We start from the raw sequence: 72,089 nt of genomic DNA, 5'->3' as shown, positions 1-72,089 counted from the left end.
CTCTTAATTTTAGTTTTTTATGTATTTAGATGGTTTAAACAATCTTTTGAACAATTTTGCAACCACTTTCGTAAATAGTTTCTATCAAATAACTATGGAAACCTTATGTTTTATTACTAAATTTTGAAAATTTTTAATTTTTAATTTTATTTTTAATTAAGGAAATAAAAAATAAATAAAAAAATAAAAAAAATAAAAAATCGGCGCCTAGGGACCCCCTTGGCGCCTAACGTTTTTTGCAACATTGGGTGCAACCCTTATGGTACATGAGATTATGAGATCTCATGATATCCATTGATTCATTTTTCATGGATGGTTGAGATTGAAAGATTCTTTTAAACTAATAGTGGACATTTTTAAAACATAAGAATTAAAAAGTAATTCTAGTATTGAGTTTATTTTTGGTTAGTATTAAATTGTAATCTTGTGCATAATATTTGGTAGAATATTAAACGTAATAACTAGTAATAATTTGTATTGAGAGGTGATATTTTTAGTTGATTATACACGACGGTGTGTGCGTGCATGTAGTATGGTGTGTGCAAATCGTATGGATGAGGTTTTTTTTTTTTGGTAATTTTACGAAAATAGTTTATACGTGTGCGCGTGAATTTATGTATATGGGTTAGTTTTAAAGAAGAAGATTGTAAGAGTAGTACGTGTAGTTTTTTTTTTTTTTTTTTTTTTGACACCAGAGATGAATTTACGGAGGTGTGTGAATATGTACTCCGGTGTGTGCAAAGCTTAGGGATGGGAGCATTGTATTTTTTTAAAAAAAAAAACAAACATTAATAATAGCGTGTGTGTGATTGATCCACATTTTTTGTTATGCTAAAACTTAGCAATGTAAAAATTTATTTTAAGATGGTGTGTGCGTGCATGTGATCTAGCCTGTGTAAATTTCTGGGATGGGGGATTCGAAATTTTTTATTTTTTGTATTTCTACTAAAATTGATATTATGTGTGTCCGTGAAGTCAGATATATGATTTGTTTTTAAAGAAGAAGATTGAAATAGTACTACGTATTGTTTTTTTTTTTTTTTTTTTTTTTTTTTTTTTTTTTTTTTTTTTTTTTGACACCGAAAATGTAATTACAGTAGTGTATGCGAATATGTGCCTTGGCATGTGCAACGTTTAGGGATGAGGGCATTGCTAAGTATTTTTTCCTAATAAATCATTAATATTATGTGGGTGTTTGAATGTTTGTTAATGTTTTTTTTTTAAATAATAATTTGTAAGTGCACTATTCGTTGATTTTTTTATGCGCCTAAGTGGTAATATACAGTGGTGTGTGCGTATATGTGCAACAGTGTATGCGAGTTATTAAAATGCGATTTTGGCATGAAACTGTTATACGGTGTGGTCATGTATTTGTTTTTGATTTGTGGTTTTTTTTTTTAATACTGACTAAAGGGTAGTATAGGTGTGTGCATCGGGGTGTTACGGCATGTGCGAACAACTTGGCGTGAAATTTTTCTCAATTTACCTATGTAAGTACTAAGGATGTATTGTGGAGGTCAGTGTATGCAAACTACTGGTTAGTGTATGTAGTGGTGTGTAGTTAGGTGTGCGAATCCCTGGTCTCCTAAGTTAGTACATGTACCATTTTCTGTAATACAGATTAAAAGGTAGCATAGGTGTGTGCGTTGGGGTGTATGACGTGTGCAAACAACTAGGCAAAATAATGCACACCATGTCCTCTGTTTTCCTGTTGTGGCCGTTAGACGGCCATGGACCGTTTGGAACGAGGCCGGCGGCCATGGCTGCCGCCCTCGTTCCAGGCCGTTTGATGTCCAAACTTGGACCTCATTGTTGACAGCCATGACTGTCCAGCTGTCCTCGCCGAACAGCCGGTGATTGATATTCTTTGTTTTTTTTTAAATTTTTTTAAAATTTTTTAAATTTTTTATTCTATTTATTTATTTATTTTTAATAATTAGATAGGCAACCTGTAAAAAATATCAATTGAACAAATTTAGCTGGTAGATGGGCCTATTTGACACTTAATTTAGTTCGTGGTGGGAATTGAGCACTTCGCAATAGTAGATGAGTCTATTTGATAGTTGTGCCAATTTATTTTTTTTTATGGTGGTGTGTGAATTGGTGTGCAACAGCGTGTGCAAGTTTATGCACCCGCCGAACATGAACTCACGCACATTATAAAACTGAGGTCAATGCAATTTTTTTTTGTGTGTTTGATTATTACCAAAATTCTAATTAGAAGTGTGCGTGCATTCACGATGTTGTTTTTATTTTAAAAAAAAATTATAAAAGTACTTGTCGTTGATTTTTTTATTATCAAAATTGTTATTTACAGTGATGTGTGCACGAGTGTTTTATGGCATGTGCTAGTTAATGAGCCACAGACTTTAGCATGTCATTGTTATTTTTTTATTTGTTTTTAATGAATTAAAAAAACTGTTATTTAGTGAGCGTGTATTCATGCAGCTAAGCACACACCCAACAACTTCAGCGCACACATCTAGATTTTGACGATTTGGATGGGTGCGTTACTTCATTTGGGCGTGTGCAAAACACTGTAGGGTTGGGAAGTCACTAATGAATCAAGTGTAACAATTAATAATTCTGGACACACACTCAACTACTATAGCGCACACATTGGTTTTATAAGTTTTTGTATTGCAATGGAACTAAATTTTGACATTTTAATAAAAATCAAATTGAACTTCTATGACATACTCTAAAAAATTTTAATGAAATAAATTAAGATTATACTGTTCATTGAATTTTATTTTATTTTTGGAGTAGTTGTCTGTTGTTTGTTGTGTAAATGATAGTTTTTGGTGGTGGGTGCGGGTACAAATATGAGTATGTGCATAGAGTGTACCGATGTATATGGAAGGACGATGTTATCAGCATGTTATTGGTTTTATGTTTGATTAAGAATAATGGTTAGTTTGTTTGGTGATATTTTGTACGCGTATTTTTTTAAGTAATTTTAGTACACTAATGCACAATCGTTGAGTGATTGAATGTTATGGAAGTCAGTGCGTAGTTGCGCATACGATTGAGCATTTGTTTGAGGAACGGGTTGTGTGTGCATCGCTATAGTATATAATAATTGGTACTGTGGAGCCATACTCAAAGTTCAAACTAAACTGTGCGTGGTCGTGTTATGGCGTGTGCGTAGAAATGGTATATTGTAGAGTGTGCGTTTTGGTTAGTAAGCGTGTGCGTTACATGGAGAATATGACATATGTGCGTAGTGTTGAATGGGCAACTGTCTAGGGGTAGACCGGCCAAATGCCTAGGTTTGTTGATTGAAAGTGTTGATATAAAGTGTTATTAGATGGTCGTAAAGCCGTGAATGTTTTGAGTGTGGTTTTTTAAATGTATGAATTTGATTTTGTTGTGTGCGTAAGAACACGACAAATGTTATATAACAAAGTAAGCATCGCATTCCTTATTCTAACATAAATCCATTATAGTGAGCTGAGAAAAAAAGTCGCATTTCATTACATTACATATTAATAATTGAATCAATTGTAGCTTGCATGTAACATGACTACTAACCCAAGCAAACATTTCAAAATTCAAATAAATATAAAGAACAAAGGAAGAGGCAATGGAGAGATGGATTGAGGGAAAGAGTTCTTACACTTCTCTTCTTTTAACATTTATATGAGTGAATTTCATTTTTGGTCCTACTGTTATAAGAGCTTTTCCAATTTTAGTCCACCATAATTATTTTTGTCACATTGAGTCCACTATTATTAAAAATGTTCCAATTTTAGTCCATTTTTAGATTTTTCATGGACTAAAATTGGAACACTTTTAATAATAGTGGACGCAATGTGGCAAAAATAATTATTGTGGACTAAAATTGGAATAACCCCTATAACAGTAGGACCAAAAATGGAATTCACTCCATTTATATTAACAATAAGGAATCTAGCTAGAATAACAGTTGTATTGGTATTAAATGCAGCACAAAAGTCATAGAAATTAGGATGACAAAATGGAAATATAAATGCCAACATTTGGAATACTACCTACCCTCTAAATTATCAAGGTCCTCATGGAATACTAGTGTAGCAATAAAAATCTTATACAACTAGCAAACTGAAATAATATAGTTTAATACAGAATACTGCATACATAAGCCAAAGGTGAAGCAGAACAGTAGCATTAGAGATAAAAAGGATAAACCAAAGAAAAGAACAATGAAATAAGTGCTGCTAAAACTTGTTGATTACCTTCTCATGTAAATCAAGGAAAAAATGACAAAAATTTTCAACACAATAATGGAGATGTTCACTTTGCCTAGAAATTGATGTGGCCATTGTTTTGGAGAGATAATCAAGTTGATTCCCAAGCTCTGCTTGAAAGCCATTTACCACTGACCTATTGTCACCAGGCCATTTAGTTTGTCCTCTTTAGCTGCAAAATATCAATATTAGGAATATACAATAAAAGGGAGCAACAACAAAAAATAAGAAAGTAGTGAACATGGATCCATGTAGGCACTGAAATAACCAAACACTTATGTACAGTACATAGAAAATTACAAAATACTAAGCAGATCCATGCCAAAGTCAGAAAGAAATACCCATTTTATTTTACATTGACTATACAAAAAAATGATAAAATACCCATTTTATTTTATATAATCATACAACATATATAAAATATAAATATAATTTTAGTTCTCTATCACTAAACTTTAAAGGAAAAGGAAGATTCACCTAAACAAACCACTGCATATTTGCATATGCTTCACTGGATTAAGAGGTGAGAGACAATCAAATAACATAGGAGTATGATACTTGAAAAATTCCCTAAATCTCCCAAGTGCATTACCTACGATAAAAAGAAAACACCCCAACACCGCCCCACCCGCCACCCCGCACCACCCTAAAAACACCCTCGCACAACCCCCATGCCAAGACCCACCAACCGGTGAAAACACCCAAAAAAAATACACATGCACAAACTAAGACGCCAAAAACACACAAAAAACTGGATGAAAAACCAAACATTGGAACAGTATAAAAACCCCAAGCAAGAAACAAAAATAACTCCCAAATAAAAAAGGAATCGGTAAATAGGAATACCTGCAATGGAATCAGAAGAGGAGCCCTTAAGACGCTTGGACGACCTGGTGCTCGAACCTGCCATGAAGAAAAATTAGACGACCTACCGGAGGGAGATGAAGCGAGAGAATACGGAACAATGGCTACAGCGAAACTACTGATGAGGAGCAATGAATCGACGCAAGGGGAGAGAAAAAAAGATGCATTCCTAATATAACTCTCCACACACCCAATAAAACCGGCGACAATACACACTTAACATAATAAAGACAACGCGAAAAGACAACAACACCCCTATCTACAAAAAAACACAGCGCACATAGATTAAAAAATCATCACATCTTAACCGTTCAAAAACAAAAATAAACGAACAGGATGAAGACTCACGAGCTCACCTAACTAGGGGAGTTTCATTGGATTCAATATATATATATATATATATATATATATAGATTTTGGATCTGATGCACCCCCCCTATTTAGGTGTGTTTGTGAGTTACAATCTGGGCCTTTTATTAGGTGTGTTTAACGGTGCGGATGTAGGGGTGCACAAGTGATGGCTGGTCTTTAATTAAATAGACTGAGGGTGTTTGTTGTCTTTTTACAATGATCCATTTACGGTAATTCCATATTTCGCGCATGGGGGGTGGGTTTTATTGCACGGTTAATTAGGGCTTTTGTCTTTTCACCTTACCTTTTGCAGGCGTTTGGCGGAGAAGCTTCTAGGCGAAGGGACTTCTACAATCCCCATTGACAGCTGAGCTAGGGTGTTTTTCTGGTGGTTTTCTCAGGCGAGGGGGCGCGTGTTGCTTGCACCGGAGGTGATCATGGCAGGGACGAGGTCAAGGAGCGCGAAGCGGCGTAGAGGCGTTGGGCATGCTCCGATTCGAGGTATGAAACCTTTTTTTTTGTTATTTCGTCCGATCAACATCTCTCTGTTTTCAATTTGTTTGCTTTTGTTTGTTGAGTTCTTGGCTATGGGGGTTTGAATGGGAGCCGGGTTGGGTGTTCGGGTTTTTTTTTTTTTTTTTTTTGTTTTTTTTTTTTTGCAATTTCTTTGGTCAATTTGTCTTTGTTTCCCGTATTGTGGCTTATGGTGTTGTGTTGGGGTCTATGGGGGGTCGCTGGGAACCGGCTGGGTGTTTGGTGGTGTATGCATTTTTTTTTTCCTGTAATTTATTGTGTGTGCGTGTGTTTCTGGGTTCGGTGTTTGGGTGTGTGTGTGTTTCTGGGTTGTGGGGTGTTCAGGTCGCCGTGTTTTGGGGGGGTGGGAGGGAGTGGGGGGTTAGTATGCGTGGTTGCATGGTATTATCTGTGGAGGTTTGGGGGGTGGGGGTGTTGGTGTTGTGGCGGGTCTGGTTGTTGCATGGATGGCGGATGACGGATGGGGGGGAATGGGGGTGGAACTGTGGTGGTGATGGGGGGTGGAACTGTGGAGGGGGGGTGGGATTTTGGGGAGTTTGGTATTATTGATGGTCTAATTTGCCGAGGGGGATTAAGGGGTTTTTTTTTTTTTTTTTTTTTTTTTTTTTTTTGGGTTTGTGTGGTTTGTTGTCTTTGATAGTGTTTGGTTTGTGCGTTTTAGGGTCGTTCGGATTAGGTTGTTGTGCATATGGGGATTAGGTTCGTTTTAGATTGTTGTGTTGGATTTTTTGGGATTAATGTGAGTTTTAGATTGGGATTAATGTTTTTTGGATTAATGGGAGTTTTAGATTGCTAGGTTGTTGTGTATGATTAATGTGAGTGCATCTATTGTGAATGTATATTTAACTCTATTTTGGACGCGTACGGTATACGTAGGTATAGATATATGCATTTTTTTTGTTGTCATTGGTTGTATATTATGATCAGTCCATAAAAAGAAAAATAAATAATTGTTTTGTTAGATTATTAGAATGTTAAAACTGTTTTGTTTGTTTTTTTTGGTGTTGGATGTTGGTATTGATGGTTGGTGCATATCTGTTGAATGCATATCAATGTTGTTGGAAATTGAAATCAGTTTGGAATAGATGCACTCACATTAATGTGGAGTGTGTGCGTATTATGTTTGCTAGGTTGTTGTGTATGATTAATGTGAGTGCATCTGGAGTGTGTCCATTTGGTTAATGCGCATTTGACATCATTCATTTTTTAAAATGGGTGTTGTTGCATTTCTTTGTGCTGCAGTTTTTTTTCCCAATACTTCACGCGCACCACTATTATGTCGTTTTAGTGGATTTCAGGCGTCTGCGGTTTGACGTCATTGATAACTCCTCCGCGGAGGATCCGTCGCTCGACAAATATGGTCACACCCTAACGGTGTTGGTAGGTGCAGTCAGTGCATGTTCCTTTTTTTTTTCCCGCCCGCGGATATACATGCTCCCGGTGTTGTGTTTTAATTTTTTGGGGTTTTTTTTTGTAGCATGATCTGCTGTCCGTTTTCTTTGAGGATATGGGGGTGTTCGCCTTATATATGAAGGCGTCAAAATTGGTGCCTCGTAGGGTTCGTCCGGTGAAATTTTGACGGAAAAGTGGCCGGAAGGACCATTTTTGCAAAAAAATCAATAGTCGTGGACTAAAATTGCAAGGTTCAAAAGTCGTGGATCAATTCTGCCAGTACCACTATAGTCGTGGGACTAAAAGTGCAAAAAACTCTTTCTTAAAATGAATGGTTCATATTATTTTAATTTTTGTCTTTTTAAATGATTTTCCTTATTTACCCTCTATTATATTATTTTCTTCCCTTAAATAACTTAAATTCCGTTAGTATAAACTTTAGTAACGGAATATTTCGTTAACAATTTATTATTTTTAACTTACTCATTAATTTCTATAAGAAAGGTCTTAGGTTTGAACCTCATACCGATTAAAGTTGACATAATTGTTAAATATATACTACGAATATGTTAAAATGTATTATATATATATATATATATATATATATATATATATATATATATATATATACACACACACACACACACACACACATAGAGAGAGAGAAGAACGCTCATATGTGGTCATGTCAATAGGTGTGGCGGTGTGGTCGTATCTGTGTCGTTGAATCAGTTTAATCTAACGGAAGTGGCTAATTTTGAGGATTTTTGCGCATTTTGGTAAGTGGGGGTGTTATGATAATTACAGTGGCCATTTATAGCGGCCGGGTTCCAGAATACACCAACAGTGTTGACAACATTCACCAATAGTGTAATAAAACACCCTTTCAGTGAAACACACCAATAGTATATTCCCGAACACTGTACGGTGTATTTATTCATATCTAATGGCACGTTTTTGGTGATTCGTACCTAATTCGTGTATGTTTTATGATGTGCATTTTCATAACATGGATGAGGTATATTTGTATAACAATTGGTGCGGCCGCACTGACCACACAGGAAGGCGCTGTCGCACCTGAACTTGGCACCAATGGGAATCTACAAATACACCATAGCAAGGCTAATAATGCACCAATTACACAAATAAAACACACAACAATGTGATTTCTCTTATTCCGGTGCCCTATTGCGAGTTTACCCTTTCAATTCGCTGGGTAGGAGAATCTGCGCGAAAATACTGGAAGAATCTTGATTAATGTGATTCATTGGATCTATCTAATCTAATGGCCTGTAATTGACCATATGACCACACCTAACAACATGGCTGCACTTGATCGCCCATATATATATATATATATATATATATATATATATATATATATATATATATATATATATATATAGACTAAATACATAACCTTTAAAGTTCAGCATTAAAGGATATAAATCAAGAACTTTAAAAATCATTTGATTTTTATGCATTTAAAAAAACATTAGGTTAAGGTTTTTTTTTTTTTTTTTCGTTTAATTAATCTTCTTTTGATTATTTAGATCAGAACAAAACTTAATATTCCAATTATACTTTTGCATTATTGGTATGATTTAGGTCGTTATGGTATTAATATTTTTTGTATGTATTTTCATAATGGTACAATTGTACATTACTTTACAAATATTATACTATTATTTTTTTTATGGGACAAAATTGTTCTTACATCATTGTCAGACCTGCACGACCTAACTACAAAGTTGTTGATCATAAATACAATTACACTTGGACTCTAAAATGGTAGGACCATTTTTCAAAGAATTGACAATGTTGACATCACACTAGCTCCAATTGAACAAGTTTACACATTAGAATTTTATCAATGCATGAAAACTTCTAATAAATTTGTAAGTTAATTTTTACTATATTATTATAACAATATCTATTGTAACTGTATATTTTGAATTATTTATTATCATCCTCTATTGACAGGAATTGTAACAATTGTCATTTACAAACTCTCAAAACAATTTGTCTCAACAGCAAATGTAAATTAAAAAAAAAAAAATCAATGATTTCATTATTGTTGATGAAAAGTATGTACGCCACTTCATTACGCTTATTAAATTAAATAAATTAGTCGCTAAAACAAAAAATAATACATATACATTTAATTAATTAAAATTAGATGCATATAATGCCTTTATTTTAAAAAAAAATTATTCATTATAAAAAATTTTAATTTCATTAGTTATATTATCTTTATTTTCTACAACTCAAAGATTCATTACCTTCAAATTTATTAATTTATTATATTCACTACATTGTCCATTGTCTTCTTTTTACATTATCTTGTAATTAAATATCAATTATACTACTAAATATGTTATATATATTTATTTACCAAGTATTTTATACAAATATAATAAATATTAATATTTTGTTCAACACTTTCACATGATAACCTACGACACACATCTCACAACACATGAAACATGTAGGAGAAAAACTACCACTACCAGATATCAATAGGTGCTTGTAAGATAAAGAGTTAATAGTACAACTAAGATCCCATCATATACACAACAAGGCAAATCTAAAGCTTTCTACATCATAATCACATTGCACGATGAATCCATCTATACTACCACCAGTAACTCAATTGCACATGACACACTACCAATAAAAAAAAAAGGATATGTACGGAAGATGAAAACAATATGACAATGCTACCCAAATGAGAATTAAGAAGAATTAGAGAAATTTAAACCAAAAGTAGTATTTATCTAGACTATTATTTTTAGACTAAGTATTTAGACTGGCGTTATTACAAAGTTACGAACATTTAATTTAGTGACCATATAATCAATCTCTCATATATGATCTTGCATTTATATACTTTAAATTACCGTTTTAAATAAACAAATTCAATATTTATTTACCTATGCATGAACATCTCCGATATAATATTGCATTGATATACTTTGAAATACTTATTTAAAAATAATCATTGGGCATTATTCCATTCGCGCAAAGAATGTAAAAGAACTATTTTATATATATATATATATATATATATATATATATATATATATATATATATATATATATATATAATTAAAATTAATCCATTCATATAGAGAGGAGGAGGAAAGAAAGTAATGACAATATGGTGAAAAGGAATATACATAAGGTATAAAAGTATAATTACACAGATATTAGTATAATTGACTAATAATTATTATGGTAATTAAGCTAAATATGGATCGTTGGATTACTTTTTATAATAATTACAATTAAATTATTTATCCTTTTTTCCCCTATTTATTTTAGTAATAATATAATTACATAAATCATATTACATACCGATTTTTTAAGATAATTGCAGACAAACGAGTAATATATTATTCAATTAATTTAGTGAAAATCTTATAATCAAATAAATGTATATTTTCAAATATTAGAGTTGTTTATAATTTTATCTTTAATTTTATTATCTAAATATATAATAAAAATATTATCAGTGCATCGCATGAGTAATTGGGCAATTATTTTCTTGAATTCAAACAAGGATAACATCAAAAAAATATAATCGATTCAACCCATTTCATCAATTGCACAATATGCCATGACTATCAACAAAAGTCAATGTCAAACAATTCACGTTGATGCTTGCATATATATGTCATGACTATCAACAAAAGCCAAGGTCAAACACTAACTCACGTTGGGTTATTGCTAAAAAAAACGGTCTTTAATCACCAGTGTATGTGGCTCTCTCTCGAGTTGCCCATCCTGATGGTCTGAAGATGTTAGCTCCAGACAAGGATGGACAAAATTGTGTTGTGACTACCAGTGTCATCTACAAAGAGGTTTTCAATAATGTGTAAATACAATCGATGATATTATGTTTTATTTATTTTTTATTTTTTCCAAAATGACAAAATTGCTATATATCTAGACAAAAATATATCCCTTATACAAATGAATTAGGATAGCAATTGATTACTATAACTAAGTTGCTAGAGAACGAGCACATTTGCCCAATTTATAAAAATCCTAAACAATGATATATAAAAATCTCTAAAGTTACAGCACCGTATGCGTACATCTACACATTAACTATTAATTTGAGCAATTAGTTGCTCAAATTCAAGCAATGATAACATCAACAAACATAAACGATCCAAACCATATCTTCAATGGCACTATATAATACTCCGTATTTGATGTTATAATTTAATTAAATAATTGTATATCGATCCAAATATTATTAATATATTATAACAAATCTATTTCGTGCATCGCACTGGTGAAAATACTAGTACATTAATAAAAGAAATAATTTTTTATAAGTTGATGTGATAGTGGGGTCATTTTTAAAAGTTGAGGGAGAATCGCATAGATAGATATTAAATAATGAACAATTATAAATTTAATGATGTGAGATTTTGAAGGTGAGAAAAAATTACATAGGTAAAGATAGCCTAATTAAAAAATTTAAAAAATAAAAATAATAAAAACTTGATGACTCAAATACTCAATAGAGGTACATATATTAAAATTTGAAAAGGAGAAAACAAGAGTAGATGTAAGAGGGGTCAACGAGGAAATGGGAGACCAGGGCAAATTATGCTGTGGATCTGTATGCACCATGCATGGTGCATACAGATCCACACGACGTCGTTTTAGCCTAATGACGCGGGGTTTTATAAAAAAAAAAAAAAAATTCCGTTAACGGCGTTTACTTCCAAATTCCTTTTGAGTTTGTTTCCAAGTTTCAAACTCGATCGTTGGCAGTTGTTCGCTGTGGTATTGGCATTCGATATCACCGGAATCGCGATCGCAATCTCAATCGCATTCGCAAATCGCAATCGCAAATCGAAATCGGGAATTACAAAGTGATTGATAGATGGAGGATGGAACAGAGCAGACGAATTCCGCAGTTGATGATTGGCATTCGATTCAAGGTGATCTTGTTATTGTTTTTGCAATCGTTCCTTTTGGTTTTTTGTATGATTATGTGATTAGCAGTGATGTTTGTGTCTAGAATCTGCAAATAGTTGTGCAAAATCACGTAAGTAATTTCCATAATTGTGTAACAACAATTTCAGAATTTGAAAACAATAATTCCATAATTTCATAACTATATTTCCAGAATTGCATGTCTATATATTCAGAATTAGGGGTACTCTGTTTTGGCAGTTTGTTGCGACTGTGTATCCAGAATTGTATAACTATATTTCCATAATCATATAACTATATATACAGAATCTGTAGACACTCTGTTTTTTCTGTTTGATGAACTGTTTGAATTAATGTTCACCATGTCTATATAATGTAGTTAGTGAAGGCATTGTGGATGGTTCAGTAGATGTTGATGGATCTTCATCAATTACAGGTTTATTCATAGTGGTTTACCTTTTAATTAGCAAATTATGGTTAGGAATTATGTGTTAATGGAAATGGTTATTATTGTGTTATATTTGCAGTTGATCAAGATTTGGTTGGTTTGGTAGTAAGTAATGCTGATGAGGCTTTTGAGGTGTATAACAGTTATGCATATACACTTGGTTTTAGTGTGAGGAAGGGTCATCAACGATACAAGGGATCTTCGAACACAATTCAAATGAAGAAATTTTGTTGTTCTAAGGCTGGTTACAAGGCTAACAGTGGGGTTAAGGCTTATTCCAAAATTGACACAAGGACAGGGTGTGGAGCGTTTGTTCAATTTGACGTGGGTGATGATGGGTTGTGGACAGTTACGAAACACGAGAAAGTGCACAATCACGAGTTATGTGTGTTCAACAAGAGTCATCTACTTCGTTCACATAGGAGTGTCGGAGATAATCAGCTCTTATATTTACAAGGTTTGAAGGACAGTGGTGTTGCATTGGCAGATGGTATTAGGTTCCTAAAACACCAATCGGGGGGGTCCCCTTTAGTTGGTTTCACCAGTAGAGATGCTTATAATTCAATGGCTGCGGATACTGTCAAGCGATTGGATGGAACGGATTCTAACTCTTTAATTGAAATTTTTAGGAGGAGGCAGTCTACCGAGACTGATTTTTTCTTTGATTTTGAACTTGACTTGGATGCAAGGTTGTGCAGTTTTTTTTGGAGGGATGGTCAAATGAGACGAGATTACGAGGTGTTTGGGGACTTGTTAGTGCATGATACGACATATCGCACAAACAAATACGATATGATTTGTGCCCCTTTCGTAGGGATGAATCACCATTGCATGAATGTAATGTTTGGATGCGGGTTTTTGATGAACGAGAGGATAGAATCGTTTGTGTGGTTGTTTAAAGTGTTTTCAAGATCAATGGGTGGCAAGTCTCCACAGACTATTATGACAGATCAATGTGCAGCTATGGCTGCTGCTATATCTAAAGTGTTTCCAACATCACGTCATCGTCTTTGCATATGGCATATCGGTGAGAATTCAAAGAAGCATATCAAGACGTTAAGGAGCAATAAGGATTTCTTGGATATGTTTAACTACGTGTTGAAATACACAGAGACCGAAGCTGAATTTCAATTCTATTGGACAAGGTATGTTAGTAATTAATCGTTTTTATTGCATTACATTTGTAATTATGGATGTATAGTGCATCAATTATGGATATATAGTATTTCGATTATGGATATATAGCAGTGGTGGTGTCTGGAAATGTAGTATATGGATTATGGATATATAGTATTCCGATTATGGATATATAGTATACCGATTATGGATATATAGCAGTTGAACTTACTGGTGGTGTCTGGAAATGTAGTAGTATGGATTATGGATATATAGTCTATCAATTATGGACATATAGTATTCCAATTATGTATATAGAGCAATAGAAATTCTGAGTATGTGTTAGATGTGGTGATGCTGCTTGTTAATATTCTGCTTCATAATCATTTGGGATTTTGTCTTACCATTTTCAGGTTGGTGACTGACTATAAATGTCACAAGAATACTTGGTTAGAAAAGCTATATGACTGTAGGGAGAAGTGGTGTCCAGCATTTAACAAGGACTATTTTTCTGGGGGCATTCTATCATCACAAAGGAGTGAAACTACAAATCATTCGATTTCTAGAAGGTTGTCCAAGACAGCAGGTCTTTGTGATTTCTATTCATCGTTTGTAAGCGTAATTTCTGAATGGAGAAGTAAAGAGAACGGTGAAGACTTTCGGTGTGCTCAAGGGGTACCCGCTATGATGATGGAGCATGTGAAACTTCTTTCACATGCTAGAGAGGTATACACGATTGAGATATATTTTCTGTTTGAGGAACAATTCATGAAAGGCAGTGCGTGTCATCAAGAGATGGTGTTGAATGATGGCCGTCAACAGAAGTATCACGTGTGGCGGCCAGATATAGATATTATAAGGCATGAGGTTAGTTTTAACGCAGCCAACTTGGACATTTCTTGTAGTTGCAAGTTGATGTCTGAGTTGGGAATTCTATGTTGTCATTGTATACGCATTCTTCACGTACATTGTGTTTCTAGTATTCCCGACAAATATATACTTAAAAGATGGACTAAAAAGGTTATTGATGGTAGGAATGTCAACATTGATTCTATGGTTTATAATGTTGGTGTTCCTCCATCAATTTGGGTGTTCGATATTAGTAGAAAATTTCAAAGATTAGTTGTGTCTAGTCAAGATAGCAGCGTAGCGAGGAAACTGTGTGACGAGGCTGTTGATGATGTAAAGAAAAAGGTTGAAGCCGAGGTTGGGCATGTGCATATTGAAGAGTGTGGTGTTTCATCTTCAAGTGGTGGTGTTCAAAATCCTTCAAGTCGGAGATTGAAAGGTGAGCGTAACAAAAGGAGGAGTGGTGTTATTGAAAAGAAGTACAGTCTTGCAAGGGGGAGAAGGAGTGCTGCAAATAAAGCTGCATTGAGTACAAAGGGTGCTGTTCAGTCTTTGGTGTTGGAAAACATATCCAAGCTTGCTGGGGATGGATACCTTGTACATCCAAGTTCTTCAAGTTCAGATTTTGTTCAGTTTAGTAAGGGTTTAGATGACAATGTAGGTGTAGATTGAGAAATACAAGTTGTTATCATTGATTTTATGCAATTATACAGTTTTAGTTTTGTAATTCTGGATATGTAGTTTTGCAATTTTGGAACTGTAGTTATGAAATTATGGAATTATAGTTATACAATTATGGAATTGTAGTCATGCAATTATGAAAGGTATGCAATTATGAAATTATAGTCATTCAATTATGAAAATATAGTTATGCATTTATGCATGTGTAGTCCCCATTGTGATGGAATTTGTAGTTATGAAATTGTGGTGTTTAGTTATGCAAGTATGGATGTATAGTTTTGCAATTATGGTATTATTGTTACGCAATTATGGAACTATAGTTATGCAATTGTGGAATTGTTTATATACAATTATGGAATTATAATTATGAAATTATGGAATTATAGTTATGCAATTATGGAACTATAGTTTTGCAATTCTGGATTTATAGTAGTCATGCAATTATAGATTTGATACATGAAAACAAAAACAAAACAAAAAAAAAAAGTAAAGAAAAGAAAAGAAGAGAAAAGAGAAAGAGGTGCATAGATCAGATGTAAATTGTTATTTAGCTATTAACATCATGCATCTACATTCACAAAATACAAGTCACATTCACAAAAACTTTCTAATTGTTTAGAATTCAGTCAACATGTTGAAGAATATTCATTCAATTCTTCTTCGAAACTCTTTTGGCCGCTTGCAGAACCTCCCCCCTGACTTCATTCATTCTCCACTTTATGAGGTTCGCAGCATATTTCGCTCGCAATTCACACATGAAGCTTGCCTATAAACAAATAACATTAAGTAATTAGTCATTCGCAGTTTTATTTATTTTTTAATGTATTTTGAAACTATAATATGTATGGTAGTCTTACATTCAAGCGCATATTTTTCTTGAATCCTGGCTGCCAGTCTTGTAGAGTCCCTCGGAATGTCTCCATATGACGGAGTACATAGATCCCGCAATCAGTGACGTTTTCAGTGTTTGCCCAGTCCAACTTAAGGTACTTTATATCAACTTTTTGCAATTTCACATACAAGGAGTGGCACTCGGCCTTAAGGTAACCACTGAATGCTTCAATCTGGTCAGAAAAGTTAGTTTAGTGTTGATAATGCTTTTATGTCAATAGATAGGTAATGGTAAGAATGCCAAGTTTTTTTTTATCAAAATTACCAATAAGTGTGGGCAGTTGCCATATTTGTCCTTCTCCGAAACACCAGCTGGTAACTCCTTGTTGTCAATGACCTGTACTTTATGTTCTTTCACATTGAAGCAGACCAAGAAGTAGTGACCATGGCGATGAACTGCGAAAAATATCTAATTCCAATTCAAAGTTAAAGCAATGTTAGTATTTTTTTGGACATGATAAAGTCAAATTGGACATGGGTAATAGAACTTACCAGATCTGCATCACTGATGTCTAGGTTCCCGAAGCTGGTTATTTCATAGCTCAATCTCTCATTGAAATTCTTCATTTTTATGTGAGTTGGGAGATCCTTCATCCACTGATCATTGGGATCAATTTGAAGCTGCACATACAAATGCAGGAATGGGTAGTCATAATCCAAATAATATTTGTTGAAAATGTTAAAGTTATACATACAGAGTTATATATATATACATTTCCAGAATTGTACAACTATAGTTCCATAATTGGATAACTATAATTCCATAATTTCATATCAATAATTCCATAATTGCATATAACCAATTCCATAATTGCATAAGTATAGTTCTATAATTGCATAACTATAATTCCAGAATTACAAAATTATAAAACCAGGGGTTCACAGGTACACATCCAGAACTGAATAACTACATATCCATAATCTAAAAACTATATATTCATAATTTGTGAACACTTACATGTACTAGGGTGGAGAAGTAGACCCGCTTTGTCTCCCCAACCGCACGGGGCATGTTCAGCAATGTAAAACGTAGGGACCAGACATCTAGGAAGCTGCTCAGTAGCTCACCGTTGCACATAGTTGCAAAATCATCCCTTGTGAAGTAGTAATCACCATATTTGAACAATGTCTCTCTACAATACAGTAAATAAATAAATATAAGAACATAAATTAATGAATAAAATTTAAGTAAAATTGGTGGATGGAAACATACCCTCCCGGGTGCTCACTTGAGGCTTCCAAAAATGCGTAGTTTGAAAAAACCTTTTCTTTGGGAGTTGCATTATTGATGGAGCCTTTGTTCTTATTCCAATATGGTGACCTCAAATGAAGCGGGATGTTCCTGAATTTGCGCACAGGTCTCTTTCTCACAGTAACATCCTCAACATCAGATTCACTTTCATCCATAGCCCTGTTGTCCAGAAAAAAACAGAGGCAGTTCATAACCCCACAAGTATAATTCCAGAATTGTATAACTACATTTCTATAATCTATAAACTATATGTCCATAATTTGAGAAATACATATCCATAATTGTAAAGAAATCAACGTCACTAGTTGAATAAGAATATATTCATATTAATCAAACTTAATATTCATAATTAAACCATATTTATAGTCTAAATCTGCATAAGAAAGCAGTAACCTACTTATCAAATTCATCAATCTCAGCAGCAGTTTGGGCAGCAGGGGTAGTAGGAGTGGTGGACTTTTCGAATGGCACTCTGATTAGCAATGGAGTTGCTTCCTTCTCTGTTGATACTCCTGCACTCCTCACAATGTTATCCACCAAGGTGTCCAAAGGCTGCTGTTGAGATGGTGGTGGGGTTGGTGTAGAGCGTCCAAGTAGCTCAAATGATGGGACTTCTATTTCCATTTCCTTTCTTGTTTTTTCAAAAGCTGCTACCAGAGAATCAACTGCTGATGTGAAGCTCTCACTTCCGAAGAAGATGTCATCCAATTGCGAGGCAGTTGGGCTAGGAGTCGGTTGAATTGTGCTTGCAGCACTCAGCATTGTTGATATTCCTGAAAAAGCCCTCTTCATGATTTCAACCGGGGCCCCTTGCTTGCCAATGTCAGACATGACCTGACCGAACTCAAGGACATCTGCTGTAAGCCGTTGAAGCACATTTGTTACTCGGTCAACATTTGTCAGAGGCACAGATGGAGCTGGAATAGTTGGTGTAGCAGCAGGGCTGGACACTGGCCTTGGTATTGCAGCAGGAGGAGGTGCAGGTCGGGGTGATGATGTAGATGCAATGGCAGTAGGTCTCTGAAATCGAGGGATAACTTTGCCCTTACCAAAACCCCCTGATTTTATCTCAGCCGATACTCGCTTGCGTACAAGGCTTTTTGTCCAAGCTTTTATTGCTGGGAATGTGCGGTTGACGGTCATGCCTCTGAACTGTACTCGGTCAAAGTAGAAGAGCTTCAAGAAGTACAGAAGAGTATGTTAAGGAATTGAATAACTACATATTCAGAATTGCATATCTATAATTCCATAATTGCATAACTATAATTCCATAATTATAAAACTAGATATCCAGAATTGCATATCTATAATTCCATAATTGCATAACTATAATTCCATAATTGGATGACTATAATTCCATAATCCATAAAGTACACATCTATAATTGATTAACTATAATTCCATAATTGTAAAACTATTATTCCATAATTGGAAAACCACAATTCCACAATTACAAAACTACACATCCATAAGGGCATAACCACACATACAGAATTGCATATCTATGATTCCATAATTGCATGAATATAATTACATAATTAGAACATTTTATGTATAATGGGATATTACCAGGATGAATACCATTGGACCTCCAAAGGATCTGGTAGGAGAGTCTTTGTAAATGTCATACGAATCAATTAAAGAATTGTACGTGTACTTGCACCAATTAAGTCTTGAGATTGACCGGATGTTGAGCAATGACTTGATAACTCGATAGTTGGCATATCTTCCTGTATTTCCCCGGAGCAGAGATGAGACAGCAAACACCACAAAGTCTCTCTTGAAGGCATCTCCATGGTCACCTCTCCTGATTATTTCATCAGGCATCTTTGTTGTTATGGGTGACCCTGACCTGACATTCCATCTTTTCCTCCACTCAGTCAGGACCTTATTATATGCAGCTGTAGAATTTTCCTCACTCTTTGTACCTTCCTCAACATCTCTCTTCCCCCGGGGGAGTCCCAAGATGTATTCAACATCCTCTTCACCAACATGTAGATGGTCACCATCCAATATGAAGTCTGATTTGAAAACATCAAACCTTTGCAGGAGATACTCAACAAGTTGTGAGTAATTGCTTGAAAATTGTAGGTGCAGCAGCCCTCCAAAACCCATATCAATCACAGCATCCTTTTGGTCATGTGTTAGACGCTGGACAAGGTCATACATTTGCTTGGGACCCATTCGTGTACTGAAGTAGTTCACATCAGGGTCCCGTACTCTCTCTTGCTTTTGTGGTGGTGCCCTCTTTCTTTTTACAGCTGCTGGTTGTTGCCTTGTCGAAGGCTCTGCTTGATCTTCCTGGGCAGGGGTGAGTTCAGCAGCTTGTGAGCTCAATACTGCTCTGGTTGTTCTCTTTTTTACAGACTTCACAAATTGACCAAGTGTAGAATCATCTGCCACACCTGACTGATCCATTTCTGCAAATAAAAAACATCAAGTGAGGTTAACAGAGTACTATATCCAAAACTTCATAACTACAATTCCATAAACACACAACTATACTTCCAGAATTGTAAAACTACAATTCCATAATCTCATAAGTATACCACAAGGCAAGTTATGCTAAAAAGGATTTGAATGCAATTTGGTGCACAGAGTAAGGTTCACAGAGTAATACATCCAAAACTGTATAACTATAATTCCATAAACGCACAATTATACTTCCAAAATTGTACAATTACAATTCCATAAGCATACCTACAAGGCAAATTATGCTAAAAAGGCATTGATGCAGTTTGGTGCACAGAGTAAGGTTCACAGAGTACTACATCCAAAACTCTATAACTACAATTCCATAAACGCACAACTATATTTCCAAAATTGTAAAACTACAATTCCATAAGTATACGCACAAAGCAAATTATGTTAAGAAGGCATGAATGCAGTTTGGTGCACAGAGTAAGGTTAACAGAGTACTACACCCAAAACTGTATGTCTACAATTCCATAAATGTACAACTATACTTCCAAAATTGTAAAACTACAGTTCCATAAACTTATAAATATACTCATAAACCCATAATCATAACCATGCACGTTAATAATCAAATAACTATACATTCATACAAGATTAAACAGTATAAAACCCTAGTTTAAAATTTCATAAATATATACTCAAAATGAATGCTTGTTTTGTGTAAATGCATTATGTATCAACGTAAAATGCATTTATACCTGTTATAGGATGATGATGAGCTCTGGTTTACAGAGAAAACGCTGTTGAATTCGCAATGATCGGACGCCGGCGACAATAGCGACGACGAGTGTGTTTGAAAGCTAGAAAATTCTAAAGAAATGGTAAGGAAATGGAGATGATTGAAGCGTTTACGGAGGGTATCGTGTTGGAGAAGGAATGAAGTGCGGGAAGTGAAATGCAGTGGAGAAGAGACGAAGGAGCATTGTTTTATTTTTAAAAAAAAAAAAATATATCTGATTAGTGGAGTGAAACGGTGCCACTAACGGCACCGTTACTCCCTAAACGACGTCGTGTGGATCCGGATGCACCAAGTACGGTGCAACCGGATGCACAGCATAACGATTGGGAGACCAGTGTGCAAAGGACTTAAAACGGATAATGTAGTTGAAAAGTCCGAGTAGCGCAATGGTGGGGTTTTTTCATTTTTAGTTTAGATCGGTATTATTATTATTATTTTTTTTTTTTTTTTGAAAATAGATGGGTATTATTATTTAGTTGTAGATAATTCTATTAATATCTAAAAGAAATTAATCAAATTTATAAAATGTTTTACTCTTAATCAACTATTGGGGATAGCCTAAGAAAAATTTTCTTTGATTCATACTTTCTTCATAATTTTTATTTTTATTTAAAAAAAAAAAAAAAAAAAAAAAAAAAAAAAAAAAAAAAAAACTAACCAGGAAGGAAGAATGACATCAACATCAAAATGAAGAATCATCTTGCAACTTTTCTATTATATTGCTTATTAATCACTCAAGATGTTGTAACTTGTGATTAATGCATTTTTTAGATCACCGAATGTGGATGACAATTACAAAGAAGATTTAGAACTATAATGGATTGATAAACGAAGAATGCTAAAAGCCAAAGAAATAATAACTAATGCACTTCTGTCCTCGTTGTTGCCAGATTAGTTATTCAAAGCCTTAGTTAAGATGGATAGGATTCCTCATTTGATTTGTTACTTCATGATATTAAAGATACAATGAGTCATTTTTGTACGTGTTCTTTTCTTTTGCTAAGCGATCTACAAATCAAATGACCTATTTATTCGCTCGAAAGTATGTTTCTATGATAAATTGCGTAGAGTGATTTTTGTTAGATAATAAATTTAGACTAACATGAACTGTAGTAAACGAGTAACCTGCCTCGTTGCAGCGGAAGCTTTAGGATCGCCCGAATATCCCCAGCCATAGTTGTTGGTATTGTCTCTGGGATGGTAAACCTGCAGAATGGACATTAGTGTTTTGTCTACCACTTCTCTCCCGAATACGTGATGGTGCGTGTCCTGAACTCGGGAGCTGTGGGAGGACTGTTTTGCTTAGAAGCCTACATGCCATCAACATAGGCAGATATTCAGTTAAAGCTTAACTGAATATCCTGAGTTGCATAACAGATTAAGTCACTAATTGACTCAATCTCCTACTTGCACCACAGCCACCCAATAATACAATATATTATAATATATTGTATTTAGGGAAAATACTTACATTCTCCCACTTGGTGCAAGTACTGGCACAACCTTCATTAAAGAACAAAATACAAGAACCATAGTAATACGTCATCTACTAATCAAGTGAGTAGTATCTACTATGATCACATGCATTTAAATTCTCTAACTTAGGTTCTTTATGAACAAACCCTACGTTTATTCTTAGTCCCTTAATGGATGTTTCTCAAAATATATTATGTGCACAACTGAAGGAAGAAACCATCCAAATTCACTGTATGATCTCCAAAATCTTAGAAGCATGCCTTAAGTAGAGATCTCTTAATGTTAGCATAATGCTAACTATATTCTATGACTTGTTTATAAGTTAACATAAACACTACCTCTAACGGCTAAGAGCTTGGAGTTGACACGTCTGTCACTCCCACTCATTAAGATAGCCCAAAAGATAGTCAAGTCACAGAAACATTCCAATAACATAAACCATAAGGTCTAAGTCAATAATTTGGAATCTTAAACAGACACCAATTTCCCAAATAATCTCAAGGTCCACCTCGAAATTAATTGAACATTACGAGTCTTATTATGTCTTACAAAATTGTTTTGAGCCTTACAAACCAAAAATGGCCCAGGATCAATTTTGAAGAAACTAAAGACTATGTTAATTGCTACTAAAGAATTTATTAATTGGCAGTGCACCACAAGTTAAATGTTTTCATTCTAATAAATTCATTAATATTGTTACAACATTTTCATAAATATGTTGTACAACCAAACGTTCAATGAAATGAACTTATGAATTATAAGAACAAAAGACTAAATTAATACTTGTGAAAACTTTTGGACTTATTGCTAGACGCACAATCCAATTTGGAATGTATGAAAACAATTAAATCTATCAACTTTAGTGGAGTATCTTAATGATCTTTTCTAAATGAACACTCCCACTGATTAAGATATTCTTTAGCCAAATTAATGATATAACACTCATAATGGATTTGACCAACTAAATAATGAAGATATAATTCCCCACCATTAGTTGGGCATACTAAATAATCAATATTTGGTTCCAATTATAGTCCAACTAAATGAATAATTAATGAGGACATGATTCTCCACCATAGTTGGACATACTAAAATAATAAAATACGCCTTCCAAAACCAAGTTAGAATTCGGCTCAGAAGATATATTTTATTATTGGAATCCAAAAGAAGTATATCATACCACGCAACTTACTATAGTTAATCCAAATAACCAAGTAAGCTTCGTGAAAAATAATTAATAAAAGGTGTATCTAAATTTTGGGAAGTGACTAAATACATGTTTTGCCAATGCAAACCATGAAACTTAGAATTATAATTGAACTAAATTTATAAATTCTAAGAAATTGGGGTAAAGTTATTATCTAATGGTTTGATGAATTTATTGACATAAAACTTGCCTGTGGGCTAAAGTTTTAATTCTATTAAATTCAATTAAACACTTATGATAGTATTTTTATCTCAATTACTAAATAGTCAGAAGAATCTAGTGACATAAAACTTGCCTGTGGGCTAAAGTTCTACTCAATTAGATCCAACTGAAATTTTATGATGAAACAAGTAGCAAATGAGTTGAAGAATCAAGTGACATAAAACTTGCCTGTGGGCTAAAGTTTCAATTCAATTAGATTCATTACAACCATACAATTATCAAATGGATTGAAGAATCAAGTGACATAAAACTTGCCTATGGGCTGAAGTTTTAATTCAATTAGATTCATTACAACCATTATGACAAAAAACTTAAGAGATCATGTTCCTTATCTTAATCCCTGTGGGCAAATTAAGATATATGACCTAAAGTTTACATCATAAAATTAAACTTCATGATAGAGGTGAATCTTTATTCCTATCATCACTGATAAAACTGCTAAACTACATCCCGATACATAATTGCCTGTGGGCTAAATTATGATCATAGTTCAGTATTTCATCCTAATTAATCATACAAATATAACGAAATTGCCTGTGGGCTAAATTCCATCATATTACATACAATTAATCACAATTGATATGTCTAAAACTTTATGTGACCCTAACATCTCAATATATAATTTTAACTGATTAAGGATGTTGTGGCTACTCCCCAACTAATTAAAATTATAAGATCACTAGACATTTATCAAATTTTATGTGACCCAACAACTCAATATATAATTTTAACTAATTAAGGATGCTGTGGCTACTCCCCAACTAATTAAAATTATAAGATCACTAGACATTTATCAAATTTTATGTGACCCAACAACTCAATATATAATTTTAACTAATTAAGGATGCTGTGGCTACTCCCCAACTAATTAAAATTATAGGACCACTAGGCATTTATCATTGCCATCTTTATGTGATTTGAACTTTAGACAATTTTTAGTAAATTAAAGATGCTGTGGCTACTCTTTAATTAATCTAGAAATTGTAATCACTTGGCAAAGGGGAAGTTAAAGCCTAACAAACAAATTAAACCAACACATGATAGCCAATTATTAGGTATACTCCCAGGAAAGTTGGTCGAGACGAAGCTCGGTTAAATACCAACTCCTTAGACAGAGTAGCGTCGCAAGGGGACTAGTAGCAACAAGGCTTTTAAGCCAGGGCCATAGAACTAGTATTCCTCCCCAAGAAACTTCCCTAAGTCATGTGTTCTCATGTTTGAAGTAAAATCGTTTGGGAGATCTATTCAATTGTAGATTCACTTATGGATAAGGCTTTAAATTGATGAACTAAATTAGCGGACTAAACGTTCTTAAATTCAGGCACTACCGCAGCTAAAGTTTATGCATAGGTCCAACTTAATAAGGAACTAATATAATTCCATCCTAAAGTATGCATTTCTAAAGGCATAGTAAAATTGCATAATTTTTAAAAAAAACATAATATTATGCGATGGACAAGTATGCATAAAATCGAACATTAAACCCATATATTCTAAATAAATTGCATAAATGAAAACAATTTTAATATGAGCAATAACCTCAAGTATACAATTAATATCCAAAACAAGTATGACTTCTAACCAAAAGAAATCCAAAAATTTGAATAATAATATAATAGATATATACTTTGAAAGGTTAAAAACTAGCCCACGTGAAAATGTTTTAATTGCATAAAATCAAATTTGTGAGAAGCAGGCTGAATTCACAAATATCAAGCCATAGTATATGTTTATTCGTAAATAAAAAACTCACAAATCCTAATGCATAATTAAACTTAATGTTATGCACTTAATGTGATTAAAGGCATAAAACAATCTAAAAGTATGAAAAAACATCAAATGTGTATTCAATTATTCATACTTAACTAAATGTGGGCAATGGCATCTAAAATCATAATTCAAATACTAAATAAATTGCCAAGAAAACATGTTTTTCCAAAATCTGAATTGATTAAAAAATCACTCTCCAAAACTCAATTAATAATATTATTAATGACATAAAATTGCAAATAACCAAAAAAGCAATAAATAGCCATAATAATAGTATTATGTTAATTTGGAGACTAAATATGAAAAACAATAGTTAAAACTTGTTAACCTTTAAAACATTTTTGGATATCACTTCAAAATTTAATAAAACTGAAGTCCGAAAATAAATGCCACATAAATCAATTTGGAAACAATTCATGACTTAATACCATAAAAATGATGTTATCATTAAATAAAATATTAATAGTAATAAGGAGCATTATAATCACTATGAACATTTTTAATAATGACAAACATGGTAATACATATCTTAATGTTTCCATATTCTTAAGGATAAAATGTGACTAGTTCAAAATGGTTAACAGCTATAACAGTAGTTACCAATAATAATAGTAAAATGTAATTAATGATTTGCGTACCTCAATATGATGCAAACTGCATCTATCGATAGCACTAACAGCGATAGCAAAGAAAGCCTCCAAAATCTCCCATCTTCACGGAGAGTTTAGTTGAATCGCCCAATGGTACGCAACAGTTTATTGGTAAGAAAATAAAGTGACATGGGTAATCTTACCAATGTACCAAATATAGTAGATTACCATGAATTAATAATTATTATGAAAGGTAATAAATGAGATTAGCCCCTCAACTTAATATAACAGTAATCATTAATGTAAATTAACGATAACCACAATAAATGTAAAACTGTAATTAAGGGATGCTAAATACTAATCTCAATTTACCACATAATAATTAATCAATACAGTAATGAGTCGGAGATTAAAATTAAGGTATAACCAAATTACCAAAAAAAATGTAAAGGCAACATAACTATGTACATTGCTTACCATTAAGAAAACAGAATATTATTGTTAAAGCCCTTAAAACTATTAATAGATTAAAACATAATCAGCTTAAATAACAGTTATAATTCTTAATGGCCAAGACAATAATTATAATTCTTAATAGCTTCAAATGGTAATTGTAATCCTTAAACCCTTAATGACTCAAAATCACGCAATGATAATAATTATAGCACAAAATTGCTTAAGTCAGGCCCATAAACCTTAATGTCCCAAGTTAATTATAACATGAATGATAAATGTTCTAATATGGAAATAGATCCAAACATTATATTATCACCAACAATAAATACCGTTAACAAAATACGGTAGTTAGTGATAATTGAAACTAAATAAACATGTTATAATCAAAATAAAAAGAATGTGCTACAATTATTATTAAAATATCAATCAAATAATAGTAGGACCCATACTGACCAAGATAGGTCCTAAATAGCTTGTTCAAAATAGGTTTTAAAGTCCCAAGTAAAAAATAGGACTAAAGTATGCTCAAAATTAAATGAGAAACCAACAAACTAACTTAATAGGCTATATTGTCCAAAATTAGCCTAAGGATCCAAAATTGAATGATATTTAATATGAAGGCTATGAATCAATAATATGCCATATCCAATCTTAATATATGCTTTTCTAAATGTATACTTATAATAAAATAATTTTAAAAATATACAAAGCATGTTTGGATTTTGCAAATTAATATATTATTAACTCATAAATACTAAATAAATTGCAATAATTCAAGCAATTTAATATGCACATCAATATTAAATTAAGATTCAAGTAGCAAATTTAATACTTAATATTTGCTCAAAATTGAATAATAATTTAATTGTGAATACTGAATATAATGCCAAAATTGAGAGAAAACTAAAAGGCATTAATACAACTCTCAATATTAAATTAAAATTCAAATAGCAAATTAAAACTTAATATTTTGCTTAAAATGAATAATAATTTAATTGTGACAAGAATTACTGTAATGGCCATAATTTAATCACAAATAATGTCACAATTAATCTGAATTTGAAATTTTTAATGCCAAAATTTAAAGAAAGACTAAAGGGCATTATTATTTCAAAAACAAACAATTATTAATATTTATCATTTACCAAAATAATTTACAATATTAATTAAGGAAATATTAATATGGTAATATTAAACCAAATAATCACCATTTACTAAAATTAATATATATAAATATAAATTATTTAATATAAGACAAATATTAATAAATGGTAAATAAAATCAATTGCTCCTTAAATAAAGGCTTACCAGGAATCGCCGCACGGAGGAGAAGCACGCGAAGAAGACCAGCGAAGAAGCAGCGAAACGCCGGAAAACCAGCGAAGAAGCAGGGAACCCAGCGCACCTCCGTCTCTGTGCGACGCCAACAACCGCTGGAAATTCGTGGTTCGCCGACGCCGCCATCTCTTTCCCTTGCGCCGTTCATATACTGTAATGGAGAGGTAGCCATCTGGTCGGCGCTGCCTGAAGGAAGAGAGAGAGCAGCAGCGACACCACTGGAGCCAACCCGCAGGAGGAGAAGCACCTCCGCTGAACCCAGCCTGCTTCCGTATGATCTTCTCTCCTCACCGCAGCACCGAATCCAGCAACAAAAATTCGAAGGTTATCCCCAACGACCAGGAGCGCCGTCCCAGCCCGCATGTTCATGATGAAGCGCCGATCACAACCGCAGAGTGCCCACGGCTAACACAACCGCAGCCCATCGTTCTCCATGGCAACCAGTGCCTCCCTCTTTTTCACAAAACTGTGTAGCCGCCAATCATTCTGGATGATTGATGATCGGTCTCCCACTAACAGCACCCTATGGTGATGCTTCATGCTCGCAGTCAATGGAGATCGCCGGAAAATCCGGAACACCGGCGATCATTTTGGGCCATAATTGTGCGACGAAAACAGAGACCAAAAAAAGGGAAAAAGAAGAGATTGGCAATGGTTAGTTTCCAGAAACACAATAATTTCGATATCCAGGCCAAGAAGAAAAAAAATTATTCTGAATGCCAAAATTAATAATTTTTCTTTTGTTTCAACAGCCCAAAAAATCATATAAAAACTATAGCAATGAACTAGGCAGGGATTAGTATGGCTTTGATACCAAATGTTAGATAATAAATTTAGACTAACATGAACTGTAGTAAACGAGTAACCTGCCTCGTTGCAGCGGAAGCTTTAGGATCGCCCGAATATCCCCAGCCATAGTTGTTGGTATTGTCTCTGGGATGGTAAACCTGCAGAATGGACATTAGTGTTTTGTCTACCACTTCTCTCCCGAATACGTGATGGTGCGTGTCCTGAACTCGGGAGCTGTGGGAGGACTGTTTTGCTTAGAAGCCTACATGCCATCAACATAGGCAGATATTCAGTTAAAGCTTAACTGAATATCCTGAGTTGCATAACAGATTAAGTCACTAATTGACTCAATCTCCTACTTGCACCACAGCCACCCAATAATACAATATATTATAATATATTGTATTTAGGGAAAATACTTACAATTTTTTCATCCTGCTACTTTGAGTTTGAATTTAAATTGATGAATTATTTGTTTTTTCTCAAAAAAAAAATAATAATAATTCTATTAGTATAATTAGCCAAATTATATCATGGATCAAGTACATAAAAATAATACTGCATGTACATAAAAATGACACCAACAACAATGAATTTATGTATCTACAACACTGACTTAGCTTTTATAAATAAAATTTATGAATTTATGTATGTATAAATTTATTTTTAAAGAAATTACAACAAAAATATCAATATGAGTATTATTTAAACAATCTCAATTAAAAAATTTTAATGGTATATTTTTATATATGAAAATAAAATTTTTAAACCAAGGTATAAGAATTACAAAAATTATTTCGAATGACGAGGGAAACACGCAATCACTACACGTGAGTTTGCATGGGGTAAATATCACCTTAGGACCCTTATCATCAATGAGGTAAACTAGCATAGGGCATCACTAATAGTTTTTTTTTTTTTTTTTTTTTTTTTTTTTTAAGTTTTTGGTGTGATTTTTGAGGCAACATTGCATATAAGGATGAGAGAGAGGAACGAGAGAGAGGAACGAGAGAGATGGTTCAAGGTCCTCCTACAAAATACTTGGTTTTTGCAGACATGGTGGGCCCCAACAGGAAACAAAGCAAACCTGAATATTGCGTGTGAGGCACACAATGAGCACTCACTCGGGCCCGTGCATGCCACGTGCCCAGAGGGTGCATTATACACTTCTGATTTCTTCTTTTTTCTTTTCTTTTCTTTCCCATGTTCTCTCCCCTAGCTAGTAGATACCAAAAAATTTGTGTTAAAAACTACACAATTGAGGATGCTCTTATAGTTGATTGACTCAAATCAATGATGCCAATAAGACTACTCTTATTGAAAGTGAAACTTATAATTTTATAATTATCAAGTTAATAATTTAACCAATTTGCCTAGGATTGCTCCACTAGTGATATAATTCAAGGGTTAGAAAGTTGGTATTCCTAATTATTATTACTAGTATTTTGACCCGTGTGATGCATGGAATGAATTATTATATTATTTTAAGAATATTTGGATTGATATATAATTTTATAAATTATAACATCAAATGTTATATAGTGCAATTGAAGATATGAGTTGGATCAATTATGTTTTTTTTTTGTTTTTTTTATTTTTATTTTTATGTTATCCTTGCTTGAATTCAAGCAAACAATTGCTCAATTAATAGCTAATGTGTAGATGTACGCATCGCTGCTGAAATTTTGGAGATTTTTTATATATCAGTGTTTAGGATTTGTATAAATTAGGCAAACTTTGGAGATATTATATTGTTTGGGGCAGGAAAATCGGATTCAACTTGATCCGTAACACTAATAAAAGTGTCGTTCGCTTTCATAATGTCCTTGTGTTCGCATGACTTAAACCTCATGCGAGACGTTTGCACAATGAAATTGTGAATATCATAGACTTTCCCTTCTTTCAAGAGTTTGTTGAATTTTTTGACAAACTCTTTGGGAATTATTTGTAAATGGATGCAAATTCCGTGAAGAAATCACCCGTAAATATTAATAAATAAATAATTTTAATTTTATAACCTTTCTTATCTTTAAAAAAAATATTACTAATTTAAAAATACAATTAATATACAATAAAAATTTATAAACTTAATTGACAAATCGGCCTAACAGTTCTCATCTGGTCAACTTAAAAAATGCAAATATCCAATGATTTGTATCAACATTTTCATGAATAGAATAGCATGAACTGCTCAATGGTTACTCTATTGAACACCATGAAGATATTATATTTTGCACATTAAGAAAAGCACAATGGGCTCAAATGACTATAAATACCATAGTACAATATAGACATGCTATTATGCTTTACCCACAGTTTGATATGATATATTTAGAGTTAATACCTCTAATGGTCCTTCGAGTATTAGGGTATTATCAGGTGTGGTCCTCCGAGTTTAAAATGACCACGAGACATCCTCCGAGTTCAAAAAAATAACAACTCGTGGTCCTCCATTAAGTTTGGTGTCAAATGGACATTAAGTGTGAGGGCAAACCTGTCATTTCTACCACGAGAAAGAGTTAATACCTCCAATGGTCATTCGAGTATTAGGGTATTACCAGGTGTGGTCCCTCGACTTTAAAACGACCACTAGACGTCTTACTAGTTTAAAAGAATTACCACCCGTGGTCCTCTGTTAGGTTTGCTGTCATAGGGGTGTTAAGTCTGAGGGCAAAACTGTCCTTCCACCTATATTTCTTCCTCACAAGTTTACAGATCCCTCCACCCACAGAATGCCACCTCAAGAGGCCACTCTGCTTCCACGAGAATGGCAACGAAAGAAGCTTTGACCTCTAGCTGTCAATGGCGAAAGCCGTGGGTTTCAGAAAATGGACAGCTCTGAAGATTGGCGAACCACCTGTGGATTATACCATTAACTCCTCTCTCTCTCTCTCTCTCTCTCTCTCTCTCTCTCTCTCTCTCTCTCTCTCTCTCTCTCTCTCCTCAAAGATGGAGTCTTTGGAAGACCATTCCTCCATTGTTCATGATCCAGTGTAGCTCTCTATGCTGATTCTTGGGCACGAAGTTTTCCTATACATGTACTCGACTTTTCCTTTTACTCCATGAATGCGGTATGTTTGATTAAGAAAAAGTGGTGAAAGTGGATACAGAAAATGATCTAGTGACAGTGACCAGGAAACTGGGCGTGAAGGTGATGGTGGAGGATTTGAAGAAGCATCTGGGGGGGGGGGGGGGGGGGTGTTGCAAACATACCATTGTTGTGAACGAAGGAGAAAGAAATATAGGTGAAAAGACAACTTTGTCTTCAGACTTAACGCCCCTTTGACAACAAACCTAACTGAGGACCACAGGTGGTAATTTTTTTAAACTAGTAGGACGTCTAGTGGTCATTTTAAAGTCGGAGGACCACACCTGGTAATACCCTAATACTCAGAGGACCATTGGAGGTATTAACTCATACGAGAAATGACCAATTTGCCCTCACACTTAATGTCCATTTAACACTAATCCTAACGGAGGACCACGGGTGGTTATTTTTTAAAACTCGGAGGACGTCTCGTGGTCGTTTTAAACTCGAAGGACCACACCTGGTAATACCCTAATACTCGGAAGACCATTGGAGGTATTAACTCATATATTTAAAAGACTTAGTGTAAAAAATAGAACGAGAAATACAACATTCAAAACAATTAAATGTACACCATCCATAATTCTCTTAAATTCAGAATATAAACAACTAAATCAATACTAATAGTGTTAATGAAATTATTACTAATGAAAAATTTAATATAAAAAACAATAATTATATATTATTAATGTGAAACCCTAATACTCTCGTAACCTCTCTTTCTGTCTGACGAAACCTTCCTTCTTTTTTGGGCGTTTCTTCATCTGGTGGTCGTCGGCCTCTGGCCGAAGCTTTGAGCCTTTGACGGAGCTCCGTTTCTTTGCCGGCGGTTTCCTATTTTCTTTTGTTTTTTGTTTGTTTTTTTTAGTTTCATAATAAAGTCCAATGCCGATTCAGCCACCAACCCTTCAAGCAAGTTGCGGTAGTTCCAAAGATCTAAATCTTAAAGATTTCGCCAGATCTAGATAAAGAAGTGGTATGATTCCCGTGGATCCATAAAATAAAGTTCAAGAGGTGTATTGATGCTTATCTTTTCTTTTGTGTTCTGCTTTTTTTTTTTTCTATGTTTTTATCTCGTTTGTGTGACGAGTTTATTTTCCTCTCGTTTCTTTTGGCGAGTTCTTTTCTTCATAAGTATGAAACATATAAGTTGGTCATGGCGTATGTGAACTTCATCCTGGGTGACAAAGATGACAATGTAAAATAGCATCTCCATCTCAACTCGATGGATATATTGCCAATGATCGAACGACAGATGGAAAACATATACTCAGGTGGTGTGCAAGACTTTTCAACCAAAGTTAGTCTTGACTACGTTTGATCAATTTTTCAATGATATTAAAGAAGCGTTAAATTCATCTAACGAATTCAGCTTCAAATTTATGAAACAGTCTGCGATTCAAGTTCTTTGTTGCATTGCTAGGAAAGTTGTTTCTATGTCTGACTGTAAAGAATGGTATACCGTTCCATCGACCTTATTTGTAATGGCTTCAGCTTATGATTAAATGAATGAGCTTCTTTATTTTCAAAAATAATAATAATAATAATAATAATATTATTATTATTATTATTATTATTATTATTATTATTATTATTATTATTATTATTATTATTATTAATATAACAATAATAACATCAATACTAATCATATTAATAACACATGTAGTAGATTAATAATATATATATATATGGGATGGTCAACCAAAGAACCCCAAATCTGTCTTCCATCTCCTCACTTCTAATCTCTACCATTTTAGCTCACATACTACTTAGTCTACTATAGCTCACCTACAGCTCGCAAACTATTTCTCAATCGCTTCTACTTATGAACGGATGGATTAGGTTAAATAATTTTGTTTAATCGCTATTTCAAACTTCGATTTCGTAGAAGTTCCATTCAATTTCTAGCTTCAATCTGGCATTAAAGATAACTTTCGTATTTAATTTGTTAAAAATTAAAATCTATGCTTGTTTTATAAAATTTACCACTAATTTTACATTCTATGAAACACTACGTAATGTAGATCTAGCTTATGATTACTGTTGATGTCAAATTCAAGCACATATATTCAACAATTGGTGCTTTGAATGGACATGCATCATATGTGGAATGCCAAAAAACTCTATTTTATCAAATGTGAATCAAAATAAGATTTACATGCGGTACTGAAATGAAGTGCTCGAATTCCAACATATAATTTATAAATAGATGTTCAAATTATAAAATATAATTTAGTATTTGCACAATGAACGCCCACTCGGGCGCGTGCATGTCACGTGCCTAGTCGGCACATTATACGCTTCTGATTTTTCTTTTTCTTCTTCTTTCTCATGTTTTCTTTCTTAGTAGGTACCTAAAAATTTGTGCTAAAAACTACACAATTAACTCAAATCAATGAGACCAATAAACTACTTCTATTGAGAGTGAAACTTATAATTTTATAATTATCAAGGATAAGAAAAAGTTGGTATTCCTAATTATTATTATAACTAAAATTTTGTCTCTTTCACATCCGCCAGTTTTGCTCGATACCATTTGACTCTATCGAAACTGCAAAAAATCCCAACTTTTTCTCTGACGATAGTTCCCAGTTTAATTTGTTTTCTCCCAGATCTCGTCTCTGCACCAAGAAAACAACTTCCTCTCCGGCAATATCTCTGTCCAGGTACTGGGTCAATATCAATTGTCCATTTCAATTTTCATGGTTCCTTATTTGTTCATTTATTCATTCAGATTATCTTTCTCAACATTTTGTTTTCTGGGTTTCCATTTTTGCACTGGATTGTTTATCTATTTTGTATTCTAAACAGGAAAGGGAACTAAGAAGGAAACGAGGGTTTTAGGTTTTTACTTACCCTTTATGTGATTAGAACCCAATTAGTGTTTAATTTGCTTATTTATTGCCCAAAAATTATTTTCTAACATTGGTGATAGAATTTCTCTTTACAATTTCTGTTTCGTGTTCAAGCTTTTATATACAGAGAATGATTTAATTTGTTGGCAACTAGATGAATTAGCACTAAGGAGAAGTGAATTTACTTCTCCAAAAGGTTGAATCCCCAACCCCAAGGGCCCACACCCCTGCCCCATATGGTATTTGGAAAGATGTAAATCACGATGACTCAACTCGTGCGCACAAGGGAGTTGTCTACTTTGGGTATAATCTCCACATTTTCACTACCGAGATTCGAAACTTGGTATTTTCTCCCAAATACTGTCTATTGAACTAGTGAGCTAACCTCGTGAGGGCTGAAGTGAATTTACTAGAAATAGGACTTAATGGCAATACAAATTGTTCCTTTTGTTTATAAGAAGTTGTGATCTTTCTTTCTTTTTATGCGGCTTGTCTAAGTTGTTAAGTGATTTTGTATTTTTCTGCGGAACACATTAGAAGTAAGGAGAAAAAGAAACTAACAAATGTTAAAGTCGAAGTAGACTTTATTAATTGCTTTTATGAGTTACAATGATATTATCCTTTGAGGCATGGTTGCGTATATGAGACAAATTATACACACGACCCATTGAACCATTACTCCATACGAAAGGGAAGGAGGGTTAATGGAACAATTGCTGATGTTTTTGTTTAAAAGGGAATATGTATCCTTGTATGTGCATAATGTCTTTAAATCATAAGAGGAAGGAAATTCCTTATAAAGTTTTTTATCACATAGAATAAGGTCCTTACTCCTTAGGTTGATTCCTTTTTGGAATTCAATATTTCATTTAAGTGACTTCCTTCGTCTATAAGTCTATAACTATGTTGCCATAATATTGTTGTGATAGAAAATTGAATTGAAAAATGTTTTGATTTTAGAGCCTTTTGCTTTAATATCTTATTAAGTTTATTAATCTTGAATCTACAACTAAAGAAGATTGTACTGGCAACAAAGGTTCTGATTGTAGGATCTGAAAGAGATTTAGAAGTGTGCAACTTCATCTTTGCAAACATCTATACAAAAAATACTGCAAACTATGGCTTGACCAATAAATCGGGTTAAAACTATTAAGCATTTAAGCTGCAGTCAAAGATTTGATTTTGTGTTCAAATGCCTTTAGCATTTCTGTGCACAACAACAATCATACAAAAGATTGAACTTTCATCATTGAGTGGTTGATGGATCGTTTGCTTGTCAAGGATTTCTATGAACTCTGAACTCTCATGTGTACTAGAAACAAGATACATTGAATTTTCTTGAAAGATTTGGCCACACACTCACTAATAAAGTGTTGTCTAGTTTTGATAGCATATATAGTGATTAATATTGTGCATTATATTTATTAATTAATAGCGGTGTTTATTTTTTTGTGAGATGGAAAACCTAGAGGGATATAGAATTTCCAAACATGCTGAGAATAAGTGTGGTGATTTTCTCTTCTCGTTAAAGAGGGAGAAGAGGGTTCCTAGAGTAGAGGAGGATTAAGAAATTCTGTCTTTTGGGTTCTTGAATGTTGACTGGCTTTGCTTTGTTATCAAATTGGGATGCGTTTGTTTTAATATTGTAATGGGTCTTTCTTGCGGACAAAGATCCATTTTATTATAGAAAAGATTAAATATAGCCTTATGACCCTTATTACAATGAAGTAAACTAGCATAGGTTTCTTAGGCATCACCAATAGTTGTTTTTTGAGGTTTTTGGTGTGGTTTATGAGGCAACATTGCATATGTGGATGAGAGAGAGGAAGGAGAGAGATGGTTCAAGGTCCTCCTGCAAATACTTGGTTTTTGCGGGCATGGTGGGCCCTAGCAAGAAAGAAAGCAAACTTGAATATTGCTCGTGAGGTGCACAATGATCGGTGTTAGAGAAAAGAACAAGGAGGTATTTTTATTGAATGAAAATTAAACAAAAGAAACAGGAAGTCACATGTTGGTAATAATGAACCAAAATCGATTTAATATCCCAAAAATAATATTTATATATATACACACAAGTATATAAAATATTATTGGATATTTATCCGAAATATATATATACACACCAATATATATAAACGAACTTAAAGGTTATATATACATGTATATCTACGAAAAAGATATACCAATATATATCAACCACGAATATATCAAAAGATGGAGAACGGATTTTTGCTTACAAGCATAATCCAAACAAGAAAGAAGGAGAAGGAAGAAAGAAATGTATGAGTTAGGCAAGGTGCATTTCATTCCTTAAAACCTTATTTGCCACCTCCCAAAAGTGCTAGGAGCGTTGTGGCCTAGGTCTCCCAGGATAAAACGTACAACGGTTCGACGTTTGAGCACCCAAACGAACGAACCCGGCGAACAAGAGCACGGGCAAAACACAGCTTCAAGAATGGAGTAGGATCAGAATTTTGAGAGGAAAAGAGAATTTCTTTGTGTGTTGTTTCTCACTTTCTTTCTAACATTATGTCCAAAAAGGTTGCTCCCACAACATGTTTATATAGGATATTGATACTAAATAGCATCATCATGACACATTAACCAACATAAATTCAATTTAAAAATTGAATTATAATGTTTGAAACGGTCGTACTTATTATCGAAATAATATCAACGGTCACGAACTTAATATCCGATTAATTCGTACCGACCATAACGACCTGGTTCAAAATATCTGAGTGACCGAGAAGTTCGTACAAACTCGAAAGTTTAACGAATTGGGACCGAAAACCACACCCGAGTGGTCCGCAAGCACCGAAACGGTGCAGCACGAATCAATGCATAAAGCATTGACTCGTGCTGCTGCCACGATAGGAGTACGAAAGGAGCACGAAAGGAGCCAAAGATTATTAAAAATCAAGGCACCACACGAAAGCTTAAAAATAAGCTTTCAAGTTTCGTGCATGCATCATTGAGCTACGAAACTTGTGCCAACATGAATTTGTGCTTTCAAACCCAAATTAAGCTTTCTAATTAAAGCTTACAATTCTTAAGCTTAATTAAGCTTATCCATGCACCTTTGTCCCAAATTCCAATTAAACTTTCCAAAGCTTAATCACACTTAAGCTTTTAACACAAACTTTCGTGCAGGCAACGAAAGTTGTTAAAATGCTAATTTTTAATTAGCATCTAAACTTAAGTTTTTGACGTCTCTCAAATAGGTTCACTTTGAGAATCAATTTCTCATTCACCTATTACCCATTTTGAGCGTACATTATATCAAATTTTTCGTCTCATTACGAAGAACCCGAATCCACATTGACCCGACCAAAATCGAGAGTGGATCCCACATATATTTGTACCACAAAATAATCACTCAAAATGTCATTTTAATGCTATTTTTCCAACATCACAAGGCTTCCCCCAGCAAGAGTTTTAGGCTCTTGCCCAGCTACTAAAGCTTAAAGGCTAAGGATAAAGATTGACTGATTTACTCTCATCTAGAGGTTCTAATTTATAGTGCCAAGAAACAAATAATTATAGAAAATGAGATATTATTGATATGATTGTGCCTTTGATTTTATTCTTTGTCAAATCCCTTGAGTTAAGCCTTTCCTTATGTATTCTGATTTGCCTGATTTTCTTCACTTCATTCCTTTTTCTGAGTAAACTATCTCTTATTTTGGGTGCGTATCATTGCCACCCCCAAAGAAACAGCCTTGTCCCCAAGGCTATATTGGAAAGACTGCCTTATATTGTCCGTTGTCGATTTGGTCAGTTACACCAGGCTTGTCGCTCGTTTTGTCCTCGTCATCCTCTGCTGTAATTAGAACTTGCAAGGATTTATTTGGGCATACATGAAGTGGACTGTAGGGTTGTTGAAAACGGAAATAAAGTCCTTTGGCGTGCATGTCCAGATACTCTTTGTTAGAATAATGTCGTGCTGGAGCTCGTGAGGTTGACGTGCCGAAATTGCGCACTGAATACTGCATAGCAGGAAACGCAGGTTGTGTGAGGATGTTTGATTGCTACTAGAGAATTGAGACTGGGTTGGAATGGGTTTGGGCTGTGAATAATTCGAAAAAGAATTGGTTTGGTAATTCTTCCCATGCCCATTAGACCAAGTAGATCCACTATGTGAAGAAATTATCTGGAGCGCTGCATTTTCTTCTTGCAGATTGCGTCCAAGGAGCTGGCATGTGGAGAGAAATTCAATTTCTTGTTCTGCCACACGACCGACACGCATCGCTGTTCGGAGATCTGTCACATCATTCGGTCGGAGCTGCACCCGAATTGCAGGTTTCAAGCCATTGAGAAAAAGCCCTAATTGAATGTGAGGAGCAAGTCTAGGAATTTGAGCAATTCGAGCTCGAAACGCAGCGATGAATTCAACCACCAAGCCCGTTTGACGAAGAGCGACAAGCTGTTCAAATGGTGGCCTAGGCAATTCTTCACCAAATTCTTCCAAAAGGTTATTTGTGAATTGAATCCAAGTAAGAGTGGGTTGTTGTTGTTGTAGCCATCAGAGCCAATGTAGAGCTGCCCCTTCCATACTAACGAAATGTTGGGACTTTCAAATCCTCTCGGGTGTGATGAATGGCAAAGTACTGCTCTACTCTAACTAACCACCCAATCGGATTTGTGCCTTCAAATGTAGGGAGTTCTGTTTTTCCAATGGCCAGCAAGGTGTTGTCCGGCTGAACATGTTCTGGAAGAGAGGATGAATTCGGCGTTGGGATGGAAGTTGATGAAGCACTGGCGTTGTTGTGCCCTCTGCCTTGGAAGGAGAGAGCGAGGAGATTAGACATCCTAGCCATGGAAGCTTCCATGGCTGCAAATTGATCGTTCAATGTGGTCAATTCAGCTCGGATTACATCTTGGTTCCTCTCTAACGTCTCTACTCGGGAATCTCGTGTATTCGTCATTCAACGGCAGGTCGGGCCGATTTGTTAAAGAAAAGAACAAGGAGGTATTTTTATTGAATGAAAATTAAAGAAAAGAAATAGGAAGTCACAAGACTTCCCCAGTAAGAGTTTTAGGCTCTTGCCTAGCTACTAATAAAGCTTAAAGACTAAGGATAAAAATTGGTTGGTTTACTCTCATCTAGATGTTCTAATTTATAGTGCCATGAAACAAATAATTATAGAAAATGAGATATTATTGATATGATTTATGTCAAATCCCTTGAGTTAAGCCTTTACTTATTTATTCTGATTTGCCTGCTTTTTTTTCATTCATTTTTCTCAAATCCCTTGAGTTAAGCCTTTACTTATTTATTCTGATTTGCCTGCTTTTTTTCATTCCTTTTTCTGAGTAAACATGATGGAAACTTTTAATATATTGTAGTGGTAGTGTGCAATAGCAAGGGTCGAACCCACAGGGAATTGATAGTACGCAATTTATAATCTTGAAATTAAACTAACTTGGTAATTTAAAGTGTTCGAATCAAATGACAAAGATAAATCCAAATGCAAAGTAATTGAATCAAAACTAATAAAGAAAGTAAACGGATAAATTACTAAAAACTATAATATCAACACAATTAATCTTAGTAAAAAAACGTAGGATAACACTTAATTGCTTAGCAAATTAAACCAATTAATACGAAGTCTTCGTGGTGATTTCATCATGTTCCAAGAATAATAAATTAGCTATGCATGTTATAAACAACAATTAACAGCAAATTATTAGGAATTGAAGGGTTGCCACTAAAATTGAGACAAAATGCTATGCTAAATAGTGAAAAAAAAAAAAAAAAAAAAAAAGAATAAACAAAATGAGAGCTGCTTCAAAACAAAGGTTGCGCTGGAAAATTACTACTGCCCAAACCTCCAATTAAGCATTCTAATTAACCAACTCACATTATACTTAAAGAATTAAACACGGTAATCAGAATTTCAAGACAAATGCAACACAAATTAAGAGAAAGAAAAATAGAACCAGAAATTAAAGCTGCCAGTAGAGAATGTTGTTGTCGATTCCAAGAATTGCACGTGCTAAAATCGCCGTACCAAATAGATTAAAGGCCACGCCGACGAAAGCTTGTTGCGATCCGGAATTTGCCGCACTCCACCGAAGAATTGCTGCCTATCGGAGAGGTTGTTAGACAAACCAAGAACTTTCACCGCCGGAATTACGAACCAAGAAATAGATCGATCGAAGAGTGAATTTTGTGTGCGGAGTGAATTTTTCTTGTGAGAATGGTGATGAACTGCCGACCGTAAACCTCCGCGAACCACTGGAAATCTCCGGGGTGAATCGATGATGTTCTCAACCGCAATATCTTCTATTTATATAGCTTCAGAGAGCCATTTGAATGCCCTGAGATGCGCTCGCCATGGCTTCTGCGGATCTCCTTTCCCGCGGTGGTGTTTGACCGGACGATTTGGAGCTTCGTACGTCGCACAAAGGGCAACGACCAAGACGCACGCAGACTAAATCTTTAATTAAATAAATTACAATTGAGGTAATACCCAACATCGTCCTCGACTATAATGGGTTTTCTCAATTTCGTTCTAAACGACTTTGGTGACCTAATATCGTCCTAGACTTTTGTGTTTCGCTCAATTTAGTCCTCCATTTGTTATTTCGTCAAATTGGTGTTAAATTAAGGGACAATTCAGTAATGTCAATATTGATCTCTCTTTACTTTCAACTTGTGAAGTGCGAAATTTCCTTTTCTTGTACGAATTACACCCAGAATTACTCCCGGACCTACAAATCAAATTTTATATTCGCAGTTTTAGGAGTAATTATGGGAGTAATTCGTAAAAAAAAAAAAAAAAAGGGATTTCGCAGTCCACATGTCTATGAGTAAAAGAGATGTCAATATTAAAATTACTGAATTGTCTATTTATTTAACACCAAATGGACAGAATAACAAATGAGGGACTAAATTGAGCAAAAACACAAAAGTCTGAGACTAAATTGAGTGAAACACAAAAGTCTGGGACGATATTAGGTCACCAAAGTCGTTTAGGACGAAATTGAAAAAAACCACCATAGTCGAGGACGATTTTGGGTATTAACTCAATTACAATTACAATTTAAAAGCTTAACTAACGTAGAATCCTTATTTAAGTGGCTAACTAAAACTACAATAATAATCTTATTAAAGAATCCTTATTACTTTAAAATTAAACAATATTAATAAAGCTAGATATACCAATAATAAATAAAATAAATATAAAATTAACTAATTATTACAAATTAACTATAAAAAGATTATTTAAAATAACAATAACAATAATGTTTATCAAAACAATCTCTTATTTTGGGTGTGTATCAGGCGCCCACTAGGGCGCGTGCACTTCACGTGCTTAGTGGGTGCCTTATACGATTCTAATTTTTTCTTTTATTTTCTTTTCTTTTCCATGTTCACTCTCCCACGTGTCGCCTTTTTCTGGCTCAAACAACACCACTCCCTCATCCCTCACCTCTTCTCTCGTTAATGGCAATAAATTCCCATTGTTACCTTCCTTCTCTCCCTCGCCCACTACCCATTTCATCTTATTAGTAACGGAGACACTACTACCAGAGCCGTTACTACTGTTGTTCGCCGCCCGACTTCTTCGACGACGATTCCATCACTAATAAAACCACACGTTAGCCAATGACATCATAGCATTCTGACCACCTGCCCGGAGCTCCAAGCTAAAATTCTGAACACTCCCAACTTCCTTGTTAGCAAACGTAGTAGGGAAAGCGATCAAAATGTCCAAGGATGTCGCGAGCAAAACAAAAATTCGGAAGCCTTTCATACTTAAGCTCAACCCAAAAGCATTCACCACTTGACTTCTTATAATTTTATAATTTTCAAGATAACAATTTAACCAAATTGACCCGGATTGTCCCAAATAGTGATAAGATTCAAGGGTTAGAAAATTGGTATTCCTAATTATTATTATTATAACTAAAATTTTGTCTCTTTCACATCCGCCGGTTTTGCTCGATACCATTGACTCTATCGAAATTGCAAAAAATTTCCAACTTTTCCTATGGCGATAGTTCACCGTATTCCTAGTTCAATCTGTCTTCTTCCATATCTCGTATCTGCACCAAGACAAAGGCCCTGTTTGGTAAAATGGCTGTTAGCTTATAGCTGTTTGTTGTTAGCTGATTGTGTTAATTAGAGGGTATAAATAGTTGATAACATTAGCTGATTGTAGAAAAGTGTTTGGTAAATTAGCTGTTAGCTGATAGCTGTTCGGTATAATTTTTTTTCTCAAAAAGCTAATTGAAAAAGTTGCTAGGAGTAGCTTTTTTAATTTTAGCCTTTTAGAGTTGCAAAAAACTAATTAACCAAACATTTATATTGATATTTTAACTAAATCAAACAATTAATAGTGGTCAAATAAGCTAAAATTGACCTATAGGCCAATTTTTTACCAAACAGGGCCAAAAACATCCTCTCGGGCAATATCTCTGTCCAGGTACTGGGTCAATATCAATTGTCAATTTCAATATCCATGGTTCCTTATTTGTTCATTTATTCACTCTGATTATCTTTCTCAACATTTTGTTTTCTGGGTTTCCATTTTTGCACTGGATTGTTTATCTATTTTTTTTTTATTCTAAACAAGAAAGAAACTAAGAAGGAAATGAAGGTTTTAGGTTTTTAGTTACCCTTCATGTGATTAGAACCCAATTAGTGTTTAATTTGCTTATTTATTGCCCAAAAATTATTTTCTAACATTGGTGACAGGCTTTCTTTTTTCGATTTTTGTTTGGTGCTCTAGCTTTTATATACAGAAAATGATTTAATTTAGGTTGAATCTCGAACCCCCACACCCTGGTCTGATACAGTATTTGGGTGGATGTAAATTACAGTGACTTAATGGCTCAACAAACAGGCCAAATATCGGTGCACATAAGGAATATGCCAACTTTGGACATAATCCACACATTGCCGAGGTTCGAACCTTGGTATCTTCTCCTAAATACTGAATATTGAACTAGTAAGCTAACCCGTGCGGGCAGAAGTGAATTTACTAGAAACATGACTTAATGGCATTGCAGGCTACTTACAAATTGTTCCTTTCTTTTTGGAAGTTAATTGTGATAATCTTTCTTTCTTTGTATGTGGCTTGTCTAAGTTCTTAAGTGGTTTTGTACTTTTCTCGAGAGCATATACACACGACCCATTGAACAATAACTCCATAAGAGAGGAAAGGAGGAGGGTTAATGGAACAGTCGCGTGATGTTTTTGTTTAAAAGGGAATATGTATTTGTTCATAACTACTTTCTCAACATACTAAAACACATATAGTCAATAGCACCTGTATTGAGGCTCAAACTCATAATCTCCCATGTAGGAATCCAAACTTGGTGCCATTGGACTACAAGGTTCTTGGCAAAGACATTTTGCTTTAATATCTTATTAAGTTTCAATAATCTTGAATCTTCAACTAAAGAAGATTTTACTGACAACAAGGGTTCTAATTGTAGGATCTGGGAGAGATTTAGAAGTGTGTAACTTCATATTTGCAAAGATCTATATAAAAAATGCTGCAAACTATGGTTTGACCAATAGATCGGGCTAAAACTATTAAGCATTTAAGCTTCAGTCAAAGACTTGATTTTGTGTTCAAATGCCTTTAGCATTTTTGTGCACAACAACAATCATACAAAAGATTGAACTTTCATCATTAAGTGGCTGATAGATCGTTTCCTTGTCGAGGATTTCTATGAACTCCGAACTCTCCTGTGTACTAGAAACAAGATACATTGAATTTTTCTGAAAGACTTGGCCACACACTCACTAATAGAGTGCTTTTCTAGTTTTGATAGCATATATAGTGATTAATATTGTGCATTATATTTATTAATAGCGGGATTTATTTTTTGTGAGATGAAAAACCTAGAGGGAAATAGAATTTCCAAACCTGCTGAGAATAAGCGTGGTGATTTTCTCTTCCCATTAAAGAGGGAGAAGAGGGTTCTTAGAGTAGAGGCGGATTAAGAAATTCTGTCTATTGGGTTCTTGAATGTTGACTGGCTTTGCTTTGTTATCAAATTGGGTTGCATTTGTTTTAATATTGTAATGGGTCTTTCTTGTGGACAAAGACCCATTTTATTATAGAAAATCTTAAATATCACCTTATGACCCTTATTACAATGAGGTAAACTAGCATAGGTTTCTTAGGGCATCACCAATAGTAGTTTTTTTTTTTTTTTTTAGGTTTTTGGTGTGGTTTTTGGGGCAACATTGCATATGTGGACGAGGGAGAGGAAGGAGAGAGATGGTTCAAGGTCCTCCTGCAAATACTTGGTTTTTGCGGGCATGGTGGTCCCCAGCAGGAAAGAAAATAAACTTCAACATTGCGCGTAAGGCACACAATGAGCGTCCACTCGGGCGCGTGCACGTCACGTGCCTAGTGGGTGCGTTATGCGCTTCTATTTTTTTTTTTTCTTTTCTTTTCTTTCCCATGTTCACTCTCCTAAGTAGGTACCTAAAAATTTATGCTAAAAACTACACAATTGAGGATGCCCTTAGTTGATTGACTCAAATCAATGAGGCCAGGACTATGTGGTTCAATGGTATCCGGGTTGGACTTCTATTTGGAAGGTTGTGATTTCAAGCCTCAGTGGAGGCCATATGTAATAGAACTAGTAGCATTCAAAAAAAAAAAAGTTAACAATATGTAATAGAACTAGTAGCATTCAAAAAAAAAAAAAAATTAACAATTTAACTAATTTGACTAGGATTGTTCCTGTAGTGATATAATTCAAGGGTTAGAAAGTTGGTATTCCTAATTATTATTATAACCAAAATTTTGTGTCTTTCACATTTGTCAGTTTTGCTCGACACCATTTTGACTCTATTGAAATTGCAAAAATCCAAACCTTTTTTCTGACGATAATTCACTGTTTTCCCAGTTCAATTTATCTTCTCCCATATCTCGTCTCTGCACCAAGAAAACAAATTCCTCTCCGGCAATATCTTCGTCTAGGTACTGGGTCAATATCAATTTTCATGGTTCCTTATTTGTTCATTTATTCATTCTAATTATCTTTCTCGACATTTTGTTTTCTAGGTTTCCATTTTTGGATTGGATTGTTTATCGCTTTTGTATTCTAAACAGGAAAGTGAACTAAGAAGGAAACGAGGGTTTTAGGTTTTTAGTTACCCTTCATGTGATTAGACCCAATTAGTGTTTAATTTGCTTATTTATTGCACAAAAATTATTTTCTAACATTGGTGATATATTTTCTCTTTTCGATTTGTGTTTCGTGCTCTATCTTTTATAGTTTTATATATAGAAAGTGATTTAATTTGTTGGCAACTAGATGAATTAGCACTAAGAAGAGAATTTACTTCTCCCAAAAGGTTAGAATCCCCAACCCTAAGGGCCCAAACACCCCAGCCTTATAGAATATTTTTCAAGATGTAAATCACAGTGACTTAATGGCTCTGTAGACAGGGCCAAATGCTGGTGCTTACAAGGGATCTGCCTATTTTGGGCATAATTTTCGCATTGCCACTGCCGGGGTTTGAATCTTGATATCTTCTCCCAAATACTGTCTACTGAACTAGTGAGCTTAGTCCGTGCGGGCAGAAGTGAATTTACTAGAAACAGGACTTCCCACACCCACCCTCCACCACCCAATTTTGCTCGAAAGGGAAAGAAATCCTACGCCCCTACCCGTTCTCCCGTACCGGAACCAGAAGCAAGGGAAGGTGATCGCTTCCCCCACACTTGATAGACATCACCCAAGCCCCTCTATACATATTCCCCCATTTAGTATAGACAAGGATTCTATCTAACTTTCCTGAACCCAATTAGCAGAACCACGCCCCCTCTCCCACGTGAATTGATACACACCAAAAGGAAAATTGATTAAGCCGCAATCTCTAACCGCTTCACCAAACCCTCATAACAAGTAACCCAGATAAGGAATCCTCCCCACCTTGTCCCCAGGCTCAAGAAGATCATTAAAATCCCCTATGACAACCCAACGTAAGGACAAGAGAGAAGAGAGATACCTGAGCCGAGCCCAAGACTCTTGCCAGTCTGAATGATCAGGACAACCGTAAAAGCCTGTAAAATGCCAAGGAACATGGTCAGCAGCTAGTCAGATGCTCGAATAAATGTAATAGCGAGAGAATCCCATAATCTCCAGGTTAATATCATCCATCCACATTAATGCCAAACCGCCGCTTCTCCCCACTGCATCCACACTCAAGCAGTTTGTAAACCCCCATCGAACCCGCACTCCCTCCATATAACTTTCATTCTTCAGGTTTAAAAAAAAAAAACACAATACTAGGCTTATACTTTTGGACCAAGTCCAATAAAATTTGAATTGTCTAAGGCGGTCCAAGCCCATGATAATTCCAACCGGACCAAGCCAAAGCACTCATTGGGCCTGGCAGGTCTGCTCAGCAGTACCTGCCCCATCAGAAAAATAAACATTTGAATCCATACTCATTGGGTTATTACTAGTCATAAGCCCACTCAAATACACCTCAGCTCCCACGCGTCACCTTTTCTGCTCAAACACCACCCCCTCATCCCTCACCTCATCTCTCATTAAAGGCAATAAATTCCCATGGTTACCTTCCTTCTCTCCCTCACCCACTACCCCTTTCATCTTATCAGTCGGACACACTACTACCAAAGCCGTTACTATCATCCCTCCCTTGTTGTTTGCCGCAGCATTCCGACCACCTGCCAGAGCTCCGGCCAAAATTCTGAATACTCCCAACTTCCTTGTTAGCAAACAATAGGGCAAAAATGATCAGAATGTCCAAGACTCCAAGGATGTCGCAAGCAAAACAAAAATTTGGAAGGTGCTCATTTTTTTATTTTTTATTTTTTAATTATTTTTTTTTAATTTTTTGGTGAAAGAAGTTGTTCATACTTAAGCTCAACCCAGAACCATTCACCACCCAACTTCTTATAATTATTTTATGATTATCAAGTTAACAACTTAACCAATTTGACCAGGATCGTCCAAACTAGTGATAAAATTCAAGGGTTAGAAAGTTACCCAATTAGTGTTTAATTTGCTTATTTATTGCTCAAAAATAACTCTATTACAATGTAGTATCTACCTGTTCATATACTTTCTCAACTTACTGAAACACAAAGAACCAATAACGCCTCCAATAAGGCTCGAACTCACAACCTTCTGAATAAAACCACCAATAAAACCACATGTTAGCCAATGACGCCGCAGCATTCCGACAACCTGCGAGAGCTCCGGGCCAAAATTTTGAATACTCCCAACTTCCTTGTTAGCAAAAAAGTAGGACAAAAACGATCAGAATGTCCAAGACTCCAAGGATGTCGCAAGCAAAACAAAAATTCGGAAGATGCTCATTTTTTATTTTTTATTATTATTTTTTTACTTTTTGGTGAAAGAAGTTGTTCATACTTAAGCTCAACCCAGAACCATTCACCACCCGACTTTTTATAATTATTTTATGATTATCAAGTTAACAATTTAACCAATTTGACCAGGATCGTCCCAACTAGTGATAAAATTCAAGGGTTAGAAAGTTACCCAATTAGTGTTTAATTTGCTTATTTATTGCTCAAAAATAATTCTATTACAATGTAGTATCTATCTGTTGTTCATATACTTTTTCAACCTACTGAAACCAATTTGACCAGGATCGTCCCAACTAGTGATAAAATTCACATACTTTCTCAACCTACTGAAACACAAAGAAGGCTCAAACTCACAATCTTTCAAATGGAAGTCCAATCCAGATACCATTAGACCAAATAATCTTAGTATATTACATTAATATATAATAATTAAGAAGTTATATTTGTATATAATATAAGAACTACAAGGGAAAGAAGTCAAAAAGAAAACCTAGACTATCTCTTCAAAGGGGGGAAAAAACCTAACGCCTCTGCCTCTCTTCATCTCTCACCGTCTCACTTGACACTCCAAGTCCCGGCCACCCATCTCTGCTTCGTTAGTCTCAATCCCAGCCGTTAGCTAGCTCCTCAAGAGTCACACGGTCACGCCCTCCGTTGCCGATTTGCCGACAGTCGTTTGCCCATCTCTGCTTCTCTATTTTGTCATGGTGATAATCTAGCTTCTATGGTTTCGCTGCTTTTTCTCTTTATTTCTTGAAATAATTATGCTAAATATTACGGAGTATGTTTGGTTTTGGTGGTACAGTGGTAATCTAGTTTTGGGGGACATTTATGATTTAGTTTTTTTTTTTTTCCTTATAATTATCAAAATAAAATTAGTAAAAAGCTACAAAAATTAATTTTGTTGTCTTGATGATTAACAGAAAGTAGTATTGCTTCCCAGTATGTATGTCATTAATGAATTGAAGGATGGATTATTGCAGAAAACAGCATAAAACCTAACCTAAAGCAATTAGTAATTTTTTTTTTTTTTCCGGGACGGGGAGTCCCGTCCCCATCCCCATAAATTCCCAATGGGGACGGGGATGGGGAAAATTTCCAATCCCCGTTGGGGAACGAGGCGGGGACGGGGAATGGGGGTTGAATTCGGGGACGGGGACGCCACTCCCCACCTTGCCCCGCCCCGTTGCCATCCCTAATCAGCACTAAGGAGAAGTGAATTTACTTCTCCCAAAAGGTTGAATCCCGAACCCCAAGGGCCCCACACTTCGGTCCGACAGAGTATTTGGGTGGATGTAAATTACAGTGACTCAATGGCTCAATGTCGATGCCCACAAGGATATGCCCACTTTGGGCATAATCCCCACATTGCCGAGGTTTGAACCTTGATATCTTCTCTGCTTACTGAACTAGTAAGCTAAGCCCGTGCGGCGGCCGTGCGGGCAGGAGCGAATGTACTAAAAACAAGACTTAATGGCATTGCAAGCTACTTACAAATTGGTCCTTTTTTTTTTGGAAGTTGTGATCTTTCTTTCTTTGTATGTGGCTTGTCTAAGTTGTTAAGTGGTTTTGTATTTTTCTCTAGAGCACATTAGAAGTAAAGAGAAAAAGAAACTAACAAATGTTAAAGTCAAATTAGACTTTATTAATTGCTTTCATGACTTACGATGATATTGTCCTTTCATGACAAATTATACACACGACCCATTGAACCATAACTTCTTAAGAGAGGGAAGGAGGGTTAATGGAATAATCGCCGATGTTTTTGTTTAAAAGGGAATATGTATCGTTGTATGTGCATAATGTCTTTAAATCTTTAGAGGAAGGAAACTCCTTATAAAGTTTTTATCACATAGAATAAGGTCCTTACTCCTTAGGCTGATTCCTTCTTGGAATTTCAATATTTCATTTAACTGACTTCCATCTTCAATAACTATGTTTTCCATAATATTGCTGTGATCGAAAATTGAATTGAGAAATGTTTGGATTTTAAAGCCCTTTTGCTTTAATATCTTATTAAGTTTCATTAATCTTGAATCTACCACTAAAGAAGATTGTACTGGCAACAGGGGTTCTGATTGTAGGATCTGAGAGAGATTTAGAAGTGTGCAACTTCATCTTTGCAAAGATCTATAGAAAAAATGCTGCAAACTATGGTTTTACCAAGAGATTGGGATAAAACTATTAAGCATTTAAGCTTCAGTCAAAGACTTGATTTTGTGTTAAAATGCCTTTTAACGTTTCTGTGCACAACAACAATCATACTAAAGATTGATCTTTCATCATTGAGTGGTTCATAGATCTGTTTCCTTGTCTGGGACTTCTATGAACTCTGAACTCTCCTGTGTACTAGAAACAAGATACATTGAATTTTTCTGAAAGACTTGGCCACACACTCACTAATAGAGTGCTTTCTAGTTTTGATAGCATATACAGTGATTAATATTGTGCATTATATAGTTAATAGTGGGGTTTATTTTTTGGTGAGATGGAAAACCTAGAGGGAAATAGAATTTCCAAACCTGCTGACAATAAGCGTGGTGATTTTCTCTACCCGTTAAAGAGGGAGAAGAGGGTTCCTAGAGTAGAGGTGGATTTAGATTTTCTCTACCCGTTGTTGCTTTCTAGTTTTGACTGGCTTGGCTTTGTTATGAAAATGGGTTGCGGTTGTTTAAATATTGTAATGGGTCTTTCTTGCGGACAAAGATCCTTTTTATTATAGAAAAGCTTAAATATACCTGCTGAACTTTAGAAAAAGAATCCTTTATTGTAAAAAATGCATTATGGGTTTAAAGTTTTTTTTTAAGTGAAAAGCGACGAGGCACTATCTCGCCTTAAAGTGCAAAGTGAAGTGTCACTTTTGTTCAAAGAGTGACACGAAGTGGCAATCATCACATTTAATGTTTTTAAAGGATATGTAAATGATTTGCACACACTTTTTAGCTAAAATTATAATAAAACAAGCACATTTGTCTAGTCAAATGATCACAAAACATCAATATTAGTTAATAATAAATACTAATACAATTAATGCAGCAGTTATACGATAGGTGGACCCGGATCCAAAATACACAATTTGCATATTGAATGTTCACAATCTGAATTGTGAGCATTTAGTATGTAAATTGTAAACATTTAGTCATTTAGTATGTAAATTGTGTATTTTTAGACCCTTGCAAGGTGGACCCAGGTCCACGTAATAATTTTCCCAATTCATGCAATCCTAATCAAGATCCTCATCTTGAGAAGTCAACCATATCATCATTATAGATTTATAGGCTTCTGTATCATATTCTTCATTTACAAGCTTGTACGTTTCAACTTTTTGTTGTCCTCTTCACATATTCCTCTTAGCTTTCTCTTTTCATTTGGTAATATTTCTAAAATATGGGGCCTCATCCGCATCATAAAGTTAGGATTATCGCCCCAAGTCAAATCATCTCCATCATTGAAGACTGACTCTTAGTATTCAACTATTCATTATCAAAATTGAGGAAATTAAAATCAACAATGTAACTTATAAACATATCAACTCTTACATCTTCAAACAAACTTTAGTTTGTTTTGCATCCTAAAGAACTTGTGTTGGGACTAAGAATCCTTATTGCAAAATCTCTCACATTTCGAGTTTGCTGACTAAAATTCGTCCACCACATCACTATTAAAAAAATTGATCATAAATAATTACGATTTATAAAAATATGTATTCAAATAAGATGTTATGTAGTTGAGAGTTGAAGGCCTTTTGTGGAAAGGCTGTTCCCGGAATACTATCTTTTGATGTAGGGATGTCTTTTGATTCGCACCGAGAAATTGTGTGCCGTTGTGCCTCGGATTCTAAGTAGCTGAGGTGCATTTGGTTGGAAGACAGGCCCTGTTTAGCAAAATATCTGGTTTTTCATCCCTCAAGCTCAGTGTTGTAAAACTTGGCCTAGGTGCTAAGTGCCCCTAGGCCAAGTCAATTATGGACTTAATCGGCATTTACTTGCCTATCTGACTAGTTGGCAAGTCAGCCGATTAGTCTGATAAAAGCCTACTTGGGCTTTAAATTTATTTTTATTTTTAGGGTTCTTTCACTCAAAATGATCTAGTTTCGAGCAAAACGACCCAAAATTTGTTTAAGGATGATGACAAGTCTTGGCTGGTCCGCTCTGTTGATTTCATAAAGTTCCATATTCTTTTCTGTTGTTCTATGATTATATTTTGCGATGCTCTCAACTATGCTGCATTGTGTTCTCTCTTCTAAAACTCGCCAAATACACAGGCTGCATTTATATTCATTGAGATATATACTTATGAAATGTTTCTAAAGACTGTTCTTTTCTATGAAGATATGGATGATACAGTACCCGTTTATTGTTCCATTCCCGTGCTCAGCACATAGTGAAGACATCAAACTGGCCATCTTGGGATTGCAGAATTTTGAGATCTATTGTGTAAGGTTTCTGTGAGTAGTGAAAAAGAGCTGAACTTTAGTAAAAAAATGGATGGATTTCTGGAGAAGCCTTTAGATAATAAGGAGCAGTCCTTGAGCCATGACGAGCTTATGATGCGTCGTCTTAAAAACCGAGAACGGCAGCGCAGGTATAGAGCTCGGAAACGTCTCCAAGCTGATATGAATAAGGCACCTAACAGCGATCCAAACCTATATACTCCGCCGCAACATGCAGAAGTACCAGTAAATGTCGCTCCCGAGGAGTATGCAACGCCACTAAGCATTAAAAAGGTTCCCGACTTTCCTGAAAACCAATGCTCGCCAGTCCTCCTTGAAGTGCCAGTGACAGTCACACAGCATTACGAAATGCCTTTGAATGCCATTGCCCAGGAATGCTCGAGACCGGTAAACGAGACTTGCCAGGTACCCGTGACCCGCGTCTACTGCTCACGGGATTGGAAAAGAGATGCCAGAAAGGCCCGTGCACTAAAGCAGCAAGAAGTTCGCCCCGATGCCATCCCTATGCCAGAATCAACATCATCCAATGGAAGCCAAACTTCTCTACCCCATAGCAACGAAGCAGACATGGTACGAAACGACAGAATCCCCCTTGATGTCTCTGCGCAGGTTAACAATGAAACACCAAGGTTCACCCCAAGCCGGAGACATTGGAAAGCAGAGGCTAGAAACAAGAAAAGCTGAAATGGTTCTCGTGAGTTGCTCTCTGGAGGGTTGACATATTTGCAGAATGTCGTTTCCTTCCTGCAAATATGGAAAACGAATTTAGGAGTATCGACATTTTGAGCACTTTTGTCTTACCCCACTCCATCTTAGGAGGGGAGGGTCTATATATTGGCTGTTGTAGCCTTTTTCAACTCTCCCACATATGAATGCATACTAATGCGAATATCAAAAGATTTGGCTCCTCTCAACTGGGACTGCAAGATCTGTAGAAGTGCCTTGGGAAAATGGTATTTCTCATTCTGTAACTCTTAAAATAAAATATTGGCCCTGTTCGATAACATAGTTAGCTTATCAGTCAATTTTAACTTATTTGACCACTATTAGTTGTTTGACTTGGTTAAATATTTAGTATAAGTGTTTGATTAATTAGCTTTTTGTAACAGCTTATCACTCCAAAATGTTAAAATTTAAAAAGTTGCTCAAAGCAGTTTTTTGAGAAAGTTATTTTTCGTGTAATCAGTTATTAGCTAACAGCAATTCGTTAAAAGCTAATAGTTATTTACCAAACATCTCCAAAATCTTATATTTCCTATTTCCTTGTATGTACTTTCCCTATTTGTTAGCTTAGGTGGATCCATCTTAGACCTTAATTAGAAGCAATGGATCTCATTATGTTTGACAAGTCTCTTTTATTATTATTGTTATTGTTGTTGTTGTTGTTGTTGTAGAGTATTTTTATACCTTATTTATAAAAGTTGGATATTATTGAGCTTATTTTATGAAGTAGGGTGCTTTATGCCTTCAAAAAATAAAGGTGCTTTATGCTATAATACTTTAGTGCGAATTGCAGAGTATCAGCGCACAATTAGGCATTACAAGTTGTACAATCGTAATTACAAAAATGTCATCACATTTTTTTTGAAAAATACTTTACAATATATTTTGATAGTAGTTTTTTAAGTGCATAATCAGTATTACAAGGTGCACAAAAGTGGTTTGCATGTTTGCATAGGAAAGCTGGTTCTCATTTGATCGTGATTATATATATATATATAATAGGTGTATATGAAAAATATATCAGAACATCGAAAAAGGATATATAATCAATTCTTGCCTAGAAAGATGGGATATATTGATGATTTTTAGCTGGTGTTGAGGAATTTGTTAATTATGCATATGTACTCTCAGTACAGTATACTAGTTGACAAATACAATTAAGTGTCTATGTAATAAATGCAAGAATAGAGTACAATTGTCTGTTGGTGATGTCCATGTTCACTTGTATAAAAAGGGATTTGAATCGTATTATTGGATATAGACGTCTCACGGTGAATCAATTTCCACGTTAAATGAACAATTTATTGTGACACGCAACAAAAATAATCAATATGAAACACTGATGTTTAATTTAGGTAGTTCTTTTCCTACGACTGAACCTTGCTGATGATTGAAAAGTTTGAAGAAAAGATTAATATAGTTTATCTTATAATATTATATTGAGCATGTTGTGTATTTAATTTGTATATATCTTTCTTGAATAGAAAGAAAAGTTGGTAGAAGATTCAAGTTGTGCAGTCAAATATAAATGCAAAAATGGAGGTGGAGCATATACTTTAACTTTAATTTCGCGATTATATGTATATTTCGCTTCCCCTTATAATTAAATATTTATCGTCAAATCATGTTTATGTCTATTACCTAGATGACCTTATATTATTTGTGCTTAATTAAAAATTGTCTTATGTACCAAGTTTTGATCCGAATAGTTAATCTGAGTGAAACCGGAACGAAATCTGAAAAACTTGAATCAAGTGTTTAACTAGAAAACATTTTTGGAAAATTTACTTTTGACCCCAAAATTAGTCAAAATTCACTTTTATTCTTTGGTCCATGATGCAAAGTGAACCACAAGCTTACCCTTACTTTGTTGATGTTTTCTAAAACCAAGCCAAATTCCTTATTTGCCCTCCACCAATCATTGGCAATATTCCTAGGGTTTTGAACCCTACAAATACCTCTCTATTACATTGTTGTTCCCTGATCCCATTTCTTTGCTTCTCTTTGAGCTCTCTGTAATCAAGAAGGAAACATAATAAGTTCATCCTCAGCCAACCATTCATCTCCTACCTTAAGATTTCTATCTCTTTTGCCTTCTATTCTCTGAGGTCCTTCCCTTATGTGTTATTTGTATGGTTTGTTTGAGGGGTTTAGGTGGTGGAAGAAATGTTAGCTAAGTAGAGAGGAAGAAGGGATCCGCACAAAGAAGATGAGGAAGCTAAGGTATAAACCATGGACTCCTAACTATATTTTTTACTCTGTTAAGCTGCTAGAATGAATATTTGATGCTTAGAAATGCTAGATAAATGTTGTTGTTGAGCTATTTGTGAGTTATTGTTGATCTATGATTGATTTATTGAGGTTTGGGAGTGTTGGATTGCATCTGTGTTGTCTAACATGTGAAGAAGAGGGTGTTTTGTGCACACAGATAGTGCACCAGAACATCCAACGGAGTTAGTCAACAGACCTTGGCATGGTCCGTGGCTTGGCGGGGCTTCCCTAGCCCTGTCACCAAGCTCCACTAGGCCAAAGGATGGTTATAGCCGGGCCCTCTGTGGCTCAGCTACGCATTGTTCGGATCGGGGTTCTTGGGCCCTTGAGGCTCGGGCACTCGGGCTCGTTACGACGCACTAGTAGAAGTTAGTTTTGTTGAATTTGGAGTTAGAGAGCATGTTCTACAGTTCAAAATGTGAGAATTGAGTTCTCTGTTGTTGTTGTTGACTGTGAAGTTATCAGATTGTGATTTTAGCATCTGAGTATTTGCTATTTGGTTTAGAAGTATGCTTAAATACTTGTCTTTAATTGTTGAGAAGCTTTGCTAAGAATTTGAGAAATTGAATATGTCCAGTACATGAATACTTGTTCACAGTAAAAAGGTTTGCTAGAATTTGAAGTATGTTGTGAGTTAAGAAGCATGATTAATACTTGATTTATTCATTGAGATGATTGTTAAGTGATTGAGATTTTAGCATGAAGCTCGTGCATGATTTCCTTGTTTCATAGAGAATGAGAATGCAAAGTATGTTTTCACAGTAGAAAGCATGTTTAGTAGATTTCATTGAGCAAAGTGCATTTGGCTCTAAGTAGCCCAAAATCTATTTCAAAAACCTATATATATTTATTTTGGAAAATCATTGTCTAGTTGCATTGAGAAGATTCCATGATATTTGATTTCCAAAATGTGAGAAAGAGAAATTATTGAGAATTATGTGCATAAGAAGTTGCATGAGAAAGAAGTTGCATGTGATATATCTATATATACTATCTATGGTGAGAATATAGTGTTTTGGAGGCCCGGTAGGAATATGTCCTTCGAAAGAAAAGAGAAAGAAAGAAAGTTTGAAAAAGAATCGGACATTGTGAACCGAAAGATTATTAGAAGTAACGAGGTCGATATTCCCGAGTTACTAGAAAGAAAGCAAGTCTGTGTGACTCAAAAGATAGAAGAGAAAAGCGAGTCTCTGTGACTCAAGAGAAAGAAGAGAAGAATCGAGTCAATGTGACTCAACAGAAACCTCCACAGAAGTAGTATTCTTTTGTAAAAGAACGAGAGTATATATATATATATATATATATATATATATATATATATATATATATATATATATATATATATATATATATATATATATAGAGGGTTGCATTCACATGCGAACACCATTAAAATACAAACATGTGGACATATACTGTGCACACACCTAAATGCGGGTGTGCACACATCTGTGGAGGACAGTGCACACACCTAAATGCGGGTGTGCACACATCTGTGGAGGACTGCACACACCTAAATATGGGTGTGCACACATCCGTAGTATGTATGTGTGAATCCGCAGTATTTGGGCCAGTGTGCACACGTCCATGAACGACAGTGCACACAGGCAGACACAACACACAAAAACATAAAAATTAATCACAACCTTAGATATCCAAAATCTAACGATCCAGTAATGTCCACATGTTTGTATTTTAAGCCCTGTTTTTACATGAATGTAATTATATATATATATATATATATATATATATATATATATATATATATATATATATATATATATATATATATATATATATATATCCAGGGATGCAAAACTCGGCCGTCTAGGCGCTAGGCGGCACAAAGCCTTGCCGTTTTGGCCTAAAGGCGGCCAAAACTCGGCCGGCCGAGTAGGCGGCGGCCTAGGAGGCCAAACTCGGCTGAGTTGACCGATTTCGTCCGATTTTGACCGATTTCGTCTGATTTTGACCGATTTTGTTCGATTTTGACCGATTTCGTCCGATGTCGTCTTTCATTAATTATTGATTTTAACATTATTATGACGTTATGACTTATAAATTATCATTATTTTATTTATTTGGATGTGTTATTTGATTGAATGTTGAAAACAACCTCATTAAAATTGTCAAACTACAAGTCTGTTACTATTTTTTTTAATTTTTTTGGTGTCCGCCTAGCGCCGCCTAGATTCCGCCTAGGCACCGCCTAGGCACTAGGCGCTGCCCGGCCGCCCGACTAGCACCTAGCGCCTACTGCAACCATGTATGTATCTATAAAGCATCATGATTATCATTGCATGATTTGCATGTTTTGCCTATAAACTATAGAGTATGATGAGAAGCATAACACTTTATTGATGTTTAAGATAACATGAAAGCATGAATCATTCTGCTGAATTATTTAGTGATTCTTACCTATCAGTTCGAGCATGAATTTGAGTATTGAGCTTTGTTTAGAAATATCTGTTAAGACATAAGAATTTGTGTAAGAGAAGTACTTGTGAAAACATGTTTATATGTTGAATAGGTTGTAAGCATATAGTATATTGTTGAGCATGGTTTGAGTTCGATTGATTAAAGTGTTGTAAGTACTTGAGTTTAAGTGCACTTGCCAAATGATTTTCAAAATCTATATCTATAATACTTTACAGGGTTGAGTGGTTTTATACTTAGCATTCATGCTAATGGGTTCATTTTTTCACTTTTTTAAACCCCTTTCAGGTGGGCCCAGTGGTTGAGCGCGTATGAGATAGTATAGCGTGTAGTTGAGATGTTGGATCTTAGTATAGACTTTGATTTGAATTATGATGTTTAAAACTCTGATGATTAGATACTTATGTTAGTTTTTGTTGGTGTTGAACTGGCTTTGATCCCCAAGTTTGGATTTTAGATTTTTGTCGAGCTTGACTCTAGATAGCACCTTTCTTAGCCTGTGCAGTCATCGTGCATGGTGACTGTGGCGGTGGCACCCTTTGGATGGTTTTAATCTTGTTAAATTTACCTTCTGAAGTTAAGATTTGGTGATATAGATTTAAGAAAAATAGGGTGTTACATGCAATTTGATCGGAGTGACCAAATTGATAAAAATTACATAATAAAGGTACTAAATTAACACTTTTAAAGGTCGTGGACGGCAATTAACAAAACCCATATAGTCACAGGACCAAAATTGAAATTTACTCATATTGAATACAGATTAGATCGAGCATATGTGTTTTATATTATTATTGCATGTACAAAGTGTTAAGACTGTTATTAGGCTTTTATTTATCATTACTTTTAGCAATTAAATACGTTATTATAGGTGTCTAGACAAGTTAATTTGATTTAGTTTATTTGCGGAGATATATAATAAGGGAACAAAACTTTAATTTGAGTGTATACGGGGTTTATTAATCTTTGAGTGACAAATTAACGCCATTATGTGAGAGTATGTAGACTTAGCTCAAATGGTTCAGTAGATAGTATTAGAAAAAAAAAAAGACCAATGTTTGATCTTTGCGGCGACAATATAAGAATTATGCCTAAAGTGGACAGATATTTTGTGCACACAAGCATTTGGTCATGTATGTCTGTTGAGTCATTGAATCACCTGTGATTGTGATTGTGGATACCCTTGGAGTTGGGAATTCAACTTTTATGGAGAAGAAGAGTGTGTATTGGATAAATCCAAATCTTGTATCTTACATAACCTAGGAACCTAAATTAAAGAGAAATGCAATTTTCTGCATATTACCAAACTAACTAAAAATCATGTTTGAAAATCGCAATGGTTCAGTAGACCGTATTTGTTTGGGAGAAAAGATCAATATTCGAACTTCGCGGCGACAGTGTAGGGATTTTGCCTAAAGTGCGCAGATACTTTATGCACACCGACATTTGGTCATGTCTGCTGAGTCATTGAATCACCCGTGATTGTGGGGGCCCTTAGAGTTGGGAATTCAACCTTTATGGAAAAGAAGAGTGTGTATTGGATAAACTCAAAATCTATTAATCTTGTACCTTACATAACCTAGGAACCTAATTTAAAGTGAAATGTAATTCTTTGATATTATCAAAATTATCAAAGTAACTAAAAATCATGTTTGAAAATCTCACATTTCACCTGAAGTGATGTAATATAACTTAAACAAAACCCCTCCAAATTAGAAAGGATTTTTTTCAATGTAAAAATGTTAATAAAATTGTTTTAAAAAAGATAAATTTAATAGACCAATGGAAAACTGGCAAATAGATGACACTATTAAAACAATATAGTTGGGAAAATAACACATGAAAAACTTCTCTAATAATGCTTTTGCTTTGCTTGAATATTTGAAATTTCCAGGAGCCTTCAATTTTCTGCAAGTCTACTTTCCAAAGCTGAACGGAGCTGCTCTGATGTGTAATGGCGGCTCCCCATCTTCACGGTGGCCTGTTGGATCATCAACTTGTTGGCCACCGACACATTTGCATGGCGGATATGAAGGTCCAACTCCTTGAGCGCCGCCATCAGCCTCGCCGACGGGTGCTTCTTCTTGTCACTACATTCTATCTTTATCATTGCGTCTTCGCCGATGATGTTCACGTCCACATCTACGCCGCCCTTGTCTGCATCTTCTTCTTCTCCGGCGTCTTCAATATTCTTGCCATTCTGGGCGGGACTACTGGGTTTGGGGTCTGCGGCGGCGTTTTGGCCGAGCTTTGATTCCAGCTGGTTTATGTAAGCAATGGCGTCTTCGAGGATGGAGGCTTTGTCCATTTTCGAAACGTTTGGGACCATTGTTCTTAGGGTGTAGAATCTCTGGTTCAGTCTTTCCCTCCTTTGCCTCTCCGCTTGCACATGGGTCCGCGTTTCCTCTTTCCCGTTCGCCGCCTTTCTTGCTCTCTTCTTTGGCCTTTCCCCTCCGCCGCCGCTGGGCGGAGCTGTAAGTTTGGTATTGTCAAAAACGATAAGGCAAATAGATATAAGCAAAGAATAATTATAGAGTTGTACGACCCACGGGAAATACTACTCAAAGAAATAAGTAGAGGAAGGGATCGGAGGAGAAAGAATGTGCAAAGAAGGTTTTGGGAATTATGTTAAGGTAGGTGGACAGATCTTTTGTGGGTATCAACTGCACAGACATTTGATATTGTCTGCTAACTTTATTTATATTTTTTTAGTTTGTACATTTGATCACATGTACCTCAAAAACTTAATAGCTGTAGTGTGGAGATTATACCTAAAGTGGATACATCCCTTATGCTCCCGGCCTTTCAGTATTTGGTTTTGCCTGCTAAGTTAATGAGTTAAGGTGATTTATATTCTCCTAGTTTGTACTTCTAAAACTCAACAAGTGTAGTATGAGAATTAATAGATTATAGCTAAAATGAGAATTATGTTTAAAGTGAATAAATTTTGAACATTTTCTACTAGACTAAGTCACGTGGTTTATAATAAAATTTGTAAGTCCCGATCGAGAATGCGCCCATGCAAAATGAAAATTCAGATAGAAAGGAAAACAATATGCAGGGCATTAAAATATTTGCATTACTCACAATCAACACCACCACCGGAAGCGAGCAGAGCTAGAGCCACCCCGTCGTCCTTCTTCCTCCTTCTCGGCGTTGCGCATCTCGCCGGCGTCTTCTCCTTCTCCACCGCCATCCGTTTGCTAGTAACAGAAGGAATTGAATCCTCCTGGCTGGGCATGACGCTGCTCGGATTGCTCAGGCAGGAGCTTCTCGAGGTTAAACCCATTGCAAAATTATTATTATTATCATTATTATTATCATTATTTTCTTCAAAGTTGAACAAAACCCCAATTTGGTTAATCAAATGGGCGTCGTTTTGGAGAATCAAATCCGTGGAGCCGAGCTCGACGACGCCATTTTGCGAAGGGATGCAGGCCATGGTTTGTAGCCCTAATCGCTTTCCCTGTTTGGCGCGTTCAAACGGCGCGGAATCGAGTTCTCCGGCGCCGGAGATCCATACCCGGTTCGACCGGTAAAACGCGTGACCCGGAAGATTCGAATCGTTTTGGAACGATTGGTTCATGGAGATGAGAAAGAACCACTCTGGGTCCGTGATTTCCTCGTCGATGGCATCGCTACCGGCGGCGGGGGTGGCAACTAAAGCGTAGAGTTCCCGGAGAACCCTCTTCCGCCGTGCCTGCTCCGCCACCATCTCCGGCGAGGAGGACCGCCGTGGAGTCGGCTTTTCCACGTCCCCTTTGTAATACCCGTCGCCCCACGCCAGCCCCGCCTGCCCTTCGAACCCCGCCGCCGGCGACCGCCAGAATATCGCGTACGTCCACTTCTCCGCCGCGCCGTCGACCAGGATCTGTAGCCGCCGCTGAAGATTCTCCTGGAATCCATCTTCCCCGACCGCGACGGCCGTGGCTGGTTGCCGGGAATCAGAGTTGATGACGGTGGGCGGCGGCGCTGGAAACGCCGGCGCGGTGGACAAGAACGCCTCCATAATGTAACCGTTGGTAGTAGCGGCGTTGGCACCGCACTTTCTCGCCGACGGCAGCTTGTAGTCCTTCATTCAATCAACCAAAAGTGAAGAATTTGCGAGAGGGAAAAGGAATCGTAAGGTTTTTGAGACTTTTCTAGTCTAGTTATCTAGTTATCAATAAATACTAATATTATCCCCATAAGTATCTACTATATTGTGTGCATGCATATATATTATAGCCATATCTGCTATAAATGGTATTGGTATTAATACCATCAAAGTTTTCTTTATTTTAATTCTTTAAACCATAAATTAAGAAATATATTAATTTTGAAAACGAGTCAATTAAAATACAGCGTATCATATAAAAATGTTAGCAAATTTTTTGTTGATTAGGATTGCAAGGTGAATTTGTTTTATACAAATTTTTGGATAGTAACTAGAATGACCTGTTTACTAACTAGAAAATTTCTCTAGTTTTATGAAAAATTGAAAAATTAAGAACAGAAAACACACAATTTTTCACTAAGAAAAAAAAAACTATTAAAAACTGTTTTGTAAATGGTAAACAGAATTATCTATCATATATTTGGTTATATGTCTCTATAACCACATTCTCACTATTATCTACTTACATGTTTATTTATTACTATGATTACATTCTTATCATCTCCTTTTACTTATCACAATCTTCTATCTTTTCTACTTGCATTACTTATTTAAACATAACTTATTTGCTTATACATACTTAAAGTTAAACATTATTCACATTATCAAAATTAAAAATTGAACTATACCAAGTTTTATATTTTTAGTGAACTCAATTGATTATTTGTTCAGATATTTTTAGATATGTTAATCGTAATACAAGTAGTTTGGTCCATATATCGGATATTAAAATTTCACATATATTACAATACTAGAAGTCAAAGTAAAAATTATATATTTATATACATATCATTCAAATGAATGTATCCAAAAATATTTTAAATATTAGATAAACAAATATTAACATTATTTAAACTAAATTTTAAGTGAACTTAATAGGTTATTGGTTCAGATATATTTTTAGTTATGTTACTTATATGCATATATAAATTTTGTTCAAATATTAAATGTAAAAAATCTTACATATATTGGACCTAAAATTAAAAAATATATTTATTCTATTTGAACTAAATATATTTTAAATATTTAAATATAAGATCCAAAAATCACATGAAATCCTGGTGGTGGGGACTTAGATTCTTGGGGCTGAAAATGTTTGAGAAAGTATAGAATAGATACTACTTGTAAAGAAACTTAAATATCTCAAAAAAAAAAAATCACATGAAATTAAACTTGTGTTAATTTTATAATGCTAATATTAAAAAAATAAATTTTTAAAAAATAAGTGTTAGTAAACAAATTTCTAAACAAAAAGACAGAATGAAAACTGAAAAATTAAAAAATAGAAAACAGTTTTTGTTAATAAACAATCCCAGAGTTATCTTGTTACTTAAACAAAATGTCAAGAAATCAAGTTATACCCCACTATTAGCACTTTCTAGTATCTAATAAGTTATTCAATTCACATGATTTGGTCTTATTTGGAGTGGAATATAAATATATGTAGGAATAAGGGTCAAATAGGCCACTCAACTGCACACCAACATGCAATTAGGCCATCCAACTTAAAAAAAAATGCAATTGAGTCCCTGAACAACACAAATTTATGCAATTTGACCCAAAATTACTTGTTCACCTGAATAGGAGGTTACTAAATTTTAAAATAATTTTTTTACAATAATTTTAATTAAAATAAATATTTAAAATTAAAAAATTAAAAAAAAAAAAGAAGAAAGAAATCGCCAGAGACGAAGAAGTCTTCGTCTCCTGGCCGAAGACGAAGTTACCTTCGTCGTCTCCGGCCATGGAGACCAAGGGACCTTCGTCCCCAGGCCATAGAGACGAAGATCTCTTCGTCTCCATGGTCGGAGACGAAAGTACCTTCATCGTCGGCTATGGGGTACCTTCGTCTCCGGCCATGGAGACGAGGAGACCTTCGCCTCCATGGCCTGGGGACAAGGGTCCCTTCGTCTCCATGGCCGGAGACGACGAAGGTAACTTTGTCTCCGACTAGGAGACGAAGCGACTCGTCGGAGACGAAGACTTCTTCGTCTCCGGCGGTTTCTTTTCTTTCTTTTTTATTTTTTTTTTATTTTTTTTATTTTTTTATTTTAAATATTTATTTTGATTAAAAATTATTTTTAAATTAGTAACCTTCTATTCAGGTAAACAAGTAAATTTTGGGTCAAATTGTATAAGTTTGTGTTGTTCAAGGACCCAATTGCATTCTTTTTGAGTTGGATGGCCTAATTGCATGTTGATGTGCAGTTGGGTGGCCTATTTGACCCTTATTCCATATATATATGTATTACTAATAGAGGCTAGCAGTAGCATAACATTGGTGGCCAATTAAAATTCTTAACTATTTTTGTTCATTTAAAAAATATAGGAGGCATAAAACATCAAACTATAGTTGTCTAAAATGTCCCCAAATGAAGTAGGATGAAGTTTGTAGATATTTTATAATAAATTAACGGGAGGTTTGGTTGAAGGGAATTTAAATTCCCTTCTCACTTAATTCCCACATAATTTCAAAGGCCACAAAATTTTCTTGTTTGGTTGAAAGGAATTGCAATTCTCTCATTTTCATGGAATTAAAATCCAATGTCCCCCTGAGATTTTAATTTCGGGGATTTTAGGAAGAAAAAAAAAGATAGCGATGACTGATAAGTCAAAATTACCCCTTCCTTTTTTAACCTAAAATTAATGCATAACAACAACAATGGACATTTTTGAATTTATACTTGAGTAAATACCCAAAATGGTCCCTCGACTATAGCTAAATTCACAAATTGGTCCTCAACTTTCAATTTCACCCAATTAAGTCCTTAACTTTGCAATTTTGACACGATTTGGTCCTCCTCTAATTGACCGTTTGTTGACCGTGATCGACGATCTCCAAAAGAACCTTCAGCTCTCGTCAGAGCACGTGGAGGCCTCCAGGATGACGTTGCACCGGTTCGGAAACACGTCGTCTTCTTCGCTCTGGTACGAATTCAACTACATTGAATCCAAAGGGAGGATGAAGAAGGTGACCGGGTTTGGTAGATTGCTTTCGACAGTGGATTCAAATGTAACAGTGCGGTCTGGAAATGCAATCGGAACCTTAAAAAGCCGACGTTGGACCATGAAATTACATATATATCCTCAAAAATCACAGTCAACAAACGGTCAAATAGACAAAGGACCAAATTGTGTTAAAATTACAAAGTTAAGGACTTATTTGGGTGAAATTGAAAGTTAAGGACCAATTTGTGAATTTAGCTATAGTCGAGGGACCATTTTGGGTATTTACTCTTTATACTTCTTATTCCTTTTCAATTCCCATGTATACCAAACATTGGAATTGAAATTCCCAGTAAATCTATTCCTGTAAACTAAACACTGAAATTTAAATTCTCACTTTATTCTCAGTAATTCATCTCCCATTGAATTGCAATTCCTTTCCCACGTAATTCCCCCTCTCCAACCAAACGCCCTGTAAAAGTATTTTAGATATTTTAAAGACAGAAGTGTCAAATAGGCTCATCTACTAATGCGAAGTGCTCAATTCCCACCACGAATTAAAATACAATGTAATCAGCCACACTTACCAACTAAATTTGTTCGATTGACTTTTTTTGCAGGTTACCTCCAGGTTGTCTATCCACATGACATGTAATTTTAGTATAATATAAGTGTATGGTGAAGTGGAATTTGCTTCCTAATTGCGTTGACAGCAAGAAAACCACTGCTCTTAGCAAATCGCAACAGCAGGAGAACTAAAGCTTGAAGCTTGAAGCAGGTAATTTTGGGTCGAGAATTGAGACCACAATTCAACAAGCGATGAACCTTGAGAGAACAACTCTGTTTTGCTTAATTTGGAACGATGGAATTAGGCCAGATAAAAAAGTCCAATGCATACCCACATTTATTGTTAAAATACATGATAATCGAAGCATCCGATGCAGAACTATCTACTTCCTAACGATTTAGGATAATTGTTGGTGTCTATTTTTCGCGTGCAGGCTCCTTACTCTGATCCTAGGACCAATCTCCGATACGCTAATACAGAAGTCTTCAATATGAACAATTAAAAATTGAAAGTAGTGGTTATTAGGGATTTACAATAGACATGCGAAGCTCCGTCGTTGAGAACAGGGACTCTGTATTCCATGGCGCGCTTCGCCGGCTTCACCAACGGAAGCGAAGGCGAGGATGACGGATGACGATGGCGAGGATGGGTTGTGATAGATGGAGGCGTCGAAGAAGAAATTGAAGCTATCGCCCAATTTTTTTTCTTATTTTTATTATTTTAAATGTATGCTTTTCTTATTTTTTATTATTTTAAATGCCATGTAAACAAGCCACCTAAGCGTAACTAGGACATGTCATGATAAATGAGGTGGTAACTTGCTAAAAATGTTAATTGAACAAATTTGACAAATTTAGCTAGTAAGTGTGGCTAGTTACACTATATTTTAATTATTTGCGGTAGGAATTGAGCATTTTCTAATAGTAGATAGACCTATTTGACACTTCTGCTTATTTTAAATTAAGAATATATAATGGAACATTTTTAAAGTCAAAAGCAAAAAATGGAATAAATCAAAATCAATTACTAAAAGGGGAAGTATAAAAAAAATCAAAATTGGAATAAATTCTTTTTATTTTTTTGGTTGCCCAATCCTCCTCTTGAGCAACATTGACAAGTCAGCACAACAATTACGTACCTTCCCTCGAAGAATGATGGATCTTATCTAGTAGCCCTACAAGCAGCTATCAATTTTGTTTTAAATTTAGTCATATAAAAATTTAGAATAAATTGCACTTTTGGTCCTGTGACTATTAGGGCGTTGATAATTTGAGTACGTGACTTTCAAAACTCTCAATTTAGTCTTTTAACTATGCAATTGTTAGCAGATCTAGTCCTGCTGGCCAAATCGCCAGCCAAATGTTGCCGGAAAAACGTAAATGCTATTAAATTGTTTATTAATGAGGGTAAACCAGTCATTTTAAACACTTCTCCTTCCTTCTCCTCCTCGCTTCTTCTTTCTTCTTGCTGCAATTCTTCTTCCTTTGCAATGCCGCTACCTCCAAGTAACCCAGGCCAGGAGCTTTCTTCTGACAATCATCCCGTCTAATTCTTCCTCCTCTATCTTATCTTTCCTCTGAGTATCATCCCAGAAATCCTGGTTGTTACTTGTTCCCATAGAACTTCCCCTCACCTCAGAAATTTGGTGTTATATAAAATATAAAGGATGACAAGAACAAGATGTAACTAAAAAACCTCAGAGCCAAGATGAAAGTATCTTCCCTTTCTCCATGACCTGCTTCGATTTCTGGACCTGTTCGGGATCAGGACCGACTAAATCAAATCGAATTATCTATGACGGCGACACTTGTGTTCGCCGTAATTCAATAACGGAGAAGCAAAGCCCAAAGTGAAAGCTTCGAATTTCAATTTGTTTTCGGGTCCATTGTGAACTGTGGTTGTGAATCAGTTTTTCTAGTGTGGCAGACTAAACTTGGAATTTAAATTGGTTGTATAAAGTCTGCTAAGCTGAAGAATTCAGGCTGAAATTCTATTTTTTTGTTCATTACTTTCATTGCATTCTTTTTATTAACTTGCCTTTCTCATATATTTTTTTTTTGTGTTATGTGTGTTTTTGCACAGCAGAGATTGAAGACAACACCGTAAGGCAGTTTGTATTTTGCTTTCACTGAAATCATGGGTGTAGATGTGGAATCTAAGTTGGCTCATGTATCGGTTGAAACTGGAAGTGAGAAAGCTCCTGGCCTGGGTTACTTGGAGGTGGCGGCATTGCAAAGGAAGAAGAATTGCAGCAAGAAGAAAGAAGAAGCGAGGAGGAGAAGGAAGGAGAAGTGTCTAAAATGACTGTTTTACCCTCATTAATAAACAATTTAATAGCATTTACATTTTTCCGGCAACATTTGGCCGGCAGGACTAAATCTGCTAACAATTGCATAGTTAAAGGACTAAATTGAGAGTTTTGAAAGTCACGTACTCAAATTATCAACGCCCTAATAGTCACAGGACTAAAAGTGCAATTTATTCTAAAAATCTATTTGAGAAATATTAAAATAAAAGTAAAATTCAGCATTTTATGCATGCGCCTTTCTTCTCCTTCAGTTCATTATCCTCATCAAATGCAAGTCTTCTCTAATAATAAAAATATAACAATTTACAATAACTGAATATTGTATAAGTACTTGTTTGACACTATTCAAGTATATTTACTATCTAGAATAATGTAATTAACTAATTAAGGCTAAAAAATAGCAAAAAGGTGCAAAATGCTGAATTTTACATTTTCACTATCATAATTGATGCCTCTTAATTAAACATATTTATTTGTAGATCTGAGAATAAAAAATGAAAATTTTCAATTGTCCAATGTCAATTTCTAGTATTAATCCGTAATGATTACGTTTGTTGATTTATGAATTATTGATAAATATAAAAATTTAAAGTTATATCAATTGTTAACTAATATGCAATATTTAATGAATAAATAATGTACCTTTTAAGAAAGTTTTGGAAGAATGTTTCAAATTTGACAATGGAAAAGTAATTAAATTTGGCTAATAAGGATTTAAGATTCTATCCAGTGGACCATGAAGAGAAAAGCTAAGATATTTTATTGATATCAGAATTAAATATATTTGGTATTGACCCAATCATTTACAGGGCGTTTGGTCGGGAGTAAGGAATTAGGGTGGCAATGAATTGTAATTCGGTGGGAAAATAATAAGGTGGGAATAAAGTAGGAATTCAAATTACATTGTTTGGTAGGGATGAATAGAATTATTGGGTAAGGAATGAAAGAAGTGATATAAAGACTAAAATGTCTTTGTGTAATAATAATAGTAGTAATAATTAAGGGTACTTTTGTCATTTCATCCCTTTTTCTTTTTCCCACAATCACCGAATTGCAATTCATAGGGGGGTGCCTATGAATTGCAATTCAGCAAAAGGAGGGAATTGCAATTCTGTGGAATTGCAATTCCCTCCAACCAAACAGCGTAATTGTGACTTCTACTGAATTGCAATTCAACTACAGCTAAATTACGTCCAACCAAACAGGCCTCATTTAATGTTAAATAGAGTCCCTTTAATATAATTAATCTTTGAAAATGTCACTTATTATATTAAAATCCCCCTCTTATTTAGAGTCTTCTGTTTGGAAATTCGGAAAATGACTTATGACAAATATTTATTGGGTTTTCAGTGTTTGACTAGAGGAGAAAATGGAAATCAATGAAAAATAAGAGTGTCGTCAATGAAAAATAGAGGAATTTTTTGAAAAATGACTTCACTTTTTTTCACCCGCCACTGCCACCAGCATCGGCACCCACCATCCACCACCATTGTATATTTTAAATATTTAAAATTAAAAATAATTATGGTCATTTTCTAGAAAACGAACCAAACATACCAAGACAATTTTATGCAATGCAACCAAACACTAGAAAAAAAAAAAAATAAAAATTAAGGGAACAATATATTTTTATGCAATGCAATGCATGTGAACAATATAATTATGTTACAATGAAGTTAAGGGAGAAATTAAAAAAAATAATAATAAATAATTGTAAAAAGTATATTTTTTTGAATGAATTGTAAAAGTATATCAACAAATTAGGATTAAACAGTACGAAGTAACTATATTAGAGTTTTAATTTTTTTAAAAAACCTCCTTATATACCATGTTCGATCTTGAATTACTTTAGGTGTTCTCTTTACCATAAATCAAAATCTTCAAATTATTTTGGGTTAATGACTCTTGAAACAATAACAAATGATTGTCTATGATTGAATACTGATCTTTTAGATAGCAAGCCTATGTGAAAAAGTGATTGACCCAAATACTGATCTTTTAGAGTGTACACCTATATGAGAAAGTGATCGACTCAGACCTTGGTAATAAAAATGAGAATAGAAATGGACCCTTGTAGGTAAATTTGTTAGTCAATATAAGAAGATTCTTGATGCAAAATACAACAAATAAAGAGAGAAAAATTTGAGAAACAATGAAATCAAAATCCATCTTGAAGACATTACATATATATGATGGAAGAAAAAGCTTCAAAGACTTACAGGAGAAATATGTTTCGAGTGTTTCAAAATGAATTGATTCATTCTTAATAATTCGTCGTAAAAAGAAAAAATACTGATGATGAACATAAGTCCATATATAAAGTTCATGAGTATAGTTTGAAAAAAAAAAAAAAACAGAAGCATATATAGTGATATTTGTTAGCTCATCAACAACTATAAATTGCTTGTATAATATTACATGTTTGAATTTTGAGGAAATATATGCTCATAAAATCTTGATTGTTTGTAATTTTAGTTCAAAAAACATATTTGATGATATGGTAATAAGGTATACTACCCAGACCGGTCAACGGAAGACCAGTCAAAACCCAATCATTATTATTGTATGGACCATATTTTGTATACTGTAAAATAATGTATTGTTAGGAATAAAGTGTAATGGTTTTGATATGCCAAATATGTATTTGTAGAACCCCCAATTTTATTTATATAGGTCTAGTAGAGTCTTAGACCATGATCGGGAAATTATTTAATTTGCAAAAGAGAAAAACAGAGGAAGATGCATGAAAATAGAAGAAGATATCAAGCCGAAAATCAAGAATTTGTTTGGAGAAAATAACAAATTGAAGAAGAAGATGAATAATCTGATATTCACGTCGCTACTACTCAAAAAGATTTCCCAGAAGAATTTTCGTGGAAGAGAATTAAGATTGAAAGATTGCATGAATTTGACTTGGAGATCAAGCATCTATGGAAAGAAAGGAGTACATCAAAGAAGTTGAAAATATAACTAATAAATTGTATGGACGAAGTGGAAGATGCTTGATGTATTATGCGAAATGGCTCAAGTTCAAATCTTACCATCAATAATTTTACAAATGGAGTTGGGCACTAGTTTAACACTTGGGAGCCAATCCAAGCCAAAATTAATGGAGTGCAAAGTGCAGGAGAGCAAAGCAGCAATTGGACTTGGGTGAGCACTTGCACTTGGGTGGAAATTGAGAAGCACTTGCACTTGGGAGCCAATTCAAAAATTAATGGAGTCTTGCACTTGGGAGCCAATTCAGCACTTGCACTTGAAGCCTTGCACTTGGGAGCCAAATTGGGCTTGGGTGGCAATTGAGAAGCAATTGCACTTGCACACTTGGGAGCCAATTCAGCACTTGCACTTGAAGCCTTGCACTTGGGAGCCAAATTGGGCTTGGGTGGCAATTGAGAAGCAATTGCACTTGCACTTGGAGCCAATTCAAAGGAGAGCAATTGAGAAGCAATTGCACTTGCACTTGGGAGCCAATTCAAAGGAGAGCAATTGGGCTTGGGTGGCAATTGAGAAGCAGCAATTGGTTGGGTGGCAATTGAGAAGCAATTGCACTTGGGAGCCAATCCAAGCCAAAATTAATTAAGTCTAATGGAGTTGGGCGCTAGTTTGTCTTTGGGCGTCAAATCCCCAATTTCACTTGGGCTTGGGTGGAAATTGAGAAGCAATTGCACTTGGGAGAATGGGAGCCAATCCAAAAGCCAAAATTAATTAAGCCTGACGGAGTTGGGCGCTAGTTTGGCTTTGGGCGTCAAATCCCCAATTTCACTTGGGCTTCTCAATTGCACTTGGGAGCCAATCCAAAAGCCAAAATTAATTAAGCCTGACGGAGTTGGGCACTAGTTTGGCTTTGGGCGTCAAATCCCCAATTTCACTTGGGCGTGGGTGGCAATTGAGAAGCAATTGCACTTGGGAGCCGATTTCAGAGCAATTGATTTGAATTGGGAGCCGATTTCAACAATTGAAATTGGGAGCTAGTTTCACATGGGAATCAATTCAAGTTAGGAGCCAATGCAAAATTGAAATTGGGAGCCAATTCAAGTTGTAGTATGGGATGCAATTTCAAATTGGGGACCGATTTAAAGAAGACGTTGGGAAGCAAATTGAATTTAAATTGGGAAGCAATTGAAGCACCAGGAGAAGTTTGGGTACCAATTACAAGTCAAAGTCAATTGGGTGTCAATTACAATGGAGAAATTCAAATTGGGTGCCAATTACAAGTCAATTGCATTTGGGTGTCAATTACAAAGGAGAAATTCAAATTGGGAGAAAGTTCAAAGCCAGTTTGAAGTCTGAGAACACCCAGACATGAGAATGAAG

General features: G+C 35.0%; 4 protein-coding genes across 7 annotated transcripts; 2 read left to right on the top strand and 2 right to left on the bottom strand.

Annotated features, from left to right (window-relative positions):
* The first annotated feature begins 12,273 nt into the window (after nt 1-12,273).
* LOC109158400 (protein FAR1-RELATED SEQUENCE 7-like) lies at nt 12,274-15,411 on the top strand. Its single transcript, XM_019306310.1, has 4 exons — nt 12,274-12,331; nt 12,706-12,762; nt 12,854-13,919; nt 14,304-15,411. Exons 1-4 carry the CDS (start codon nt 12,274-12,276, stop codon nt 15,409-15,411), a joined length of 2,289 nt encoding a protein of 762 aa, XP_019161855.1.
* A 1,326-nt stretch (nt 15,412-16,737) lies between these two features.
* LOC109158399 lies at nt 16,738-28,011 on the bottom strand. Its single transcript, XM_019306308.1, has 6 exons — nt 27,810-28,011; nt 19,133-19,983; nt 17,961-18,739; nt 17,525-17,722; nt 17,270-17,444; nt 16,738-16,932 (listed from the first exon to the last, which is right to left on the bottom strand). The coding sequence occupies exons 1-6, from the start codon at nt 28,009-28,011 to the stop codon at nt 16,738-16,740; spliced, it is 2,400 nt and encodes a 799-aa protein (XP_019161853.1).
* A 6,219-nt stretch (nt 28,012-34,230) lies between these two features.
* LOC109158477 lies at nt 34,231-53,381 on the top strand. Of its 4 annotated transcripts, none has more exons than XM_019306391.1 (2): nt 34,231-34,382; nt 52,243-53,381. In XM_019306391.1, exon 2 carries the CDS (start codon nt 52,395-52,397, stop codon nt 53,046-53,048), a length of 654 nt encoding a protein of 217 aa, XP_019161936.1. In that variant the 5' UTR covers nt 34,231-34,382; nt 52,243-52,394; the 3' UTR covers nt 53,049-53,381. The 4 variants fall into 4 exon arrangements, with proteins under 4 accessions (XP_019161936.1, XP_019161939.1, XP_019161938.1 ...); XM_019306394.1 differs by lacking the exon at nt 34,231-34,382 and adding an exon at nt 42,986-43,006; XM_019306393.1 differs by lacking the exon at nt 34,231-34,382 and adding an exon at nt 45,384-45,526.
* A 6,287-nt stretch (nt 53,382-59,668) lies between these two features.
* LOC109158398 (transcription factor MYC2-like) lies at nt 59,669-61,901 on the bottom strand. Its single transcript, XM_019306307.1, has 2 exons — nt 60,882-61,901; nt 59,669-60,266 (listed from the first exon to the last, which is right to left on the bottom strand). The coding sequence occupies exons 1-2, from the start codon at nt 61,870-61,872 to the stop codon at nt 59,695-59,697; spliced, it is 1,563 nt and encodes a 520-aa protein (XP_019161852.1). The 5' UTR covers nt 61,873-61,901; the 3' UTR covers nt 59,669-59,694.
* Between the last annotated feature and the right edge of the window lie 10,188 nt (nt 61,902-72,089).

Source organism: Ipomoea nil, unplaced genomic scaffold, assembly GCF_001879475.1.
Source record: "Ipomoea nil cultivar Tokyo-kokei standard unplaced genomic scaffold, Asagao_1.1 scaffold2818, whole genome shotgun sequence".
In the NCBI taxonomy this organism is placed as follows: domain Eukaryota; kingdom Viridiplantae; phylum Streptophyta; class Magnoliopsida; order Solanales; family Convolvulaceae; genus Ipomoea; species Ipomoea nil.
This window is presented reverse-complemented; position numbering and strand designations above follow the sequence as displayed.

Bases quoted from the DNA above. Each gene is read 5' to 3' on its own strand.
- LOC109158398 (XM_019306307.1), bottom strand. From the start codon at position 61,872: ATGAAGGACTACAAGCTGCCGTCGGCGAGAAAGTGCGGTGCCAACGCC. The intron at 60,267-60,881 runs GTGAGTAATGCA...CCAAACTTACAG, and splicing joins TTCCGGTGGTGGTGTTGATT to CTCCGCCCAGCGGCGGCGGA.
- LOC109158477 (XM_019306391.1), top strand. From the start codon at position 52,395: ATGGATGGATTTCTGGAGAAGCCTTTAGATAATAAGGAGCAGTCCTTG.
- LOC109158400 (XM_019306310.1), top strand. From the start codon at position 12,274: ATGGAGGATGGAACAGAGCAGACGAATTCCGCAGTTGATGATTGGCAT. The intron at 12,332-12,705 runs GTGATCTTGTTA...TATATAATGTAG, and splicing joins TGATTGGCATTCGATTCAAG to TTAGTGAAGGCATTGTGGAT. The intron at 13,920-14,303 runs GTATGTTAGTAA...TACCATTTTCAG, and splicing joins TTTCAATTCTATTGGACAAG to GTTGGTGACTGACTATAAAT.
- LOC109158399 (XM_019306308.1), bottom strand. From the start codon at position 28,011: ATGGCTACCTCTCCATTACAGTATATGAACGGCGCAAGGGAAAGAGAT. The intron at 19,984-27,809 runs GTAAGCCTTTAT...TTTTATTTGCAG, and splicing joins CCTCCGTGCGGCGATTCCTG to AAATGGATCAGTCAGGTGTG. The intron at 17,723-17,960 runs GTAGGTTACTGC...TCTGGACAACAG, and splicing joins GAGATTGATGAATTTGATAA to GGCTATGGATGAAAGTGAAT.